Raw genomic sequence first — 60948 nt, forward strand, 5'->3', positions numbered from 1 at the left:
GAAAACCTCTGTAAGGATTCCTGAAGGAGGGTCTGTGCTTGGTGGCTGCAGCCCCGCTGCTTGGCAGTGCCTTGGTAGGCAGGGTGTGGTGTGCCCCACCGGCACGCTACCCGATAGCCCTGACTGGCCCTGAGTGATTCCTCACACCAGTATTCGCTCACTGCAGTGAAACAGGGACAGAAGGAAGTTTGCTGGTATTCCAGAGCATCTCCATGGCAGCCACAAACTCCCTTTCCTGGTGCTGGTCTCCTTTTGACTAATGCAGAACGATTCCCACACTCTCTGACACTGTTGGGGATGTCACAGGGGGTACAAAGAAAGACTTTCTGGGCATTAAGAGTACGTTGAGTTCTGGAAGCTCATGATTATCAGAGATCCCACTCATATTTATAATCAAGGTTTATTCCTGTAATAGCATCTCACATTCAGTGTTGCGGATCTCCACTGATGGACAGTTTAGGTGGACAAAAACATCATTCATCAAAGCCAGGGCACATAATGAAAAACTATCTGAGTAAAGCGATAATGAAGAAACAGGTTTAATCCCACATAGCCTTTCCCCTAGCCTAAGCTAAATCCATTCTTCCTTGCACAGTACAGAGGTGCTATCAACCTCCCTTCCCCATCTTCTTCACCCACAGTGCAGTGGTTACTTAATGCACTTGTAGGTGGGCATCCAAGTCCAGCTGCCATCCTTTGCCAAACTCCAAGTTAAACCTTAAGCCACCAAGTTATCAAATCTCCTCAAAACATCCTATGTGTTGTCCCGGGACATGCTCTCGGTCTCCCTGGTGAAACTGCTTCGTACATGAGGCCACCAACTGAGAACATGAGGCCATGAAGTGAGAACTATAGCTCTGGCTGTAGCTTTTGCATGATGCTGGAAGAGGAGACTGTAGTCCTGATCCCAATGTATATACTAACTACTGCACAACTGGCAAAATTGGAGCTCCCCGTACTCTCAATGGTTTATAAAAGGCTGGGAGTGCTCAGCTATTGCAAATGATGTGACGGAGTAGATGGGAGCAGAATAAGTTGTTTTCTTCTTGTCAGACAGGGATAAAAGTAGATGCCCAGCTCAGCATCATTAGGATGTGGGTGTTTCTATGCATTCCCAACAGCAAAAGTCAGGCTGTACATATTGCCTCAGGAACTTGCATATCAACTGAATATCCAAATCTCCACTGACACACTGGCCACAGATGTTACAGCAGTATACACATATCACGGATAAGCAGGACATAAAACCTGAAAGTGCCAATTGCCCACCAAAACCTTAATTATCACCCCTCCCATGCAACTGGAGGAACTTTGCTGAGGCACAAAAGTTAGGAGACCAGTTGTACTGGGCTCTCATTAGCATGAGCACTGAACTTCCAGATGGGCTGACTGCATCTCCTTCTCCACCAAGGCTGCACAAACAGACCGTATCGGTACATGGTACTGCAGACAAATGTAGCCTGCAATAAAAAAAAAACAACCTAAACAACCAAAGTCTTTCACAGCTCACGGACCTTCACCAGTGACTGAGGACGGTGATTAGCTATGGCTTCCCTCTGCACTCCTCCGATGTGGAGGATTTATAAGCATCATGCCATGTTGTCATTAGCAGTCATTAGCGTAAACTTGCCGAACAGTCATTTTCATCAGGGATGTGCTAAACTACTTCACATAACTGTGCACCACGAGGTGTATTAATCAACAGACCAGCATTCCTCTTTTGTCTTTGCCTCTCGCATGCTTGTATTGCAGTATAGAGAAACCCTGACTATAATAGGAAACCAGAAATGCAAATGACTAAGGACAGATAAATGAATATTTAATTCAAACCAACAAGATGTTGTTTGCAGTTATTTATTTTACTAAAATGGTTACATATGTTGAAACAAAGAAGAGCAATAGTAATAATGTTTGTTTTTCCAATATCATAAATAATTATTGAGTCTTCATTAGCTGTTGGCTCAGCACTGATCATGATTTTTGTTATTTAAAAAAAGACACACACATATTCATTAGAATTTGTGTTTTCAGAAAACTCTAAAGCAGCAGTAGAAAAAAAAATAAATTAAAGGAAATGGTAACAAGAAATTATGCCAAGTATTTCTTAAATTTAAAACCCACTTGATGTGTTTTACAGATTATTCTTTGTGCTTTGATCATTTAAAAAAAGAACCATGAACAAGTTGTTTATACAATGGCTTGTCTTCTCCAGTTTTACTCCAGAGAAGTCCCCAAAAGTACCTTTTTTACATGACAAATTTTGTTGTCTTTTATACAGACAAAACCACCGTGAATATTTCTAACAGAAAAAGTTTGTCAAAACCATCAATTTATTGTCACAAAATATTTAATACCAGAATAACTTACAATAGTATGAACAAAAGTGAAGTATTAACTCTCCGCTATTAGTTATAAACTCACATTATTATGTCAAAATCCAGTAAAGTATCAAAAATTAATGTCATGGAATCTTAGACATACAATGATGCAAGTCAGTAAAACATATACTTCAACTGTTCATACAGTCATGACATACATTTCTTGCTTGGCACTTTAAGTCAATGCAAATCAGCAATTTAGAAAACAAAGTAAAAATATATATGTACAAAATATTTTCATATCAAATCATTTTCATTGTACACTAAATAAACCCAACAACATGTTATGTTACATCAAGAAGTTTCCTAAGAAGTCACACCAAGGCTGATACTTGCAATGTATCTATCTTGACTATTTTAGTGCAACTGGAACAGCCTCTACTTGCAAGTTAGTGTCATCATTAGCACAGTCCTGCTTCCATTGAAGTGGGAGTTCTGCCATTAAACTCAGCGGGAGCAGGACTAAAGTCTTGTCTTGTTCATTGATGGCTCACCAAAAAGGGAAACAAGGAAAGGGGTAAGTAGGAAAGAACCTGACAGGATACCCACAGGAAAAAAAATCCAAATCCTAGCAACAATCAGCTCTTTTCCAGTTTTCTGTAACTGATTCAGTATAACTTGGTTTTGACTTTGCCACTGTTTATTCAAGCACCGTAAACCTCATTAGACTATTGTTATATGACTTCAGAATAACTTGTACAGCTCCCAATAAAACGTAAAAATAAACCTGGTTTTATGCCACTCATTACACTCAATAGCAGTCAAGTTTAGAGAAATGGCATTTAATACATGGTTTATTACTTAAAACCCTCCCACCTTAAATATTGAGATTTTTCAATGTTTCACTTCCCATTTGTGTTTCTAGTTTGGGCTTTGATAGTTTATATTACAGCTTTTTCTCACTGAAATGTGAACTGTCAATCAACTGTCCTCATTTATGCAGTACCTACAAAATAAAAATATTTAAACCACATTAAAGTAGTAAGTTCCACCATGGAAACTTTTTTTAGCTCCATTGCAAATAATAGATGGCACTATAGATTTAGTTTTGTACACGAAGAAATCAATTTTACTTCTACCATAACCTCAGTAAGTCACTAGCAAAGCTTTAAAATTATAGGAATTCAACTTGAATTTACAGCTAGTCTGGTTAGAACCTTCTCAACTACAAATCTTTAATAAGCAACATAGCTGGGAGCGTATGTATAAATTCAAAATAATCTGAACAATTAACTTATTTCCTAAATTTGTGTGTTCTAGAGTATTGCACTTTTCAAAGGAATGATTTTGGTATTTTAATATACTGCATATACAGGTAAGAAACATGCATAACAACCTCATTGTCACTTTGACAAAACATACTGTACAATTTTTATAACACTGTTGATTAAAAAAAAGAGAGAGAAAATGATGTAACAATTTCATTAAGACTCGTCAATTGGTACAAGTCAAATAAGCACAAGTCTCCAGGGCCTCCAGCAGTACTGTGTTTAGCCCTGGGCTGCTTAAGCCCACTTGGAATAATATACAAAGTTTAAGCAATATGGCATTGTCATTTTGAGGCATAATACTGTTGTACTATGCCCACGTTATAGCTTATTTTTTGAAAGCAAGGCACTTACTGTAATAGCAATGCAAACATCTTATGCGCACTTTGATTAACATAAAATAAGTTAATGTTTTGATAAAAACAGTTTTTTTATAATTTACATGCCTTTTATAGAAGCAATTGAACATTTCATTTAATACAATGAAAACGTCTGAGTCAGAAGGAACGTTATTTTTTCAAACCGACCATACGGTAAAAGGGGGCCTATTTTCCACATTTGCCTCATATCTGTGAATCTGATTTTCATGAAAACCAATCCTGCGAGGAAAATGTCCGTTTGACAGGAAAAAGAAAAAGGACCCATCTCTTAAAACTGCTGAACTAATGGCACTTTAACAGTCTTTACTTCTGATATATGTGATGATTTCTGAATGATGCAGCTGGTAGTTCCCTGCAGTTTATCCTTCCCCTGGGCAAGGTTCGTTAGGGCCATAGCTGCGTTGATCTCCTTCCAGTATGTTTCATCTTTGCTGGTTCCTTTTCTGTTAGCTGCGCTAGATTCAAGCAATAACAAATATTTACATGTACAGCTTACATAGCTACGTGATATCAGGAAAACTGTAATAATTATTATTTTGGAAAACTGTGAAGTCCCTTACTCACCTTTCACACTTATTTGGTCCATTCTCCAGAGTTTCTGAAAACAGAAAAAAAAATTGATGCCTCTTTTCTTTTAATAGCTTTTAAAACAAGCAAGTTCATGGAACAGGCACATAGAAAAATAACCCAAGATTAATTCCAAAATTCATACCAGATTTCCAAATAAAATTTTTGTTTAGACACATCTAAAGGGTCTGCTTCACCCAAGGGTCTGCCTGGAGAAATCTACACCAAGCTCAGAGCAGGGCACATGGCAAAAGTAAGCGCTTTGGGGAAATTTCAACTGTGCGGATGTTCCTAAGACAGAAATAGGCTTTGGTGAGGCAGAACTTCACTGACCCTCGCCAGAACAGCACTGGCAGAACCGGTGCTGAACCCCGCCCAGTGCATCCCACACCAGCCCTGTCCGGGAAAAAGGATTTTGGTTATTTTGGCAATGGTGAGAATAAAGCTGGTCTTGGAGGTTCACCCACATTTTACAGCGTGATAGAGCTAGTTTTTCAAAACATAAATCACAAGGACATACGGACTTGCAAAACCTAAAAATAAAAATCAGCTTCATTGCCCTTCAGTGAATGCCTTCTTGTATGTGCTAAAAATAGGACTTTCACCCATATACAGATGATGTGTGTGGTTTTTAATGCGCCCCTTGCCCAGGCTGCAACTCAGTCACAGAGGCAGGCTGAGAAGGGTACAAGTAACAAGCACACCTGGTTAACAGCCTTCAAAGATGAAATTGCATCACAGGCATAAGCTACACTTTCCCATCAAGAGTCACATTTGTTCATTCATTAAGTCCTCACGTCGCTGAGAAGCCAGAAATATTTACCAGGCAGAAATGTATAAGCTTTATTCAGTGGGCTTGCTATCCTGACACAGAAACGCATTATAGGGGAGCGAGAAGCCGTGCCCTACTGCAATACCTACGTAGAACCAGTCAAACAAAAGAAACAGCAACAGCATGAGCACTAATGGCTACAGGACCCAAAAAGCTCCCAAACGCAGCATAATTCTCATAATGTAATGCACCTCTTTATGAACTAGATTCCCAACTAAAAATCAACCTTGTTGCTAGATTTTCATCAGATTATTAATTAAAAGTTGATCTTTTCTTTACACAGAGCTTCCAGCCGTCGAATCACATTGCAACCCTTGGTAGTTCTCCACTTATGCCCACCACCGACCAGCAGCCCGTTTTCTCACACAGCCAACCCGTGTCAAAAAACTCAGCCCAGCCGCACTCCCCAGCACTTGGAGGTGACCACTGAAGACCACAGTCTCACCAAAGAAATGCAGGGAGGCCAGCTGTAATTTCAGAGGTCGGATGTTTGCCAAGCTGTTTGATTTAGCAGGCCTCCATCCTGTTGCAAAACAGCTTTATAAATAAATGTCCAAAAGTGACCAAGGTTTACATTTTGTTCCAAGAGAGCACATCTTAAATCACTATCTCTTAAGCTCTCCTAGATCAACGCTTGAATGGGATTCAAGAGGAGGAAGTTCAACCTATACAGAGGAGAGGGAAACGAACGAAAAAAGAAACCATTTTATCCAGGGAGAGGTATTGCGTGATACCAAAAGTCTCCTTCTTCATGCTGTACTTGGCTACAAATAATTTTTCATCCCTGCTTCATTTTTTTTTTAAATAGAGACAATTTTAAAGAGGAGGTTTAGGACTGAATAGGTCAGTAGGTATAGAAATGGAAATGGTAAGTAATAGAGAATGTCGTTGCCAGAGCAAACCTGGATATAAATACACCTCTCTCAAGCATCTGTCAGTTTCTTTTGCTGTGGAAAATATTTCCTACGAACAAAAAAATTGCTTGTACAAACTTCTGAAGAAAGTAGGTGTGAATGGTGACACACATTCCAATTCCAGCGTTTATTTGAAGGAGTGTTTGCAAATATTTTTTACTGGTGTTTAGCCAACTCTAAAAGCAAGTGGCTTGCCCATGGTATATAAAAGCTAAAATATACAATCCAGAGGCAGAGCTACCCATTCTTTAACTTTGCTGAAGATTTTTCCTGAATTACAAGTCTTTTTTTATTCCATTCAGATTTTATTTTTTTTTCAAACAAATAATTTATGTCAAAGAAACTCGAAACTGGGTTACAATAAAACCATCATTGATAATTTGTAAAGCTCTTGCTAATAACTGCTGTAAAAGCATGTTAGTACAATGAAGTCTTAAAATCCATCATTTCAAAGCACAGGTCCTGTTTTTCTTGCCAAAAATCCTTTTCTGCTATACCAAACTCTTGACAGCATATCTCAGTTTGCATGACCATAGCGTCCAAGCGGCTCACATATGCCTGAACAGCCCTTGGTGAAGGAAATAAGTATTACTACCATTTTTTTTGGATGGGAATAACCATCTTGAGAGAAACAAAGACCATTTACCATGCTCTCCTTGGCATCTTGCCGATGAAACCAACTTGATCCAACTCAAAAGGAAGAGCAGTGTTCACCTTGCCATGAACCTGCCATCCAACTCATGTATTTATCCAGGTTAGTTGTCCAGACTCCGTTCACAAACACCAGGCATGCCCTCCAAGAAGGGGTTTCAGCCCACCCATCTAACGCCACAGTCCAACATCCCTGGGTGCTGCTGCAAAACCAGATTGTGAAGCCTTCTTCCATGGCCATGTCCTCCCACTGTTGCCCTTTGGTAGCATTAACATCCATGTGGAAATGCTGTGAGCTGGATGAGGAAGGACCATATCTCTCCTTTGGAGATTAAACTGATGGTGTAACTACAACCTTAACTGCTTGGCTCAGCCTGGAAGAATCACAATCTGGCCATGTCTGTCTCTTCACTGACAAGAGAGGGAATGTAGATGACAGAATTTTATGAAGTTTAAAATATAAAAGGTGAATCTTGCTTGACATTTTGCTTTTTCTCCATCTTTTGCAATCTACCTGCTCTACCCCCAACTACTAATTGAAGCTTTTGATAATTAAAGCTTTTGATATTTGACATACCTGTGCAACAATTGCAAAGTATATTTCAACTGTAAAAGCAACATTTTGGCGAGACTGCTTCATGAATATAACCAAACAGCATTCTCAATGCGGAAAGTGTTTGAGTTCTTGACCATCGCACAACATGTTCCTTTATTTCTTCTCTCAGGCAGTGAGGAAATGGCACTGGGACTCGGTAACATCTCTGGAAATGGTGACGGAAGGAATGGAAAAATGATGCAGCATACTGAACCTCACTAAGCAGCCTCAGCTAAGGACTCACCCCAGAGCAAGTGCTGATGGGCAGACCTCCCACTTCACTCATGAGCCCTCTCTCACTACATGAGAGGCAGCACTTTATAAAAGGTACCAAGGATGCTCCATAGCTGCCCTCTCCAAGCACTGTCACCTCCAGTCTCTCCTGAAAGTGTGGTCATTAGTTGGATCAAGGCAGCCTGTGGCACAAATTTCAAACCCTACAGACTTGTCAAGCTTAGATCAAGACAAGTGACTCCAGAGAAAGCCAATGCTGATGTATTATTATATTCACACTGTTCCCAAGACTTATTTGATAGGTAAGTTTATCAACAGCATACCACTGGCCAGCAAAAATAACTTTACTAAACAAATTACAGTTGTGCTCAATAGCATATTTATTAATTGAAACCCAAAAAGAAGCTGCTGCTGAAGGTGTTTTGTTCTGTCTCAGAAAGCAATGTGTTTCTTATGAAAGGATGTTGATAGGCTTTCAGCATATATTGAGGTCCTACAGTAAGTCTCTTTAATATTAAACATCAGAAACATCTTTTCGTTACAAGTTTAGAAATGACTTAAAACAGCGGTCGTTTGCTGTACAACTGGAAAGTTTTAAGCACTATGAAAATGGAAACTCAATCATTTAAAATTAGGGATTGTCATTTATACCTCACTTTCTGGTGCTTCATTCTGCTCCCAGTTGCAAGCATCCAGAGAATCAGCTTTTGCCTCGCCAGGAATGTCTCATTCTGCTCTCACCATCCGCCCAAAGAAACCAGCAAGGCAGGATATTTGTTCCCTCTTGTTTATAATAGGAAGTCACTATAAATCACTTACCAATGGAATCCTGTATACCTTTCCATTAGTTTGAGTTTTCGGTATACAGTTTACTGTAGCACGCAGTGCCAAGAGTGTAGTCACTGGACAATACCAGCTTTGTGATACAGTATGGTATTTTTCAGGACTCACATAATTATTAATAATATATGTAGCATATATTATTTTTTTTTCGCCACAAAATTTCTTCATAAATATTCACTGGCTGATCGTGACAGCTCTCTTGCAAGGTAGCTTGCAGTCCCGTTTTAGCGGAGATGGAAATGAGTCTCAGAAGTCCAAAGACAACATGCCTAGGCAATACTTTGACCATTTCAAAAGCATTTAAGAGCAGAATTTTCCAGGATTCTCCTATATTTAAAATGTTTCCCTTTGTTTTTCTGCTGTCAGAAAGGCCCACCTGAAGAAAATAAACGCCAGGGTTCTTGCAGGCAAACCATCCTTAAACTAGACAACAGCATCACTTACCTCCAGTACATTGCCATTACGCCTGACTGTTTTCAAAATAACGTACAAATAATTCACAAGAAGATATATATCTAAGTACATACACAGTGTTCTTTTACATACTGTATCCAGTATTAGAGAAGAAAGCCAGAGCATGAAAGCCGTAGCACATATGTCTACTCCAGTTTACAACATACAAAGACTCTGGCTACACGGCACATTCAAATATATCAGGACAATTCAGACCCTCACAGTTTGCCGAGTCCAGACTAATAACTTTTATATACTTGGATGACTTCAGGGGTGTGCTAAATAATGTTAATTACAGTTACGTTTTATTCTTTGGATCTAAGATTTCTGACCTAAGAATATCACACGTGTGTGGTGATGAACTGACTTTACCTAAAGGCCCTGCCGGGAACAGCAAAGGAAAGACCGACCACTTACGTAGGACCAAGAAGCATCCACGTTGCTCCCCCGGTCGGTGTTATATACAGCTCAAGTCGAACCGCGACAACTGGCTTAAAACCCTGCTTTGTGTTATCAGGTAACACTGACAAAGCAAAGATGGCTTGAAACCAACAGGGGAAAGAACGTGTGAATGAGGGAACGAGACAGAGACGAAAGGGTACAGAACGTTATGTAGTGGGGAAAAAATGGACGTGGAAGTCAAGACACAGTAGGTCAGTCCCACATGACCGTCGTATTTCTTAAAGCTACTTAAACGTGTACAGATTCCTGATGAATTACACACCTTCTATTCTAGCTCAAAATGGAGGGGGGGGAAAAGAACTGCTGGCCCCAAATGGTGAACACTATAAAATATTTGTTGGTTCAGTAAAAGGTCCCATATAACTTATCTTCATTTTAAAATTGGCAGTGTTATTCAGCTGTTTCTCTCCCTGCCTCTCCTGAACTTACTTTTGTTGGTTTTGGAGACTCTGGCTTAACATGTGTTGACCAGCATTTTCAAAACAAGCAAGAGGAGGAAAAAGAGGGAGGAACAGGAAATAAATCGGGGCAGCTGAATGAAAAATGACGTTTATATGTGTGAGTGAATCAGTGGTGAGATGAGGTATTTCTGTAGGTCACACACACACACACACCCCTTGACTGTAGTATTTTCCAAACCACAATTTCAGGGCACATAAGACTTTCAGATCTCTGGTTCTCCAAGAATAAAATTGGGTTAACCGGAGTTAATATCCCTGTGCATTGACACAGCTCCTTTCCTCCCGAAGGATCCCAAACTAACTAATCATACAACATCACTAACTTTTACCCACATCTGGGGCGGGAGGGTGGCTTAGCACAGGCTGCTCAGCAGCGCAAGGCAGGGGAAACTGTAGCTCACCAGGCCAGGCCCTTTCCTCTTACAAGAAATGTCATTTAATCTTGGTACAAAGACTGTAGCACCTTTGAAAAACCCAGGCACAGCAAACCTCAAACTCCCCTAGCTTGAATTGGAGGAGGCAGGAGTTGGCCTTCCCATGCTTACACTTGCAGTGACCCCATTTTGAGCCTGATGTGAACAGACAACTGAGTTTCTGAATGCAGATACCGTTCAGTCAGAGACCCACACTACCAAAGGCTTTCCAGACACAGCCAGGACTCATCCGATCCAGCATAGCAACTCTTAAAACCCTTTTCCTTTTGCACCGTCCTCCCAGGCTTCCTCAGGGACACCAGACCTATTAAGGATGAATTACAGAGAAGCAAAGACAGGAAAGCTTGTGCTGGAAGAGACTCCAAACCACAGAGTCTCCTACAGAAACATTCCCCAAACTCGCCCTGGTGGCTGACCTCCTGCAGACCCCAGGCGACCTCCACACAGGATCCACTCCACGTTGTCCCTCGTGAAGCCACTCTGGCCTGGAGCACGTCCTGGACTGGAAAGGTCCATGTGAAACTGCCCGGTGGGCACTGGCAGCGCTTGTGCAGCAGAGGCTTTTGGTGGAGGGATGAAAGTCCCTGTTCGAGCTTCAGATGGCCTGTGGCTGAAGACACAGTGAGGCACTGTGACCTGGAAGTGCATGTGATACCAACGGCAGCTGCTCCGATCTCGGGGGGGTACCGCATTGCTACTGACAAAGATTTATTATCATGTCCTTTTGTTGGATGGGAGGAGGAAAGCTGTCAGAAACTTGCAGGAACAAGGTCTAGGCCCAGGCTCTAGAGAAAACTCTTTTTCAACAAAGCTTTCATTTACCACTGCTCTCTCTTTCTTACGGGCAGAGGTTATGGAGCAGCTTGTAATGAAGTCACCCCCACAACCCTGTTACCTCATTCCTTTGGCTTCACAGTGACACCAAGTATAACAACTGACCTGTCATCAGCTGTTACGTCCCTTCAAACGTACAAATTGCATAATGATAATTTATGCCCACAGTGACAGCTAGAGTGAATATTTCCCTCCGTTCTCCCACATATTTTTTACCAGGAACAGCTTTAGTCCTGCTCTGACCTCTTCTGTTAAGACCCATAGGTTGGGTCTTGCCAATGTTGGCAATATCCCTTTGACATCACACCTCAGACCAAGCTTTTCAGGGAAATCTGTCTTTGAAATTTGCTTCTTGCATCAAAATATCAGATATAAGCTTTAACTGGTACCACTCAAGTTTTTTTCCCCAAGTACCTGGGAACTTGAAGATTTTTTTTCCCTGTGCAGCCTGGAGCCTGCTGAAGTGGGAGTAGGCATCTAGTTACATTTTAATACATGTGATTTTTATAAAATGAGTGTACATGCCCACAGAGACTGGGATAGGTGTATTTTATAAACCATAAAAGAGAATTGAGTTTGCAGGTCTATATTAACATTTGCATTAATAAGTGCCCTGAATGCCCCACATAATAGTAGGCACGGTGCAAATGGTCTTACAGTCTTGGGCTATGCACCTGCATGTAAGAATTTATGAGTTAGCAAACTAGATACAAACCTGGTCTAAATCACTTCATTGTTCGGGCTGTCACGGCTGGCTCTAAATTTCCCATGACCAGTGACAGTGTGTTCTCCTTGGTGAGATGCAGGGCACTGTTTGAGACCTGTTTTCTTAGCCAGACTTTAGCAGGGCTTATAATGGGAGTCGGGGCTGTGTAGTGTTGGAGGCGAGTTGTTAACGAACTGACGGTTATACGGTATTATGTTCTTTTCAAGTTTGCTGCAAAGCTGACTGAAATCAAATCTTTCCTCATTGAGTTGGCATGTAATTAATAGTGTAATGTTGTCAGATTCCTTGGTGATAGTCTCCCACAAGCATTTCATAATGGATAAACAAATATCTGACCTAGGCTTCTTTTTTCTGGGTGTTATTTAGAAAGGGATTTACAGCACGTGCTGTGCTGACTGGAAGGATGAAGTCGTTAGCCCTCCTATTGCAAACCCTTATGGGTTAACAGTAAAAACCTAGTTAGGCAGCAGGGAAGGGGGAGGGTGAAATAAAGAAAAGAGGAAAAAGGAGAAGAGGAAGAAAAACCAAGAAATAAAGGAAAGGGCACGGGAGATGTTTAAGAAAAGGAAATGAGAAAATGACAAATGAAGATTCATTAGGGAAAAGAAGAGGAAGGAGTATGACAGGAGAAAACATACCACTGTGTTAGTTTTCTTTATTTTTAATATAAAAATATCCTTTTCCCACCCAGGAATCTCGTTGTTGTGCAGGCAGGCACGTTCAGGCTTTCACTCTGGATCTAAAAAGTTTAATTGGGAGCTCTTAAAGCCCAAAATAAGGCTTTAAAAGTAAAAAGCTAAAGTCAAATGCAGCCAGGGTAAGCACTATTACACTCCAACCCGATTGTTTTTCATTAAAAAAGCGGGGTGAAAGGGAGGGTTTCAAAGCCATATTTCAACCCTAGGCTGACACTACAGCAGTAAAATCTGATTTTGTTATGCTAGTTGGCTGTGGGTTTGGGAGCAGACCCTACATGTGCGGTGTAACGTTACGATATGAATGCGTGCACACAGGATATTTTCAGAAGCCTCCTGCAGAATTCGGAGAAACGTGCCCCCCGTTCCCGCGGCCCCGCTCCCGGCAGGAGCCAGCTCCTCTCCTGCCCCTGGGAGCCAACTGGGCTCAGACATGGCATATGCTGCACAAAGGCAATTTAAATTACAAGGTGCTGTATTTTCAGGCAAGTGGAGGAACTTCTCAGTGAATGCCAGAACTGATTGCCAGGGTGTGTTTAGCCAGCAGCATGGAGTAAAGAATGGCTAAGTCTGTCAGGGAGAGGAAATTCACTGTTCCTTTCACTCGCCTGTAAGATAAAGAAGAGACTGACAAATACGGCCTTTTTAAACATAGCTACTTCCATCCACTGCATGGAGTATTAGGATGCACACAATACTTATGTGCAAATACTAAACCCCAGGTGCCTAAGTTGTGTTCCAAACTTAACGTTCTCTGTGCGATCACGAGCATAAAAATTCAAGCAGCTTGTAAGGAAATACATAGGCACATAGAGGGCTCCAACAGCCAAACAGCCGTAAAAACGGCTGTAGGCTGCTAAAGAGCCTCACGGTAACCCAGACAACTGTTGCACACAGATCCTACAAATCAAGGGATTACATGTGAAATTTTAAAAATTATTTATAAGGAGATACAGATATATTCATATGTATATACCTGTATCTGCTGGGAATGGCTAAGTAATTTGTCTTCCCACTAAGCATACTTTAAATGCAGCTGAGTACAGTCACATGTGGCATTTTCTGTGGTTGCTGCCACCCCGAAGGCACAGGATGGATGTGGTCCGGGGCCAAACCCAGAGCAGTGGTGAGACCTTGCCACACACAACTTCAGTGCCATGGCACAGCAGCTCCGAGGCTGTTGTAGGAGGGGAATGCAAGAAGATAAAAAATAGTCAGATGGATTTAATGATGCCAAGAAAATCAAGTTAGTGATGGACAGTCTCTCTGCTTGTGCTACAGGTTTCTGTGGGGCTGGATGAGCTGTTGTAACCGACCTTTTCACAGATGCCACAGTACATTTCCCCATCTCTGGACCCCAACTCGAGAGCCCGGGCTCCCACCTTCAGCAGTGCTGAGCACTTGCAGGTGCAAATGGGGTCAACAAGAGCTGTGCTTCAAATGTATAAAGAGCCACAAAATCGTAAGCATCCAACAAGGTCTTAGGTACCTAAAATGACTTCAAATTGTAATTGTTCAGTGCCCCAGTTGCCCATTTGTGAAATCCTACAGACATCTTATGAGAAACAACTTTATTAAAGTTTGTGAAGGACAGGATGGAGAGTACCAAATGGCACTGAACAGCACATCACAAAATTAATCATCCTGTGCTCAGAGATGCTCAGCTGTGTTCAGGTTAGTGTTTTGCTGGTAGAGAAGTGAGCTGGGTTTTGAGGCTTCTTTCAAACTGGGCCAGCTCACATCTCTTTCCTCACCTAGCTAGAAATGTGATGGGAACCCCTTTATTTATCATCCTGAAGAATTACAGCAAATTATACAGAAAGCTGTTGTCACACACCTCCCTGACCGTATGCAGAATAACCAGCAGAAATAAATGTTGCTGAGTGAGCCCCAGGGGGAATTATTCTCCTGTGGATTATTCTCACCTCCAATTGCACAAAAATGATTTTAGTGCTTGATTGTATTTATTTTGAGTCAAGCTTTTAGTTCTGCTCCCTTTGCTTTCCCTTGTGAAGCTACTGCAGTCTTCATGTTCCTGCTCCCCACAACTTGCACTGTTATTATTTCCATTACAGGATTTCTTCCCAAAACTAAATATTCCCAGACACCTTCTGAACAGGCCCTCAGAGATTCTAGTAAACTGGGAGGTATCTCAAGAAGGGCTGTGTTTTCAGTTTTCCTATTCACCAGGCAGGTGAGAGCGCAGCAAACCAGGCAAAAAGGGGGAAGGCTCCTGGAGCAGGAGAATTGCCTTCCCAGAATTATTCAGGAAGGTGTACCCATTTGCTAAAAGGTTTTGAGGAAGCAGAAACACCTCCTCCTTCTCCAAACATCACCTTGTATTTACAAATGGTTTGAATCCTAGCGCAGTGCAATTTCAATGGCTCAGCAGGAGAGTCATACTTAGAAGATCTCAAAGACTACCCTGGTTACCATGAAGATTGGTGTAGTGTAATAAATCAGCCAGACCGAGCTTGAATCCTCAAGGAGCAGGACAACCTTAACACTGCAAATGCTCCCTAGCGGGAAGCTGTAAGAGCCTTTCACAGCAGAGTCTTTGCATAAGACGGATGAGGCTCCTGCGCTCCAAAGGAGCACGTGTGGGAGGTCCTGAAACAGTAGTAGGCCGGTATTTAACATTGCAAAGGCCTTGGATGTGAACAGCTTTGTGGAAGAAGATGGAATTGCTCTTTTGGCAAAACATGTGAAACTGTCTGTGATAACGGGAATGAGAGCAAGGATGACTGAACAAATATTTGCAGTGAGTGCCTTGTCAGGACAGAGGAATTGCTACTGATATGATCTTTACTTTCAATGTTACTACTTCTGACAGTCTTACAGACTTTGCAGATGTTTATTGGCCACTAAATCATTCTTCAAGAATGTTGGCTCCGTTCCCAAACCTGAAGAGCCTGAATGTGAAGGGGTTTGTTATTCAGCACACACTGCTGCTTTTGGAGACAGTGAGTTTCAAGAAACCAGCGGGGAAGCGTCGTCAACTGATAACGACACGGGACTGAATTCAGACGTCTCAGCACTGGGGGCCTCAGACATTGAGGTATGCCTGAGCCAATGTGCACCATGTAGCGGGGCAGCATCTATCCACGTGGCACAGCAATGCTGTGCCACATTAACGGGCCTATATTGTAGCAAAGATTGCTGCGGAGAGACAGGGCTCACTAGCTCATCCTGACCTTGCTATACTGTTTGCAGTTCTTGGTATAGCACAATTGCATGAATTTCGGGGCCTCTGTAAAACTCACTCCGTGATGCTGCAGAGATTATCACTGTTCCGTTCATCTCCTCTAACTCTAGGACCCGCCGCATAACAACGAGGCGTATTCAAACCCTCTGCCATTCATCCCAGGAAGAGCAGCTCGCAAAGATGCAATCACTGAGCTGTAGAGGACCCCGAGCCACAATATTTCAAGCCAAACAAATTTGCTTTCCAATAGAGAGTATCCGAACCGTGGGCAATATGCCCAGGCTGTTTCTCTGAGTGAAGATGCCGATGCTCTGAGATCACTGCAAACAGCTCTCACCTGAAAAAGCTACACTGGCCACTGGATAGCAACTACACCAAAAGAGTAGTAATCATAATTGTGACAGTAGTAACACATATCTTTTGAATCATGAGTGACAAAAAGCAATCCATGCCTTTGTACTAATAAGATGACAAATTATCGAGGGACAATGTATTATTACCACAGGGGAAAAATGTATTATCCAGAACTATTAAACATATTTCTCCCAAAAAGGCACTGATTGCTTTGACCAGCATAGCCCAAGTCACAATAGTGGACATGATTTAACAACAGTTAAAGCCAATAGCCTCCTCTAAAACCTAATTGAATTGCTGGCTATCAGCCTCCAAGATCAAAGACAATGTTATCTAAAGCAGCCCCTCATAACATTTTTCCCCCAAATAGAGTGAATACTGTTTGTTTAAAAATGTCAGGTTGGTGCAAACGTAGGGTGCTTCAAAAATATGTAAGACAGGTGCAGAAGGCAATAATATCAAATTTACTACATATTTGTTTTACATTAGCTCATACACGTTTTCCTGGAAGTCAGATTTCTTTTAGGGAATTCTCTCCTGCAGCAGTTTGCTATATCAGACTTAAAACACACATACATATTTATAGTAAAGCCATATGGTATTTATGGTTAAATCAACTGACATACTTCAAAAAATATGAATTTTGAATAATTTGAAAGATCTGTAGATCAAAAATGACTCAGAAGCTTTATCAGTATGTATAAATAACCAGTCTTCCCTCCCGTCACCATAAATCAAAAAAACCCCTTCACTCAGCAGGGTTTGCAATCAGGGGCAACGGGGCTACATACATATGCATACAAATACAGAAAACATGTGCATTCATAGAATGCAGTTCCTCATGGATGCAGTTGGAAATCACTGTGGACTTTTTGCTCAAGGAGCAACCAAATTAACTTCATCTCAGAGCAACTCACACTTCTGCAATTTGCTTCTGTGTCTTCCCTGACCTGCTTAGATGCTTTCCTAAGGGCAAGCAGCATAAGCAACAGTCATGTATTTGTATAGACAGTCTTGCATCCTCCCCTCCCATTTAAAATTCCACTTCTATAGAGAAAAGCAACGAGATAGGAAGCCATGGTTCCAGATATGAATAACATTCATACTTGTTAGGGAATAACTGGTGAAAAAAAATGAGATCCTTTGATCCTCCCCAACACGGTCCAACTCTAGGCTTTGAGCCTTTGGACGGAGGATGAGAGGAGGACTCTGAGCAGCCATGCAAGCCAGGCAGCTATGACACAAAGGCTTTAAGCTCTGTGAACTGAAATGCTGCACATTATCTAATCCATTTTAGAATTGAGATCCAGATCTCAAATTTAGAACCAGGTAACATAAACCACCAACCCCAAATGCAACTCAAGGCTATGTATAACTTCTTAAAATATTCTCCTGACAGCACTTCCTAGGCAACTACCATCTCAGGTAGGAGCATCTTGAGGGCAGCTCAACGCACCCTGAAGGCTGTTGACCAACCATATCCCCCATTGCCACCAAGGCTCTCCTCCTCCTCTTGCAATGCGAACACGGCCGGCTGCCGCACGCTGTGAGAACTCACGGCAAGTCCTGCCTGATGGCCCAAAACTTTGCAGTTAGTACCTGCTTTGCACCCTCCAAACACGCAGAGGCCCACTCCATGGGCTTAGGTGACACCTGGCACACTCTGGTTTTATTTTTACAAGCCTCATTAGCCTTTGTGGTGATGCAGAAATCCCAGAATAAGAACCAGGATGATGACACTTTGAGTGTCTGTACCCTTAGCCTCCAAGGAGGAGCTGCCCAGAGAAAACAACAAAGTATCTAAACCCCCTGTCATCAAGGCCTTTTCCAGATGATTTTGGTTAATATTAAGAAGCAGCATTGCTCACCAAGGCCTGGGAGCAGTATCTCCTGCTTTTTTTCTGAAATCTGCATTTCGGTACAGAGAACAAAGTATAGGAACATAAAGAAATGTAAGAAATGTATAGGCATATCAACTGTTTGCAATTCTCAATTAAAAAAGCTGCTTAGCCATGTTGTCCTCTTTTCTATCATCTTCTTCCTCTTCCATCTCCCCCCATTTCCAACTGCATCCTCATCTTATTTTTGCTACAATGACAGAGGAAGAGAAAAAACTGAAGCAAGAAGAGACTTCTGCTGCGGTTCTTTCAAGAAACACCCAAGACTACCTGCTGGAATGGCACTTGACTTGCAAAGTCAAAGCCATACCGTAGCAACCCATCAAGTACAAGGTGCTGTGTATGCTTGGCTGCTGGCATTAAACTATTATTGCTGTAAGAATTTGTTAGAAATTTGAAAAGGGTAATTTCTACCCCCAAAAAAGCAGATTGGGAAGTATGACTTGTGGATACAGGGCACAAGGACTTTGGGAAAGTTTCCCCTGGCCACAATGCTGTGCACATGTGTCCTACCCCTGAATCTGGTGTGTAAGCTGGTTTGTATACAGCATTTAAAATGAAAAAATATCCCTTCAAAAGAAGTGCCTTGAAACAGAGATATTGGCAATGGATGAGACTCATTTGCTGTAATTACTGAAAGACAGATTTTTGAGCAAGACTCCTATCTGACTTCTGTCCAAAGCCTCCTCGACCAAATGCTGTGGCCTTTAAAATCAAGAGAGCAAAATGCTTTCTGCTTAAATGATTGGTAATGTAAAAGAAGAAAATTTGCATAGCAAAACTAAGGTTTAAATTGTACTCCTGTTTGTCAATAAAATCAGACTTGTTTCTTTTTGTGTCACAGAGAAAAATAGGACCTGTAGAAAATGTTTAGCAGGACACAAAGTTGTAGAAAAATGGGCAATATGTATAAATGAAAGTACTACTTTTTCAAGAACAATGAAAACAGTGTCTATATACATAGTGGTTTAAAATCTGCCTAAATGCTACGTTTACTTGCATGGCACATTTAAAAAAAAAGCATTTATATTGCAAGGAAAGAGTAGAAAATTTTGTCTGATTAAATAATGAAACCTCAGATGAGTTTACAGCTCTAACTGTTGTTCTTGTTCTTATTGATACGTGCAAGAAATGTTCCTTTACAAAACATTCCTACTTTCTAAGCAGCAGAAAGGATGCTGTCCTTTGGGCAAATGCACACTTTTCATTTATTTGGAAAACAAAAAAAGAAAAAAGAAAACAGAAAAAAATTCTAATCAACACTTGTTAATTTGAAACACTAAAAGTTCTCCCATATTGAAAGCAGATTGCTCTGAAGAAACGCTGATTTTCAAGGTCATAACAGTGCTGGCAAAACTCAAAAAAGTTGTAGTCCAACTTGCTTGTGTTCAGCTGTGTTTACTTAGTCTCAATTTGACAAAAGTCTGCCTCTGATTATACATAGCAGTCATCTGCCCACAGATAAATAGATATTACACAAACGCTTGGAGGGAATGACATTTGGCTACCATTATTTTTGGAATAATTTACTCTGCATCCTGAAGTTAAAACACCAAAATGATTCATAATGTTTTTTGGACCCAAGTATTTCCATTTAATAAATAAATTGACCTGTGTGACCTTTGTGGACTTTATATTGTACACGTTAGTGTATTAAAAAAGGCAATTTATTGTTAAATATTCTGTATGCTTGGACAAGGTGGATTTATACATAATTAAGACCAAAGCCAGTGGCACATCTGGTGCACTCGCTGCAGCAGGTCAGAGCCCAGCACCTGTGCTGCTGGAGAGGGGGCTCTACCTCAGCTGCACAAGACATCCCACCCCATCGCAACCTGCCAGCAGGCGTCTACTGCTCAGCTCGCTGCAGAGCATGCACCTGCAGCTAAAGCCCACGCTGGCAGAAAACCTAACGGCAGCGCCTGAAATACAAACGTGTTTTCTATTTCAAATGTACCTATTTCAGACGTAAACTTAATAGTTTTCTGCCTATTACTTGTAGAACGAAAAATGAATACATATTGGATGCCAAACTGAAATTTTGCCTTATCCAAGGCGGGTAGTTGTTTCACAACACTTACAAAATAGCTTATATTTTAAAGCAGACCTGCGGTATTTCTCTGATGTGGATAGAAATTTTGTCCAGTTAAAGATATTACTTAGTCTAAGGCATTTTGTGTTATAAATTATTCAGGAATAAGGTAAAAACTTATGAATAAATTATAGTCCCTACTCCCATGCCTTCCCAGTTCCTAATGCTGTCCCTTGAAGCCCCTGTCAGCTCCCCAACATCAACCACCCCAAAAAGTGCTTCCACGTCAAGCACTGGGAAGTATCCAGGGCAATTCAAAGTCCATGAGGGATATAACTACTGCTGTACATTTGAAGTGGAAGATGTTCATAGAATCATAGAACAGTTTAGGTTGGAAAGGACCTTAAAAATCATCCAGTTCCAATCCCCTGCTGTGGGCAGGGACACCTCCCACTAGACCAGGCTGCTCAAAGCCCCATCCAGCCTGGCCTTGAACACTTCCAGGGATGGGGCATCCACAAGTTCTTTGGGCAACCTGTGCCAGTGCCTCGCCACCCTCACAGTAAAGAATTTCTTCCTAATATCTAATCTAAATCTACCCTCTTTCTGTTTAAAACTGTTACCTCTTGTCCTATCACTACGTTTCCTGATAAAGAGTCCCTCCCCTTCTTTCCTGTAGCCCCCCTTTAAGTAATGTTTCCTGAGTATGGTGATAGATGGAAGAATCAAACCTAGACCAGGCAGAGGGTCAGACAGATTAGTTTCTGTAAAGTTAGCATGATTTCAAAAATGTCTTTTCAATTAGAATACCAAAATTAAGAAAGCCGCTGATGCAATAGGAACCATATGTGTTTGACATATCCAGCTTCTCTATCTTTGACATCTAAATATTCAGTTTAAAGAAAATTAAGATATTTGTTTACAAAGAACTAGTTTATGTGTTTACAAGACTAAACTGAATGTTTTTAGATGGAACGATTATATACTAGTAATTTCCCCTCATTTTCCCTTGTTTCGGGAAGGAATATTACTGTGAAGAAGGAATGTGTTTTCGATGTGGACAGCTGGAGGTACAGAAAACAGATTTCTGTCACGTGGAACAAATGCAGCAAATTCCTTCTTTACGGTCTGTTTTCTTACAGAGACTAAGTATTAGGAGCTCATTACACCATGATGCAAAACCCCGCTCATTCAGAAGTGTGCTAACAATAGTGACCCAAAGAAGAGTTAATTCAGATGGAATCCAAGAAAATGAGGCAGCACAGAAACCTCATCAGCAGTCCAATCACATGACAAAATGCGAGGCATCTCCAAAGCCACTGCCTGCCAAAAAAAGAAAGGCTGCTGCAAGAAAAATACTTTCACAGCTTGATATCTGGGTCTTGTGACTGCTATCCAAACAAGGAGTAAAAGTGGTACTATATAATGTGGCAGGGTAAACAGAACCACCCACTCGTCATCACCAATCATGTTTTTAATTCAGATAAACTCTGTTTCTTTAAAAAATGATGGGGGAAAAAGAAACAAAACCTTTTGTTGAACTTGAAAATTATACGTATAATCTGATCTGGCATGACATATTTTAGGTTCATATATGTCATGAACTATATAGGAATGCATGATTTGCCATTGAGGATCAGACTATTGGTCCATCCCAGGTGATGTCCTTTCTATGCTACTGACCGATGATCACCTCAGAGGAGCACAAAGACATTGTCCTCAGCCAACTATGCAATAGCTTAAGAAGATTGTCTGCCTGCAACTTACAGATGATGACTTGAAGAACTTTCAAATGGGAGCTCTGATCTGCAAAATGTACAGAACGGGGCAGACCTGGGAGAAGTTCAAACTTTCAGGAGCACTGGGTCACAGAAGCCTCCACATTTGGCCAAACCATCTTACAGCAGCCTGAAAACTAGGTAGTTTTCAAAATAGGTCTTGGTGGGATTCGCCGAACTCTGGGTTGGGTATGATTAAGTCAAAGTATGAAACCTCTTCTATACTTTTGTGTCCAGCTTAGTCAGGGATTGTGGATGCACCAAGAAACTCAGAAATTAATAACCACACACACACACACACAAAACAGACACACAAACACCCCACCACCACTGCCACCAGAACTAGAGTGTGCCCCAGTCTCAGACTAAGTTCTGTTTTTTCCCTGAGTTGTGAGCAACAGTTTGCACTAATTTGCTTTGTATTCTAAGCAAGGTCATACCCTTTTCTGGAAGTTTATTTGCTCTTAGCCTGTGTAACATGGAAAAAAAAAGCCAAGATATAGTAATTAGACTCAAAGGTGCCTTCCAAGAAGAGTGGTAAAATATATATCTTGAATGTTTATCTATTCTTGTTTGTCAAACACTTTGAAAGGGAACAATGTCAAACTTCTCATTTTGAATTGTCAAAAATGCTAACATCTCCTATGCTTCCCTAATTTATTCTAGAGCCCCTCCCAGTTACACTCCAGATTCCTACCAGTATTTCCATCGTATCTGCTTCCCCAGTATTTTCTCTTCTTACCTTCATCCCTTTGATCCTTCTTTCCTCTTCCTTCCCCTCCATCGTTCTCCCCTTTCCTCTTCTTTTTTGTTCTTGTCCTCAATTCTGCATTCCCCTTTCCTCGCCCTCTCTCAGCACTCTCCTCTCTCTACAGTCTTTAAAGGTTCTGTCCTTTATTTTTCCACCTGCACTTATTTATTTATTTCCTGGCTGTGAGTTTTCCTTTTCCCCTTATCCCCATCCTTTGTTCTCTCCTTTGCCTCCTAGAGCTAAAATGCTACTCCAGCCATAACCTGCCTGAAAGGCAAGGTACATCTTTTAAGTCCATTGTCGGTACTGAAGGGATGGAAAGTGTCTCAAAAAGAGGTAAATGACTATTCCAGTCACTGGCCTGGACAAACAAGTGTAGCTTCCATTGACAGCTGGAGGAGTTCAGCACCTGAATCAAGTTATTCCCCATTTGCCACTAGTCTCTGTTTGGCGTGGGAGTCCTGCTATAGCAATCCGTCCCCACACCAGGGCACGGAGAGACAGACAGAATTTCTTGCAGAGGCCGCAGGGTGTTGGTGATGAGAAAAACAACCCAGATAATATGAGTCCTTTCTTCACTTGTAACTGAGAACAGCACCTAACATAAGCTAAAATTTTGCTGGAACTTAAAAGAATTAGGAAGAGGTCTGTAAAACTGTGGAGACAGTCATGTGCCGCTTCATCCCCCGTATTCTGCTGGATCTCTAAGAAAATATCAAAACATCACAAGAAAAGTTCCCTGTATGGCATGCATCATGTAATTAATATCACAACTAATGAAAATCTCTGTCTTGGCTTCAATTGAAGTGGTTTAACATCCTGTGAAAGGACAGAATAACACCACACAAGCAATTAGGTCAAGAGGATAAAAAGACTAAGAAGCATTGATTCCCTGAACTTCTTGAGATCTGCCCATCAAAACAGCAAACGCTTGCTTTCCAAGACAAAACTAGCTAATAGAAACATGCACTAGAAATCAGCTTTATGGCCAACGCTCCAGAGAAAATACCGGGGAACACTTTTGTTTTTCACGGTGAATGTATTGCCCCTGTAACACCCCCCAGTCAAAAGCCCGGCTCCCCCCTCCAGCTGGTGCTGCCTGGGCAAGCTAGAGCTGTCTACGCACGGCCCAATCCAACTTGCACATCCAGTCCTTCAGAGTTTTCTCTGTTTTCTTCGTCTCCCTCTTTTTATATTGCTTCTGGTGGTTTTTTATGTGTGTTTTTGCTGCTGCTCGCTTCCCACCCTTACCGCTCTCCAACTGCTTGCTGGGCAGGCACAGCAATTCCATGTAAGGAACGCGGGGAAGAGCAGCATTCCTTGATTTTTTTCTGTGCAGAGTAACTTGCACGACATTTGATCATACGCAGAGATTAAGTCATTCATGAATAAGGCCCAAAGGGAGGAACAACTCCAGAAAAACAACCCTCCTCGCTGGTAGCGCAGCATCCAGGACTCCAGAGTCATTACTGCCACACTCCCAAGTCGTAGCCGATCTGGCAAAGCCAGGAATCCAACTGCAGGCTCTGTGGTTGAAATAAAATGTATCTACAGCAGCTTGGATCAATGTTTAAAAATGTTCCATGTTATTTTAGTCCAAGGACAAGCTTTTAAAATTTAAAGAAAACTTTGGCTTTAATTACAGATTAAAAGCGAAAGTTGTTTAAAAAGAATGCAGTTCTGAGAAGAACGGTAATAGAAATTATTCAAAATTTAAAACCCGTTCTTCTCTCTCACAGCATGTGATAAGTCTCCTTGTAAATATTTAAAACAAAAGTTTGAAAGCGATTAATTTGTGGACAATATTTAGGGTGCTTCTGCCTTGCTGTCGTGGATCTTTGGCATAGCTCGACTTTTTCCTACATTTATGTTTTCAAGCTAAAATAAGTGTCAGATTTTGATGCGCGTTGCAATGGCCAAAAAAGAACCACAACTGTAACTTTTACCTCCTTTCCCCCTGAATTTTGCTACTACATGTGTGATGCAGCACATGTCACCACCTTACACATAAATGCAAAGGGTTTATTCCAGATCAGCTACGAGCAATGCGATCCCAAAGTGGTTAGGTGCTACAATAGAGAAGCTGCTGCTCTTGGGATGATTTTCAGCAACAATTGCCCATCTGAAAATCATTAGTGCATAGCAGTGGATTTTCCACATGTTCATATGCTGGACAAGCAGGTTGCCCTTGAAGTATGGTTCCCCGGGGAAAGAAGGAAAACCCAGAGAAAAGTATTCTATTGTCAGATCACGGTTTCGCTAGAGCCAGACAAAAATATGGTCAAGCATTCACTTGGCTGCTCTGCTGGCAAAACGATAGGGTACCGAAATGGAGACAGCTAATGAAGAAGGCAAAGAATGAAGCTCGGGAAGAAGAAGATCTTAAAGGAGTACGGATATTTTTTTCTTTCAAAAAACCAGAAATAGGGTTAAGTATGCAAATTTAGTGACTTTCAGATTACTGACCATTATAAGGCAAAAAAGGTTTACAATGGGTAGTCTTTTCCCAATAAAGTATCTCATCTTTTAATTCAGCTGTGTTTGAAGCACCAATAAGAAAGCATTGAAGGAGCTTAAATAAAAAAGGGTATGAATATAACTAGGCAGTATTTGATATTTAATGCCCCATTAATCGATAATTTGGCTTGAAGGAGGAAAAAAGTTGGCAAAAGGGAATGGAATTCTTTAGCTCCTTGTTTTACTTAAGAAAAATTCCCAACGGGCTTCACTTAAACAAAGAACTTTAGTTTTCCACTGGAAAGACAAAAAGAAAATCTTGGTCTAGCATGTCCTGCCACATGCTTTAACTACACAGTAAAAGAGTATGTACTTGGATCCCAGGCACATTTCAAAAGCGTAGTATTTATTAGCTGCTCTGTTGCCAAGTTCCACTATTATCATTTTATTATAACTAAGGTATATTTTTACTAACTAAATTATATTTAGGTCTTTAGTTTAAGCATTTGAAGGTCTTGGAGTGTCACGTACAGATGACATACAATATATCACAGGAATTTGTTGATTTTTGCCCTCCTCCTCTCCTCTATAAACAGTTACCCTGTATCTGTGGTCTCAGGGCATTTGACTTTCCTAAACCCATAATCCAGCTGTAAAGATACACAGGGGCCAAGGGAGCAAAATCCTCGGATGGAGCAGAGCTCGCCAAGGACGAAGGTGAGCCCTGTCACCGGATAAGCCCGAGGGGCAGTGCAAACCCACCTCTCCCCACTACCACCTTCAGACACACCTTGCTCCGACCCTCCTCTGCTGCCCTTCGCCCAGCTCACCCAGACCTGGCTTTTTACCGAGACCTCCCATTCCCAGCCGGGGCTGCGGGATGGTTTTTCGTACACAGGAGGTGGTGTGTGGTGGTACACGGCCCCTCCATGGGTAAGGGTGGGCAGGGGCCAGCAACTCAAGTAGAGTTTGCCCCAGCAGAGCCATGTCCCACACTGCCCGTTAAAGGATTTTTGGTCCTGGGGGAACACGGAGTTGCTGCCTGGATGCTGTTGGGGTGGGGTAGAAAGAAGGTAAGGCCATAAGGTAGAAGAGGGGTTTGGTGGGCTCACATCGGGGTGGGTGTTGCTGCTGCTCTGGGCAGGGAACGGGTGTCTCTGAGCAACCACGACACCCGCAGAGAGATGACAAGAGCTCCTCAAACCTCAGCAAGGGCAGCAGTACCATGGGGCTGAACACAGCCTTTATTTTTCCTATTTTGTGCAAGGAATGAAGGAAAAGCAGTACCCAAATATGAGCACTTACATTCTCTGAGGGTCACAGTCTTTGATCTGCGAGCAAAGATCCCACTGAAAGCAGCTGGAGTTCACCAAATTAAGTTTGGAAAGTTTTGCAAATACATGAACATTGTGTGTCAAACCATGTAGCGTGCTTTGGGGCCAAAACACTCAAAAACCAGAGCAGATCTTGGCACACTGGATTTCTGCTTTGTCAAACATAAAGCACTTCCAAAGGCTTGGTTTGAAAACATCTGAGTGCCTGTCCATCGATTATCAGGTGAAGCTAAAGGCACTTTGAGACGGACATCAGATGTAATTATTAGGCCCCTTTGAAATAAGAAGGCAGAGAACCAGCGGTATGAACCTAGGACTTGAATGAGGTAGAGAGGAATAAGAAATATTAATGATGTCTTCTCTATATAGATCCACAGCAAATGTAACAAACACAAATTAATGCTTATGTGCACTTGTAGCCAGGAGAAATTATTACCACTCACAGTCTCATTAGACAAGGAATGCAAACAGCATCAGAAATACTGCGAGACAGTACCAAAAGTTAAACAGGCTTACAAAGACGCCTGCCATTTTTATTAATTTAGAATGTTTAAACAAGCATTTCTTTACTTCGGTTTAGCCAGCAAAAAAAAAGCCTTTCCATAAAACAAAGGATCACAGGGATTAATACCTGCAGGTCAGCCCCGTCTTCTCTGCTGACCTTCATGAATATGGATTTTGGGCTTTGCGGGGCAAGCTGGAGTAAGCACCTCAGTGCGGTACAGGATTTGAAAGGGAGAGATCTCATCATCTGTGGAATACACAGTCAGGAGCCTCTTTTCCTCTGTCTTTGCAAAGTTCACTGCCACGGTGAACTACTGCACTGCTCTCAGCTGGAGGAGCAAGTACAGCAAAAAGCAGCAGGCCTGAATACCACAGACATCATCGTAATCGAGCACTGAGGAAATATACGTGTGTGTCTATGAAAGACTGTATGGTTTACAAACACCACTACAGTCTCTGGAGCTGGCTGGAGCAGGACAGCTTTTTTGGGTTCTCCCCAAAAAGTGTCTCTCAACATCCAGTACTACTGAGATTCAATAATTAGGAATATTGCGGAGAGGGAAGGGCCCCAGCTTCGCCCATCACCATCAGCTTGCCCCAGCTGCCATTAGTCTCACAGGTTATACTGGGCTCTTACTGCTTTCGCTGCTGGCGCAAACAGTGCTACAGCCACCCAGCGCTTTCCCTGATAAAGGAACAGAGGCCGTTGCCTTCTGGAGGAAGCCCCTATTTGAAGAGGATCCAGGGGAAATGAATTAGCGATGCAGTAACCAACAGCGACACCAGCGAAACAGCATGAGAGGGAGAAAGGCAGGACCATGAATTTTAGCGTGTCCATGGAACAGGCAACCCACCACCTCTCCTGGGCAAAGCTGTCACAAACAGCCAGGAGCAGACCGTGGAATTTGCATACCAGCTCCGCTGGTCCAGGCTCCCCACGGCTTAGCCCATAACGGGGCAAAGCCAGAACCCACTCCTTGGGGTGGGAATAGCAATTACTAGAGCAGGGACCTGGGATGAAAGTCTCCATGAAGTCAACGGGCAAGACAAATTCTCCAGCACACCAAGATCTCATTAAAACTGCCCACAGTGTCTAGCCCACAAAGTACATCTAGTGCAAGCAGAGCAATCCTGCTGCTGTTTTGCAATGCATTACAAAATACCTTGGCTAGCAGAAAGAATTTGAGGCAATTCACTCCTGAAGAGCCAGGTCGTGAAGAGCCTTCATTTTTCCAGCAAACTGGATTTAAGTTGACAAATAGTAACTGAGAGAAAAAAAAAAAAAAAAAGCCTGACGAAGTAAAGGGGAGATGGAGAAACCGACAACATTTAACTTGATCTTCGATGGTGTAAATCTGTCAATACCCACAAATGACCACAAGGCCACATGCCAGTTTTTACTCTGAGATACCGTAACTAAGACATTTGGCTGGTACCTCACATTGGAAAGAAAGTTTTTACATTTAGAAATGTAAAACATTGTAACATTTAAGGAATTTTGGCTACAGACCACTAGCCAGCCTTCCCCCAGCTTCAGCTAAGGGATTATTTTGAATGTTGCTTTGCTTTTCACGCATCTGTTGCCTAAATCAATGTGGAGGCATGAGGGAGGGACTGAAAATTGGCCCTAGAAATAGCGGTATATTTTAGTGTCATAACTGAGAGTCTTGGCAATCCCTGTTAACTTGAAATGTCAGTGCCATACCAAACGATCTGGTCATCCTAACCTCAACTTCTGGCCATCAGTGAAAGAACTGAGATAGAGTCTCCAACATCAGGTTTCAAGGCCACTGTGAAAAATTAAGGAAAACACATTTCATGGCTCATTGGAATTTTGCTTTACCTATTTTTGTGTGTTTCTTTTCAGCTGTTCCAGCTCTAGCTGTTTATCTGATCTCTTTCTGTTTGAATTGTTTTTACTTTTTCCAGATTTTCTACAATGCAGTTTACTTCTCCAACTTACTTTCCTGCTTTAAACTTCTGCTCCTTTTTTTTTGTAGCTCACATAAAACTCACTTATATTATACAAGCCTTCTGCGTGCTTTGACTGTTAGGACATATTTCTCCTTTAATAGATCTGAAGTGGCTATCTGATGCCAATTTAATGCCATACGGCATAAAAGACCTCAAATGGTCTTTAGTGATCACTGATAATTTCCACGTCTACCCCTTGTATCTCATACCCGAATTTTTAAGTTTGGGGTGAAGTGGATTAAATAAAACTGAATCCAACTCTGCTTTTCTGGTTTTGGATAATTATAAATTTAACTCTACAGATGAAGATGAGGGACGTTTTTCTGGATCCGGTGTTTTTATGAGCGCTCCCCTTCCTCCATCAGGATGGCAAAACTCTCATTCACAAACAATACCCATAGGTTCCCTGCCTTTTCCGAATACAGTCAAGAAGTTTTCCGAGTGGACGGGTATAAAGTCATCCCCAGCTTAACATTAGCCCACGTAGAGATCCCTTCAATCCACTTCTCAAATTGTGCCAAAACCCTCCCAAAAGCTTCTCTGTGAATACACATGGAAGATCAGAAGTCTGGTCTCGCTAAACTGCTTTCATCATTATGTTTCTGGTATTCACATTATGGACAAATGACCTAAAAAATTTCAGTTAAACACATAAAGGAGTTTTTTTAAGTTACAGAATGACTTTCAAAAACCACAAACCTGCAAAGGGAAATAGGATTTGCTGGATCAGATAAGATCACTAGTCTATCTGGTAAGGGACGGTCGGTGTGTAGCTTTTTAGAAAAGAAAATTAAAATGGGAGGAAGTAACGGTGAATAAAGCTAATTTCGCAGTTCAATGCTGAATCAGTTTTGAAGATATTTTAAGAAGAATCCAATCAAAAATCCCACTCAAAAGAAAACAATCTGGTCTTTTTATTTCCCGATTTTTTTTCTATTACAATCAATAGATAAATTCTACTGTTTGCACCAGCGTGAATACAATTTCTTATGCTACACCTGGGAGTGATCAAACCCTGCTTTGGAGTAAGACCCTGCAGAGTTTCGTGTGTTTGCCACCCACATCAAAATACTGCCATGGTAAGGAAAAGGCATATGCTTGTGCATGTAAGCAAACACAGAAAAACCCAAAACATTTTCTTTATTTACAGCTATATGACTGAATGCAAACAAACTGCTTTCCACTAGTCTCACCACGGGTGTAAAATATTTGAAACTCCGGGACTACTGAGAAGCTCTCAGTTTTATTCAGCAGTCATCATGCTCCAAATTTACAAGCCTAACTCAGAGGGTTATTACTGGGATGTACCTGCTTAAATCCCTTCCACAGATGGGAGAACGAACGCTGCCCATGCCAAGTTTCAGTCTGGACTGAATTTTTACAGCTGGGTCATAAATTTGCAGATTAAAAGGGTTCTAATGGAAACACAGATACAGCCTTAACTACAGCAACATGAACAGCAGCACTGTAACACTGCGCGGGGGACGGTCCACGCTACAAGGATGTTACCCAAAGTCGCGTTATTTCTCCCCAGCAGCAGAAGGAGGCTGGGACACGCAGGAACCCCACGCCAGGTATGAAGTTTCAATTCAGATATTTTTCCAGAAAGAAGTGAAACTTTTATGGGCTCGCCATTCCTTTAAATTTACTGCCCCAGAATATGAAAAGCCCAGCCCTCGTCCCCCTTCCTGCCACCACCCTGTCCCACCTGCGCCCGACTTTCCTGCACCCCGTCCCCTCCTGGGCACACTGCTGCACTGCACAGAGATTACTGTGCTAATAAATGCCACTGAAGACAGCGGTTACTCGTGAAGGAGATGATAGATTTCATATGTAAAAGTAATTCACTGGGCAAAAAGGAAGGTTTTTGTCCCCGTAATTTCTCTTTCTTCTCCATGCAGGTGCTACGGGCAGATGTCTTGGTGCAGGGGCAGAGCCAGCTGGAGACCCACGTGAGCCTTGAGGAGCAGAACAGGCACATTTTGGCGTCAGAGCCTGAGCAAGCCTTGCTCGCAGCCCAGCACTGGGGTGATCTGCCTCCAGCCATGGCTTTGCACTCAAAAGCACTTTCCAAACACTGATATATAAAGTTAAGTGCGTGATTTCAAAGCCACTCCTGATGGGGTGACAGCACACATCTCTGTGTTTCTGTCTTTGCAAGCGCTCTTCTTCTCTTTTCTGTTTAAAATCGTGCCATATTTTTCATGTTCATTGGCCTACATCCCCTGACCGATGCTGCACCGCTCCGTCCCTGGCTGCAGCGCCCAGGGCTTCCTGCTGCTCCACTCCAGCTGGTGCATTCCCCCTTTATCTCATCTCGTTATCTCCCCCTGAACCCCGCTCTGTCTCCCTCGTTTGAGTCGTGCTCCCCTTTGCAAGGCACATGACCGCTCACGGCGGTCATTGGTGTTTGCAAGGCTGAGGATGCCCTGAATCGGTGCAAAAGCCAGGCCAGCTGATGCGCTGCAAGGCAGCATGGAAGCCCAGCATTTCTGCAGTAAGAGATCTGCACAGAAATTTGGCTAGCGGGGAAAATCCTGCTCAGGCAGTGGCAGGGGAGAAGGAATCACATCCATTCCACTAAATCAGTTTTCCCAAGCTGTAGTTTCACACACTCTTTAAATACTCCTTAAATTAACTGCTAATTTTCTTACTAATTTCCCTATTATATTCATTACTAGCCATGCAGTCTACAGCTAAAGCTGGAAAACAGTCTGATTTATGACCATGTGCTTTTCCATCCACATAATTTCCTGAAACATTCGCATTTGGGCTGGCCCCAGGTTTTTAAGACCAAGCATAATTCTGAAGACATTTTGAACAATGGGAAAAATGGGGATAAATATTTCTTTCTCTTTGAACACACACCTTCGCTAAATGAATGAGGCCCGAGGCTTGCCAGGGAACAGCCCTTGCTGAGGCCTGGAGCATTGGCTAACTCTGAAGAGGAGTATTAAAATATATAGTTGTTAGCGATCAGTGACAGCACCATACATTTTTCCTGCTGTGTCTGAGAAAGGTCTTGGGCAAGCGCAGGGGTCTGCTGCTTTTTTGGCTGCTGCTGCAAATATTTGCATTGGGGAAATTTTAATGGTCTCGGAGAAACAGAGGCGGGCTGCTGTACCGGCACGGGCAGCAGCAACCTGTGGCCATGGAAACATGGCTGATCCCCTGATTTTTTTTTGGTCTCTCTGATTTTTTTGGTCAGATGTTGTCATCTTTTCCATTTCAAATCATTCATGCAAGAACATCTCATTCTCTGCAATGATAAAGCTGTCAGGAGTCCCGAGACGTGCTGCCCTGAAGCAAGCTGACTTGAATAAAACCCTCTGCGGCCAAGCAACTGGCTCAAGCTAGTTTTTACTGAAGTACGTGGAAAATTTGCCATGACATCAACAGAAGCAAAACCAGCAGAGGTGCACACGCGCCTCCTCTGCTCCGTGGGGTCTCCGTGGCAATTATACCCACGAACATGCTGCTATACCCATGAACAAGTACATCTGACTCGCACATAGCCCAATCTCCAGAATCTTTACTATTTTGGTTTAAAAAAGAAGGCAAAAAAAAAAGCGCCCGAAACATTCACATCCATTTGCATCTGAAAACAAACAGATAAAACAAGGATGCACAGTGTTTGCACCCAGCACCTGTGAGAAAACAAGCACTCTCTTTTCCCACAAAACTGACCATTAAAAGCAGGGAGCGGAGAGAAATGGCTCAGAAAGGCTAAAACTGCCAGGAACGCCGCGTCCCTCCCGGTGGGGCTGGCTCCAGGCAAAGCTCTCCCCTGTCCACTGCCAGCCCCTGGGTGCCCAGGATTTTGAGAGGGTGCTCTGCCCCCAGCCCCGTCGATGCTCCTAGCCCACCCAGCGCTCTCCTCCTCCGTTCCCCCACCTCAGAGAGGTTGAGACTGCTCCCTTTCCACAAAAAAAGGAATCAGTTTTGATGAAGCACTGTTTTCACGTGGAAATAATCCTGACCCGTTCTCTGCACAGATCAAATACTGAGAAACTAAAGGGAATTAAAAACCAGCTTATTCGATTTTTGCTGTTTAAATGGAAAGAAATGCAAAAAGTGAATAACCAACTTAAGTAGCAGGGAGCGGGCAGGATCTTTAAAATTCTCAAGTTTGGGCTATCACATCTGGTATATTAAACCTGACGCTGTCCCTGCAGTAAAGCCGTTTCCTTTTAATCTTTCTTTAGAAAAAACAACAGAACAGCAAATTAAACGCAATCCTCTCCTCAATTCTCAATTCCATGCTATTTCAGTGTTGTCGAATCAGGTCATGTAATAATAAAATTCCTGCAGAAATATGATCTTAACTGTGTAACCTTCAATTGCAGTTATGCTGCTGTGTGCATTTAATACTGTACTTGACATTCCCCCTTTTCCATTTCACTTCTGGATGACATTAGAATCTGCAACAAGGACCTCCTTCAGCTCTCCCAGGTTACCATTTATTTTAAAGTATCCCCAAGGTCTCCAGCACCGTTTAGATCAAACTTGCAAAAGTCGCTGGTACTAGCGGTTTTTGCGGGTCCCTCGAGCTGTTTCTGAAAACAGGTTCCATTGTGTTCATATTATGCTTTTAAATTTTATAGCTCATTTTTAAATTACATGTTAATTTCTAAAAATGTTGAATTGTGAGGAAAAGTTGGCAAGGACCACACAAAATCACAGCACCGTTCTGCAGCTCGCGTGTGTCTCACTATAGCACTTCTGGGCATGGCTATACCCTTACATTTAAGTGCTCTATATGAATGTGGGCCTGATCCCGCGGCGTGCTGAGGGTCTCATCAGAGGTGCTCAGCGTACTGCAATAAACGACCCAGGATCGTGCTTTATAAATCACAAACTTTGCAGGATCCAAATGAAAGAAAGGAAGGAAGGCGAGAGGAAAGAAAAAGGCAGTAGTAATGAAAACATCAGAAACAGAGCACACTCCTGAGTATAAATGTCTAAAAATAGAGATCAAACATCTTCAAAAATCAGCCAGTCATTCAGGAGGGTTTCTTTAAAAGCCACCCTCCTTTCCAGGCCTGCAAGTCTTTAGTTTCCTCACTATTTTTATTTGTTCTGGCTTTTCTACTGTGCTAAGTAACATATAAAGTGAAATCAATGAAAATCTGCCTACAGAGGAGTTAGAAAACTCCCTGTTCTGCCATTTCATCCCTCTTTCTCTCATTTTAACTTTTGCTTTCGCTCACCAAATGCGGCTCACCAGACAGCGATATCCCAGAAAGTTGGGATTTTTCATTTCCTTGCGCTATAACGACGCAGAACATTTTGTTCCCGCAGGTGATCGACGATGGGGTACTCGCAGAGCACTGCAGCGTGATTACAGAAAAAGTCAGCTTTTTAGTGATCCGTAAACCAAAGACTGACATTGCCGCTTTAGATTTACTTCCAGCTTCACTGTAAACGTTATTGGATCTTTTCCTTGTAGATTTCTGGAGTGCTCATTGCAGTCGGACTGTTGTTTCTGCGTGTGTTTGTACAACAAATACAGATAGGCAAGTCTGGTTTTAGTTATTGCTGTCACACAGAGAACCTGCTGTGAATGACAGCATGCCAAGGAGTTAATGAAAACTTGTTCTCCAACATGGACTTTTAACTAAACAAAAACACTGAACCAAGCCTTTCCGTGGTCAGGTTAAGACACATATTTGACCAAGGTTAAGACACATATTTGACCAATTATATATATTTATGTATTATACCTGCACTAGGATTCATCCGAACTGAAATTTTCAGCCTTAAGCGAACACATTCGCGTATGTTCCGTTATATACATAAGCATATTGTCTTAGGACAGAAACGCTCACACATGGGACGTACCCGAGTAGGGTTGCACGCTCTCCCGGCTGCTCCGTCCTTCCCGTGCCGTCCGTCCGTCCGTCCTGCCTCATGCAGCAGCTCCCCGGCTCCCGGAGCAGGACGGAGCAGCGCGGGCACCGTACCCACGAGGGACCCGGGACCGGGGTCTGCTGCTGCCACCCCAGCACTAAAGCTGCTCCCCAGGAGCTCGCAGTACTCGTGCAGGGGGACAAAGCACGGCCGCCAGTCGGTTGTACAGCCTGTCCTCGATCTTTACACGGGATTTCCCAGTTGCCTGAAGCTAGAGCAGCATATGGTCCCGTGTTTATAAGCATGTTAATGACCGAAATGGGAAACTGTACAACCCGTTTTCCTTATAAACTTTAAACTGCAATTTCTTGTTTTTGTCACTGGGCGCTGCGTTCCTGCCCCGTTAATTCGGCACAGGCTGTTGAGACGCACGTGGCCACAGTGACCTGGGCACCCTGCGAGAGGAGCTGCTCGTGACACACGGATGTACCTGAAATCAGGAACTGGCCCAGAACACGAACCAGATGCAGTGAGTAAGCTTTCTACTCACAAAAAGTTGCTTTTCCAGGGAAGCACCATAAAGAATTTTGCTTCAACACCAACGACTGCCTGCTCTTAGGAGCACAGCAACCTTGCCAAATGTTTCTCAAAACTAAAATGTCCACCAGTTTCTCACTCTGTGCTTTTTGAAATACTACTCGAAATGTCTACATAAGAACTAAAACATCTAGTAGGGACTTCACAATTCTGCTTCAACCCTTTTGTGTTAAAAATTAGCTGTTTCACATAACAAAAAAATTGCAGCGGGGCACTCTGTAAGTGGTGATATCTCACTTAAAAATACACTTGCTGCTTTCAGGAAGGTATGAGTGGTGCAGTCAGACATACCCTGGTATTTTGCTTAACCAAAATGGATTGCAGCTATTTTTGAGAACAGAGATACAGGTTTGCTACATGACTGCACCGAGAACTGACATCGCAGGTATTTAAATTACAGAGAAAAGACATAAAAAAATAAACATTCTTATTTATCTCTTCCTATCTAAAAATAATTTGGATAATTTCATGTATTTGTAAATAGATTTCATGAATGGATGATAACTTAAAAATATCTGCTTTGTTAATGAAGGGCTCAATTTCTGCATGTTATAACATCATCAGAAAATCATTAATGGGACTGTAATATTGTAGCTGAAAAAAGTCTATTTTTACCTGTTTTTTCCTGAACCTGCATGCATATATAAGAAGGATATGCCAAATAATATGTTGTGTGCAGATGATGTTTTTCTTTCTATCAGCTTGCTACTGCTTCTCTGCTTTGGAAACGTAAAAAGAATAAAACTATACCCTGAGAGCTGCTGGTCTCAGCAAAGGCCATAGCACTTCAAAATGTTAACAAAGATACTTAAGAACTGACTTAACTACGATGTCAAGACGAGTTCCAGGAATGTCAATTATGAACTTTAAGGACAAATATACTGGGTTTTAGTCATTCCAGCCCAGCTTGTGAACTCACACAGTTACAGCATGCCTGTCTCAGCCTTCTCATTAAAGACCATATTTTTCAGTGCAACTTTAAACTTGGCAAGAAGAGCTTAATCCAGTAGCAAATTTGTTACAATTTTTAAAAAGTCATTGTGTCCATTTTTAAGTTATGGTATAAAAGTACAGAAAAGCAGAAGTTTACATATCTGAGCTGATGCATCTGTTCTTGAGTAACTTTTCACTTAAAAATAAAACTTGGCAGACGATACGCCCATAATGCGGACCAAATGCATTTGGTATGTTGAAGAAAAAGGCAGCTAAATGAACAGAGAGAGTTAATTTTGAAACTTACTCATTGTGCACGCGCTATTCTTGCTCCCCATGAGATCCCATTTATCTACGGGGTCCCCACTCCCACCTTGGTCATCCCCTGACAACCTGCATGCACCAAGGTCCTCCTACCCCCACTAGAACATACAGCCTCCTGAAACCCTTGTGGCCCCATCACACGAAACAGGCCAGGAAGGCGAGAGCGAAGGCTGCAAACGTGAGAGGATGCAAAGGCGAGGGGCACCCAAACCTGCCTGCCGGGAAAGCCAAGGGGAACCAAGTACAACATCTAAATCTGTATTACTTTTAGTGCAAAGTCCTCCAGTACTTTTCATCAATTTTCATCCATCCCAAAAAGCGATGCTGCCCGCAGGGCGGACCCTGGCAGAATAACCCATGAGAAAGGCACTGGGACAACATGAAGTGCCACTGCAATGGGTGGAAAACCTGAGACGCTGGGGGAGACCTCCAGAGATTGGGATGCAAGACTTCATTTTTTTCGAAGATGAGGGCACAGCAACCACCTTTGCCTTACATCCCCAAAGAAATACAGAACAAGCTTCACCAGAGGAGCCTTCCAGCAATCCCTGCCCCACAGGGACCTGAGCAGGTCCTGATCTTGCCCGGGTTTACAACAATTTACTGGCACGAACCAGGCAGTCCCACGTGCCACCTTCTGGCTGGTAACACAGCGGATGATATAAATCATGCTTTTGTATTTTTATTGATAACATTAAAATAATACACTATATGTAATCCTTCAAAAAAAAAAAACATTAAGCCAAGATATTTAATGGCTGAGTCTGTGGCCCCTTAGTTCAGTGCGCTGCGCCTGGAGAGTGATGCAGAAATTGCTCTAAACTAATCCACTTATTCCTAAGAGATGCATGAGCACCAAAGGGCCACGCACTGGAGGAGGCTCTATGAAGACAGAACAAATGCTGTACAACAGGGGAAGATGTTCATGTGCACTCCATTGGGGGGCATATAGCTCAGGTAAGTGCACAAACAGCCACCTTGAAATTTCAAAGCCCTCCTCTTTCTTCTAGATGGAGCCATGGAATACTTCAGCCCTTTAGTCCTCCCTTATTGCAACAGAATGCCCAAGAATTTTATCCTTCTTTAGGCTTGTCTTAGTGCTGACAAAACTGGCCTATAAGTGGCATTTCAAGAATCAGACCCATAGCTCCGTTCAAAAAGCAAAGCAGCTTCATTAGTTGTCAATAACAGCATTTAAATTCAATACTGTTGATAGAACTTCTCCAGTGAATGAAGGGATGGACAGGAGCGACCCCCTCTCATACGAGAGGACGGACAGGAGTCATCCACCCTCATCTGAGAGGATGGACAGGAGTTACCCAGTCTCATAAAAGGCACCATCAGGTGACACTCATTCCAGGTGACACCATCCACCAAAGCCAGCTGTGTTAGATAGAAATGATGCAGAAAGAATCCCTTACCTGTCCGGTAGACAAAATTGCCTTCTGTCTCTGACGATGACGGAGACACCAATTCCTCCTCAAATTCATTGGAACTAAATGAACCAGAGTGATTCCTTTGCCTTGTTTTTTCCATCATAGCCGCATTAGTAGCCATGACATGTCTCAATGAGTCATTTAGGTAACGATTCAATAAGCTGCTTTTGTATTTGGGGGGTGACACGTAATCCTCACTGGCACTTGTTTCTGGTCTCACTCCTGTTTTTATTACTGAATTTTCAGTTTTAATCACAGTGTGATGAACTGGTTTGTTATATCCCCCTTCATTCATATGGTTTCTTGGAGGATTTTCTCCATCTGAAAACAAAGGAGGAAAGACACAGTAATGCATCAAATACCTAATATTTAACAAGAGGCTTTCTCTACATGTTTTAAATTGCTGTAACTAAAACTACACAAAAGACTTTTAGACTTCAGCATTAGAAAATTATTTTCATTTTCTTCTGTTCACACATTGCTCACAGTAGTTCCCAGCGTTCTCAGATGTTCCAGCTATTCCAAGTTAATTAACTGTAGAAAACAGTGTCTGGGTCTGATTTGTTCATGAGCAACACAAGACAGGTAGAAAAAAACTGAGAAGTGCCCTAAGTCAATGAAAAACACTTTAAAATCTGGGTGAATAAGCTGAGTTCTTGCTATCATAACTTGAAATTTGCTTCTTCTGAGTACTATGTCATATTTAAGTGTATTTGCTTAAGCTGTACTCTTTTCATTGTCCTGCAACCAATCTTTTAAAGGGAAGTACAAACCAAAGAAATGTGAGTACAAACTGAAATTGGAACAAAGAGAATGGAAACTGATTACAAATTGAAACATATTCTTCTAAAGATTCACCTACACATGTCTGACAATGTTCTGCAGCCTTTGTTCCTGTCAGTGTATCTCCATGTCACAACTGAGTGAAAAAAGCACCCACAGACATAATTAATACAAATGTTCTATTAAAAACTATAGGGTGCTATTTTTAAAAATCCTACCTTTTTTCATTTGGATAAGAAAGAGAATTTCAGTGCACCTTTTAAGGAAAATGTTTGCTGGTAAAATACATAAAATAAATACAGTAATAGTCAGTTTACCATATAATAAGCCCCACTGAATATAATCGGATTCTCTCGTTAATCAGATTCTCTTGTTAACGATATGATATTGCGGTAGCCCCTCCATCAATGAAAGTCAAGAGATTTTTCATTTCCTTAAACCAACAAATGCAATCAATTTTTTTCCTTTAATGCAGATTAAAGCAACAGGCTTGTAGAATCTAATGAATGGACAATTGACTTTCTAATAATGATGCCATATGAAACAGGCACATAACATGCGAGCAGACTGTCACCCCGATTAACCTACACAATCCCACTTTGCAAGGCTGCAGAGTAGTCGGGAGCCAAAAATGGCACCTAATTCACAAAAAGTAAAGGCGGATCCACTGAGGGCAGTTTGTGAGAAATCAGAGCTAACTTAGGGGATCCAATAACTTTCTAAACCTTTTTCAATCGGTTTAAAATTGATCAAAAGAACATCAACAAACCTTCAGAGCATGAGTCATCGCTGCTCACGCTGAGTCGTTCAGCATTTCCTTGAACATATTTGTTGTACAGTTTTATTCGTAAAGCCCAGCTAAGATCTGGTTGCCTGACAGTATTCTTCAGGCGACGTCTTGCATTGGCAAACCAGTTTGATACCTGTATACAAATGAATGTTTTAGTTTCTCTTGAAAACAACACAAATAAACAACCCATAGAGTTTTCATAAGCTTTATGTATGCCTAAGAAAATGGCAAATAAGGGAAACACAAACAGGAGTCAATGAAACTATCACCAAGCAGAGCAGGAACCTCAGACTAGAAGGCGGGTTCAGGCTTTCCACCCTTCCCAAGTGTTAGTAAACCCTCATTATTAACAAGGTTTTAATGAAGGTGTCCCAAAATACTCATTTGATATTCATCTTTCTTTTTTTTTTTTTTAGAGATAATGCCCTGAACTTTCAATACAAACCTTTGATATGTTACTAACATCCTAAATTAAAAAGAATAGCTAATGTTCGGTAATTTGCCTTTGACATTTACGTAGGCTACAATAAGGCTGTTGAACAGAAAAACCCATTCTGGATTTGGTTATATAAAAGCCCAATTTTTCCCTCGTGCCTCATCAGTACCCTGACAGCAAGTGGGTACCAAAAAAGTCTTACACAGAATATAACCTGCTTTGAGTCACTGCGGAAATCAACTATCTGCTCTACAGAGCGGCAGCTTTTATGAACCCTTTCTATTATGGAAACCCTAAAAAGCCGTGAGGATGCAGATTCCTCACACAGCGACTGCTAAGCAAGAGACTGCCTTGTCTTCCTTCTCAGCTGCAGAGCGTTTTCTAGAGTATGACATTGCAAAATAGATACACAGTAGTATCCCTCTACCATACAGGGTCACCACAAAGTCAGGCTCAAACACAAGGATTTGACCACTGCTTTAGGTCCAAAAGGAGCAAAAGGGCATGGTGTAGTCTTCTGTGCCAGCAGTTCTAACCAAATCATCAAATGGGATGCACGTACTTGCAGCGTCTTTGCATGAAAGCGTACCTGAGAAAATGCTGGCCTTGATTCTACTGCACATTAAAAATACATAAAATAGGAAATACTGATACTGACAGAATGACCTGACCATAACCTTACTACGAGCAAGAGCAGAGGCAAGCTACCTACACTCTAACAATATTTATTTAATGATAAATCGGGTCTTAAAAATGCTGTTTACTCCTTGCAGGAATGAGTGTATTTTGACAAGGAGGAGGCAGAGTAGCTTTACTTGCAAAGGAGAATGTAAAGAATGTCAGGAGAGTCTATAGCCCTGCTCACATCTTTGTGCTGTGAAAGTGCACAGAGGAAGCCGAGATTACTGCAGTCATATTCTGATCTGGGAATGATCATATCATTTAATTTATGTTAACCTGCAAAGGAGTTTAACACATGTTTTATCAATACATGCTACCCTACCTCCTAGAGAGCCAAACTGTAGACCTCAGTGTTGGATTTTGGCCCTAGTTTTGTCATCTGTCTATTGTAGCTAAGGTTGTATAAATTGCACACAAGTATTTGGCTAATTATTCTGGACTGATCATCTCTTCTAGGGTGATTACAGGAAAAATAAACACTATCTGCTTAAAGGAAAAACCAATCTTTGGTTCAGAGTCCCACCCAGAACTTAGCAGTGGTGCCTTAAGCCTGTCACTTTGATTTTACTCAAAATCATGTTTACATGAAACAGGGTTCCACCGAAAATACAGTGAGCCCTGGATCAGCACTCAGATGCCAAACACATAACTTTACAAACCATGTAGTTTACTATGACAGGTTAGAAGACCAAAACTGTAGCTGGCACAGAAGAGTAAGTAATTTTCATTCTCTTCCAAGGCTACTTGTTTATATTCATCATATTGACACAGCAATCATTACAGCAAACCAGAAAGGGTGGGCTGGAATCCATCCACTTTCTAACGCTGTTAACAAACTCTCTCCAGACTGCTCAGCTGAAGCAGCAGTCACCTGGCTGCTGCATGATTTAGTATAAATCCAAAATCCAGTACGTAACAATAGAGATGGATCGATCCAGGGTCCCACTGAATATTACAGCAGCTACTGCAGCGTCTCACAAAACTGACAGCTTTCCAACATCTCACCAGAAAGAGGTTCATTATTTCATTACATATTGAAATATTTCATCAGTGAAGTGCCACGTACAGAAGAGAAAGATAGGGTAGTATTAGCGTGACTCATACATAAAAGCAATTAAATTTAGCAGGAGTGATTTTTGCATGGTACTCTTGGTCTATTTTGGGCTCATTCTTCCCATGCCAGCGCTTTGCTTTCTGCATATCAATATGAAAAGATGAGTCATATTTTAAGTCTTCTGCTATGAGAGGAGGAAATAGTAGTATTTGATCATTATGAAAGAACCTGAAGTCAGCATTTACAAGAGGAGCTTTAAGCCAAAGCACAAAGCAGCGAGCTCACTCCAGAAACTCTTACCCCAAATGCAATTACAAGGTCACTTAAGAGATTTTTAGGCTAGATCTGTGGTGTGGTATCTCAGGGTGCCTTCCTGCTCTTGGTCACTTCTGTATATTGCTGGAAAATCCTGATCCCTAAAACATCAAGAGATTCAACATCTCTCCTACTCTTCAGTCATGGACAACCTCCATGTGTGTGGACTGGAAGAGGCTGCATGGCCACAGGCTATACCAGCTCACCCTGAACTCCAGCCACCGCCTGGGTTATTACAGGCTTTCCCTCGCTCCTTTAAAGCCAAGGACAGTTTTGTCAGTAATTTCAACCAGCCCCCAAATGTGGTCTTTAAAAAGCGGCATGCCTACTGCTGTAGGTCCCACTCACACTACGAGTACCTCTTTGCACCACACTTGACTTAAGCTATTCCAAAAAGAAACCACCAAAGCTGCCAAAAGCCGGCCACCCTTTAGCATGGTCCCAAGTTACATTACTGTGACCTCCAAAAATAATAAAAATAATTATTTACATAAAGCCAGTAGGAAAATCTTTGTCCCAGAAACCTCACAAAGAACAAAGTATCTTGAAAAAAATGCATGATGGAACTCACTATTCTTGTAAGGTAACAATCATGCAGTTCTTCAAGAAGTAAAAAGACAAAACCCAAGGAGAAGGATAATAGACGTGCTTTCCAGCATTCATATTTTACAGCAGCTCAGTCATTCCCAAAGAGCATCAGGTACTTATATCAGCATCATGAAATATTGACTCTCTGGCTTTACTTCTGAGGAGACTCTTCAATTTTATTGTAATTTGTTCTGCTTCACTGCATAAGAGTTGCCAAAGTTTCGGAAAGGGAACAGAAATCAAGTGATCCTCCTCCTCCAGTAATCCAGATATGCCTTTATAAATCTGAATACTATTAAATCCATAGCAACACATGACCAATATATTAATCCTAGTATTGCAAAAAACTTCTTTTCAACAATACGGCCATTCATATTTCTTTCTGGAAGGAATATACAGCCATTTTTCTTTTTTATTTCACAAGAACATCTAACCTGAAATTTAAAATAAAATAAATCAAGCACTGTGGTAATAATACAAATGAAAAGGTAGCATATTAATAGCATATTAATAGGACAAATTATTGGATTCTGAATTGGAATCTAATTGGAGTAAAACATAAAATGCCTTTTCAAACTATATTGCTTTTTTGGTTTCCTGCTTTGGCAGTTGGGAAAGTAGAAAACTTTGGATTGTTGGACTGAAAGCTGCAATAACATTTGCCTTGAGGACTCCTGAAGACCTTGTTGGCCTGCTCAGGAATAAGTCAGCCCAGAATTTGCCCCAGGTTTTGCTACTGCTTATTCAGAAACAAGATGATTTATGATTCCTGCGAAATCCTACCTCCTTGAAAGAGTCTGACTTTCCTTCTGCAGTACAGTTGGACACAGCTGGAACAGCCCCCTTGCTGTCCCACTGCACCCAGGAACAGGGGGTTAACTCAAAGTAATAGTGAGGTAGAACAAATTCAGTTAAAATCAACCAAGTGGCAGAAAAACTAATGAAAATAAAATTGTGGAAGATCTGACATGCAGATACTGTCCTAAAAATAACAGTAGAAAACAGGGTTGGACGCCTCCTTGTCTCACAGAAGGATCGGTTTTATATATGCCATGTTCCTGCAAAAGCTCCTTTGGATAGATGGAATAAGGGTCATTAGATGAAAGAAAAGCACATGGAGAAGAGTTAAAGCTATATTGCCAATATTACTGTCACCAACATCATCTTCCAGGCAGCTGCTGACGACCTTTTCTAAGGGTAGCAGTCAAGTGAAAACCAAAAAACCGCAACCGTTCATTCCCTAAATGGCATTTTGGCGGAAAATAAAAGAGATTTTCAACAGTATCTTTTGTCTTCCCTAGGGCTTCCAACGACAAGGCGTCAGCACATGAGGGATGCTGGGATGAGGTAACAGCTGTCAGCAGACAACAGCCTCCACAGGAGCGGAAAGCTGTGGGGGCAAGCGTACGTTCCCACCAAGAGCAAACACCGCGGGACAGCACCGAGAAATGGAAGAAGAGTGGGAAATATGAGACAGGTCAGTGAACGTGAGGGCATGTTACCCGGAATAAACATCATACACCGATCCCTGGTTCTCCAGCGGTGTCTGGTGTTACTAGATTAGAAAAGCAATCACAAGAGCCCCTGGCTGATGCATTTGCAAAGTGCCCCTCTGGGACAGAAGTACCGAAGCCCAGTCCTGAGCCTGCTCTTGGTTATACCACTCTCCTGAAAGAGCACAGCCTTTGGGGAAATGATTTCAGAGGTACCCAGCGTGACTGAGATCAGAGCCTGGCCCTCTCTCTCTCTCAGAGAACAAGAATTTTGATCTGGATTACAGTCTTGTTCTTTCTGGGCATCTGAAAAATAGATGTAGGGCGTGCGTTGTTTTGTTCTTCCAGGCTGAGGAATTGCTGCTGGTGCCAGACATATGTATTTACCTCTCGTACAGATGCTATCGTATTCCTGGATTAAAAGAGCATTGCACCCAAATGATGGAAGAAACATCTGGGGTCTCTTTTTGATGGTGTGCTTCTGTAAATGGAGATAGATGTGCTGCTCTGCACAGCTCTTTCAAATATTACAGTTCATAGAAATAAGGCCAGTCAAATTCAGCTTCAGCTTAAATCCACCAGAGGCATGGGGGTCTAACAGAGATAAACGTAGCCCTCCGTGGTTCTTTTTAATTTTATTCTACACCTTACGTAGATCATAAAACTCTGTGGAGTAGTGGCCATGGCTCACTTGATGCTTTTACAGAGGCTAACACAGCGTATCCCCATCGGGATTTATTAAAGCTGCCACAAGAGAAATACTGCAAAAACCCACCATTTTTTCCCCTTGTCTGTTCATTCCATGGCATTTATAAAAGAACAGGAGAACTCCTCAAGATGTCATTAATGTGAATGTCTCCCAACGTGTATTCTGGATGTATGTTTTAAATCTCATGTAAAAATACAGGAATATTCTAAACACCAAAGTCCAATAAACTACTCCTATTGAATCGTGGCATTGAATGGATAGCGTTTATGTAATCCTATTTTTAAAAGTCTGAGCAAACCTTTCATGTATATTTTTTAAAAGCAAGAAAAGTTGTTTTAACTATATCTTCCAGTTATAACTGGCATTTTCTGAGACATTAATATTATTTTTGTCAAGGCTATAGTGTTTTTTCTAGAGCAGTAGTTTCACAGAGAGGTACTAAAGTGTAGAAGTTTCCCATTTTGCTGTTACTAGGATTGAAGTTCATAGCACTGGCCTTTTTGAAGGAGTACTCAATAACGCCGAATTACCACCTTCTTCTTCTAATACTTCATGTTATTTTGATATTTTCATGTTCTTTGCAAAGTGACACATAATGCGTTAGGCAGAGCGCTGAGGACCCGATCCTGCAAACACATGTGTTTCATTTTATGCACCTAGCAGTAGCTCCCAGTCAGGAAATTAGATTATTCACAATGCATAAATCTTTGCAGCATCCAGACCTGAGATAGCATCACTCAGCAACCGATAGCATTTAACCACATATTTCAACAGAGTGCCAGATGGCAAACAGAACAAAGAACTAAGATTTATAAACATTTGCAGCCAACTTTATACCTCTCACTGCAACACAACTGCCAGTCATTTCAGGGGAGTTGTACCTGAGAGCAAACCAATTACTCCCCTTGTCTAATTACACTATAATGATAATTCCTGCAAGACTGTGAAACACAGTCCCTGCAGGCTGAGACGCTGCACACAGTGGGGATGGTAACTCAAACATCCGTGCAACAGGTGATAATTATTATCAGAACAATGCAACTGTTTCCATTCTAGCCCATTTTCAAAAGGGGAGAGTAGCTCCCTACAACTTCCTCAACAATTCATATTCTCTGCTGAAATCCCCCATTACTGATTTTTTTTCCCCCTGAAGATTTTTAACGACTAAGCAAAAATATTTCTGCTGTATTTATGAATGAGATTAAAGGCAGAAGGCCTCTCTTCCTCGCAGGGAAAGCACACACCTTTTGCCGATTGCCTTTCGCACTTCCCTGGCCAGGATCGCACAGAGGTGGGAATTCCTGTTTGGGGAATAGAGTCCTGTGGGAATTCCTGTTTGGGGGATAGAATCCTGCTGGAGGAGGGGTCCTAGAGGGGGCGGAGGGAAGGATGAGCACAGGACCCTCGGCCTTTCTGCCTGCACGGATGCCTCCCTGATGCTCAGCTCACGGGGGCGGGTTCGGCTGATCCGTCTGACCCGTCCCTCCCGCCCGTGAAACTCCCCAGAGCAGCCGCCGGAGGTGGGGGTGGAGGGGTCCCTTACCTGCACCAGGGTCATCTGGGAGCCGAGGGCCAGCAGGATCTTCTCGGTCTTGGTGGGGTAGGGGTTGTCGCGGTGCTTGTAGAGCCACTGCTTGAGCGGCCGCGCCATGTCCTGCAGCGCCTGCCGCTTGTGCCGCACCTTCCCGCCGCTCTGCCGCGCCCTGCCGCGGAGAAGGGGCGCTCAGGACAGCGGCCGGGGCGGCGGGCACCCGCCCGGCCCCGGGCACTGCACCGAGCCCCTCTGTGCGGCCTCCCCCGCAGGTGCGGGATGCGCGCAGGGATGCGCACCCGCCCGCGGAGCGCCCTGCCCGGGGGGAGCCCGCTCAAGGTGGGGGGTGCCCCGACCCCGAAGCGCGCCCTGCCAGGGTCTGTCCCTTCCCCGGGGGAGCCGAGACCCGTCCCCGCGGGGTGCTCGGGGACTTTCCACGGCAGCAACCCTCGCCCCGGGCCGGTGGCTGAGGAGAAGGCGACGCCCGCAGCTCCCCCGAACGCCCCGGTCGTGGGGGATCGGACCGAAAGGGGAGGGCTCGGCGCCGGCTTCGCCCACCCCGGGCGCTGGCCGCGATGATGCTGCGGGCCCGGGCGACTCCACCGCGGGGATTTCAGCGGGGTCAGGGCTTCGCCTGTGCGGGGTTTTTGAGTTTCCCCAGGCTTTCGGTGCTCGTCATCTGCCAGGCGTGTGGTTGGTCTGTTTACAGAGGGGCACGGGCACGGCCGCGCACCCCAGCGCGGTGCGGGCCGCCCCCGGGGCCAACCGAGCCTGCCCCCCGCCCGAATTTATTTGCCCGTTATATTCATGGAAACCCGCGGCATCGAGCACCTCCAGGGTCATTTCCCCGCTCGGAGCGGGAGTGCTCCTTGGGGGGGGTGGCAGGCATACCGCTCCCCAACGCCGCCGGCAGCGACGCGAAGCAGCCCCCAGAGCCCCACGCCTGCCGGGGGAAAAGGTGAAACCGAGGGGAATGAAACGCAACTCCCGTTTAAATAAAAAAAGGAAAAAAGAAAAAGGAAAAGGTGTTTGTTTGTAACAGACGGTCGACAATAAAAAGAGAGTGGGAAAAAAAAAAAAAAACAAAACCGGGGAATCGGAAGGAAAACCCAGAGGCGAGCTGGGGCCGGCGGGCAGCGCTGCGCGGAGGCTCCGGGCGGCGGCGGCTCCCGGCGGCGGCTGCAGGGGGCGCCACGGCGCCGTGCGGGGCCGGGCCGTGAGGGGCCGAGCCGCGACAAGCCGAGCCGGGCCGGGGCCGGGCCGGGGCCGGGCCGCGTCGTGCGGCGCTCCCTCGGCCACCCAGCTCCGCCGCGATCGGCTGCTAATAACATGCCGGTGAAACACAACCTGCATCCTACCAACCGGCACCGCCGCTAAAAGTACGAGCTGATGCAATCTTTAAGGTGGAAATTCGGCAGTAAAAACAGCTCCTCGGCATTTCTCGGTTTCAGTGCCTCCTGACTGTGCTCCTTAGTCTTTACTTTATAAAGCTGATCCGAAATCCCTCGTCCGCGCTCGCCAGTTCAACCCCTCGAGCTGCGGCCGACAACCCGCCGGATCTAACACGTCCCCTCATCACCTCCTATTTCACCTGTTCCAGCACCAAAAAAAAATTATAAAATAATCAGCCGCAGACGGCTCAGCCTCAGCTGCCTTTTTACCAAAACGATTTTAACATCAGCCTTGACTGGGAGCGACCTAGTCCGTTTTAAATCCCATCCCGGTGAATACACCGGCAACGCAGCTCCTTCCCGTCCGCTCGCTCAGCGCGCTGCAAACCAGCCGGGACGGAGGAACGAGCGCCGGGGACCGCGCAGTGACCGTCCGCCTCAGCCCCGGCCGCAGACCGACTGCCCCGGCCCCGCCGGCGGGGACCGGCCCCGCGGCCGCCCCGTCCCGCAGGTTTCACACGTTCCGCCTTGCGCCTCTGTTTTTTTTTGGGGGGGAGTTAATTACATGAAGCGCGCGACCAAACCGGACGAGCCCCGGTTTCCCCGGTTTGTTTTTGTTTGGAGGCAGAGAAGGGGGAGGTCAAACACCGCAGGACAGGAGCGCTCTGTCTGCCACATTCCAGCCCAATCGGACGCCTCTGCATCATCTATTACCGGAATTTCCCACCGTAGCTGTCCCAGAGAGTACGGACCCGGGGCCGCGGGGGAGGACTCCTCCAGAAACCCATCTCGCAACCCCAAACCGGCTACGCGGCAGGGCCGCCCCGCGGAGCCGGTGCGCGGCGCGGCGACGAGCGCACGGCATACCCCGTCCGCCGGTTGCGCAGGCTGAGGCTCTCCTTGATGGACGGGCTGTCGGGGAGCAGCACCTCGGCGTGGTGCGGCCCCTCCACCACCCCCACGTAGGGCCGGCCGCTCCGCTCCCGCTCCTTGGCGTCCTCCTCGAAAAGCACCTGGCCGCTGAGCTTGCTGAAGACGATGGTGTTCATGGTGGGGGGGCTGGGGGCCGCCGTCGGGCTGGCCGCCGGCTCCGAGGTGCGGGGGCTCGCTCTGCGCTGCGGGGAGGCGGCAGCGGTCACCGGGCAGCCGCGACGAACGGCCGAGACCCGCCCGGCGCGACCGGCGAGGGGGGGGGGCAGCGCGGAGGCACCGGGCGCCGCCTGCCCACCCACGGGAGGGGGGGGGGGGGGCGGGGGAGGGAGGGGGTCAGCCCGCCCCTCCCACGGCCCGGCCCGCTCCCACGGCCCCCCCACCCAAGCCCGGTCCGCTCCCGCGGCCCGGCCCGCTCCCACGGTCCCCTCGGCCCGGCCCGCTCCCACGGCCCGGCCCGCTCCCGCTCGCACCTCGCCGCCAGCCTCCGCCGCGCTCCTCGCTCCGTGTCGCAATAGTTCGGAGCGCGGGTTTTCTGTTGGGTTTGGTGGTTCTCTCTCGCTTGCTCTCGCCCTCTCTCACACACACACACTCTTTCCTTTTTTTTTTCCCCCTTTCCCTTCCCCTCCCCTCCCCTTCCCCGGAATGATTTTCCCCTTCCCCCTCCCCAAACGGGGAGGGAAACAAATTGTTTTTAACGACCACCAAATGCGCAGAGCCGGCGCCGGGAGGCACAGCCGCCGCGCAGCCACTCACGCTGTCGGGACCGCCGTTCCCCATGCCCCGAGGGGGTAGGCACCGCCGGCGAGGGGACCCCGGCAGCCCCGGCAAGGGCACGGGCCCCGCCCGGGCAGCGCGGCGTCGGGGGGCGGTGCGTGGAGGGGCGGTAGGAGCCCGGCGAGGGGCAGCCGAGGGGACGGCAGTGCACGGCTGGGCAGTCCCCGGTGTGCACAGGGAGGTCCCTCGGGGAAGGCGACTGAGGACACGGCGAGGGTCACGCTACCTGCGGAAAAGTCCCCCGTCGGGGGCGCGGGGCACAGCGGGCGCGGCGGCGGCCGTGCTGACAGCCGCAGCCCCGCGCCGATCATTAACGCCGGCATTTAATGAAGCCGGACCGGGAAACATCTCCCCCCACCCTTCTCCGTCTCCTCGTGTGTCCCCCCCTTCCCTTACAAGGACTATAAATTAGACCGCAACCCAAGCCGGGAGACAGCCCGCTCCGTTTAGCATCCTCGGCGCGGCCGGCGCGCTCCCCGGGAGAGGCGATCCTCAGTGGCCGGCGAGGTCTGCGGATGCCCCCGGCCCGCTCCCACGGATGTGTCCCGGCCCCCCCGGACCCGCCGCTCCACACCCCCGCATCCCCCGCCGCCCTGAGGGGCAGCCAGCCCGGCCCCGGCTCCGCCGGGCTTAACATTTCGGTTACTGTGCGCAGAGACGAAGAAGATGGCCACAGTCAATATTTACAAGGATGTAATTCAGACGTTACTTGACCGCCGCGGGTGAGCGGGGAACAGCCGTCTGCTCCCGCGGGCCCGGCGGGACGTGCGCGGCGCGCTCCCCCCGCGCCCTCCACGGCACCCCGTGGGCTCCTTGTCCCTGTTCTTGTCCCCGCAAGCGTGACCCCAAAGGACCTGACTCTGCAGAGCCGCTACCGCCTTTGTCCCTTCCCCTCTCCGCCACCCTGGCCCCGTCCCGTCCTCCCGGGCCGGAGAGGCCACCGCGGAGGGTGTACGCGGTTCTTCGCGGCCCCTGGCGCTGGAGCGGCGGGGACAGGCGGGCTGGCGGCCGTCGCCTTCCCGGCTCCGGAGCCGCGGCGGGGGCAGGTACCTGCTGCGGAAGCGGCCGCTCCGTCGGCGGCGGGGCACGGCGGCGGCTCCTGTCCCCGGGCACCCCCGCGTCCCCCTCCCGGGCTCTGCCGCACCTTTTCCGCCCCGCCGTGGGGTGTTTTCTGCGACCTACCCCCCTCCCTGAGCCCCTCCGTCACGGGCGCGTGACGTCACGGCCGCTCTCTGCGACGTCACACAGCCACACGCGCTGGGGAAGGGGCTCTCTGGAAGAGGAGCACCCTGGCGTCGGGGATCGGCGGCCCAGTTGCAATTTGCTGAAGGGAACCAGGAGGGAGGTTGGGGAAGGGCAATGTGCTGAAGGCACCCTGTCGTTCGGAGAGAAAAATCGCTGTCCCCAGGGTGGTAAAAACCCCCAGGAACATCTCACTGCCAGTCCCCGGCAAAGAAAACAAAGGCTAGAAACAGGCGTAAATGACGACAGGAGCACTTGTGCACAGCCCTTGCACCCTGCGCTTCCACGGGCCTTTGGGAAAAGCCCTGTTTGAGACTCCCCCACAGTACGTGCCCTGGGCAGAGCACTCAGAAACAGCTGGAGGGGAAGGGGGGGCATACGGGGACACCGTGGGACAAATGCCTCTGTGCTAACGTGCTTATTAGGGGCTTGCTGCAAAACACCCCGTTCCAATTATTGCCATGCCCAGCTGAACTGTTTATGACCTGGGAAGTATTGTTATAATTACATTACAGCAAAAGGAGCTGAGAAAGTGTCAGGCTTGATCAAAAGCAAGCTCCTGAGGGCTCCTGTTCACTCCAGTGAAACCGGAAGGTGATCCCAACTCTTTGCTGCCTCATAAAATATTTGCCCTGTTGTCTTCCTGTTCCACTCCCAGCCCCTCCAGCACTGCAGGGGTGATCCCCTCCGGCAGAACAGGTGCAGGGTCTGGTCCCCAGCTGCCGGGGGAGGCACGGATGGGGCACAGCAGGTGTCTTTGGGCTCTGCAGGCCCACAGGAGCAGGGTCAGCCCATGCACTGACAGGGCACAGAGCAGGTGCCTTCAGAAGATCCTTCCCTCCTGCCTGCCCACCATGGTGGGATGGACGTTCATTCCCTTCGTGGTGGCTCAGGAGGAACCGGGAAGGCAACAATATCTTCCCCTGTGTCTTCTGATGATGGTGCTACTTGAGCATGGGCTTGCGGGGATCGTTGTCCGCATTGCAGGATACGTGCCTGTCCTCCAGGACATGGGTGGCCCCTAGGAGTGGTGGGGGTGCACGCTGCCTGCCTAGCCTACCTGCCTGCCCAGAGCCGGGCAGGGCATGGGCAGCCAGGGCAGCAGGTTGCTGAGGGCCTGGCAGATCCCACACCCGCACCCAGAATAAATCACAGCAACGAGAGCCGAGGGCAGAAATCAGCATTTGGAAAGCAGCTCTGGAAAAAAACAAAAGTCTGTGCGGGGCAGGCGCTGCCAAGCGCAGTGAGGCAGCGGCAGGAGCAGTTGGCACCGCGGCGCCTTACAAGCCTCTAAAGCAGCGAGATCTCCCAAATCATCACATGTAAATCTCACACACACCCGCCCCCTCCATATTTTATTACTTAGATCACAGTTGAAAAGCTTAAATGAAAACAGGGTTTCTATTTCCAGAGCTTGTTTAACATTGCGAATGTGATACAAACTGTGGGCTTCATGTTTTTAATTAAGGTTACATACCCAGCCATGCACGGAAAAGTAAGTCAATAGCTGCTGGCCACATACTGTGGCCTGCAGCCGGCTCCCCTGAGGATGGTGCAGCGCCAGCTGATGGCAGCACCAGGGATCCCATGCATCCCACAGTGGGACAGGGGTCCAAGGGTGCAGGGGGTGTTGGGGCACCTGGGGCTTGAGCTGCAGGAACCTCCTTGCTGGTCCTTGCAACAACCCTCTCCCAGCGCCATTGCCCACGTGCCCAGCCTCTGACAGCCATCAGGCCGGGCTGGCATGCCAGAAAGTGGCAGCAAGGCACCTTTCCAAGGGATATCGTGCAGAAAGAGCCTAGAAGTGGTGCTCTGAGGCCTAATCTGTCTCACTGGAGGAGCCAGGAAAAAAATCAACGGTGCTGTCAGGCTGAGAGGACACTTTGCTCCCGAGGCTGTGAGCAATGGAGCTCCCCAGTGCCAACCCCGCTACAGCCAGCGGAGGGGCTCAGCCCCAGCCCGGCTGCCCGTGGTGGGCGGCCGCCCTGCACACCCCGTCTGGCACCACCAGGGCGGGCTGGGGCACTGCTCTGCCTGCTCCCCCTTCCCCGGCCAGGAGCAGGGGGAAACCCACAACCAGTTTGGTAGAGCCCTGTCTACACTCCTAAATGCAGTCCTGGTTTCTGGTCTGCACTCCCAGCAAAATGTTGCTTTTGTCCATTGCTTCGTGCTCTGGTTATTTTTTAAATGCTTTCAGCAAATGTTCCCTTGGCGTTCTTGCATTCTCACAGCTCCCCCCTCCAGCTGCGGATTCCTTCAGAGTAAACATATATGTTTGAAATGCAAAGAATTTCCTCACGTCCCTGGTACGCTCTGCGCTATGGCATGCTGGGTGGCTAAATATCTATGGCCATGTATGTCGAAGGGCCGGAGAAGTCGGATAGGTGAGAAATTGTTTAGGATTATGCAAAATGAGGTGTTATCTACACTAAAAAATAGCCACACTTGCAAGGGAGAGCAACTGTGGAGGCTTGTTGCCATCCATGGCAGCAGCCGGGTGAGCGCTGGGTGAACATAGGCAAGGATGGACCTGCTTGACCAAGTTGGCTGAAATGGTGCCTCAAGAGCCTCAGCCTTTGCAGGGGCTCTTTCTGCTCAGTCCAGCAGACCCCAAAGCACTGGGGTAAAGTAAAGCAGGGGTGAAGTTAAATCTCGTAACATGGAGCTTTGCTAAATTTAATACTAAGGCAGGAAGAATAATTGTCCCCTTTGGACATTTTGCAGGACCAATGCCTAGAATAGCCCCTGGCTTAGAGCAAGGGCGGCTCGGTGCCCTTGGGAGCCATCCTTGGGAGCAATGGGGTCATCATCCTGGGCATATGACATCTAAGGGGGGAGGTAATTATGTTGGTCTGCTAGAAAGCAAAGATAGGCTCTGAAGTTGCCACCTAATTACAGGCCTTTTTGCATACAAATAGCTGTGGAGAAATGAGCTTTGGAAGGTTCTCAACAGCAGTGAAGGTGCACCTGAAAGATAAAATGTGTGTTTATTTCTCTTCTTTATGCGTATTTGGTTTGGAATTGGTAAGAGGATGTGCTGAAATGGAAACATGTATGCAGGAAGCAAACATACCAACATCATGTGTGATCACCCCTAAAGCAGCTTTGCTGGTGGTGCTCGTAGGGCCACGGCAGGTAATACTGCCAAACCGCCGGGCCAAAGACTGTGGGGAGCAAGGAGGGCAACAACAGCATGTTGGGGAGGTTGTCAAGAGGACATTGTGAAGCCTGGCAGATATGACCATTAACCAAATCCTGGTTTCACTTCCAGGTCCAGCAAGACTAGACTGAGACAAAATTGTAGACTGTAGCTCTAGTGTGGCACTCAGAGTAACTCAGATGTTTCTTTATCGTTCAGATCCAGGAAAGTTGTTCATTAAGGGTGCTGGTCTGCTGTCTGCAGGCCACTGAATGCCACAGAAAGGTGGAACAGACACTGCACAGAACAGACTGCACCAGACTCTGTACAAACATGGGAGAGGACTTTGTGTGAAGGTCCCATTCTTGTCATCCCCAAAACTACAGGAGGGGCTGTGTGCAGTTTGTGTTTAGAAAAGAGCAGATGGAGGGCACAGGTAGGGTTATAGAGTGGACTTGTGTGCTACGACACATAATATTTCGTCATCTGGCTTCCAGTTTAGATCAGCGATGAAACCCAGAGCATGGGTTGTGTCATGGCACGGGTAGCGGTCAACCATGTGTAAACCCTGAATGCAGCTTGACACAGGGCTGTCAGGCGTGGGGGGACTGGGGCCTCTCTGGAGGCAGCGAGCTGGGCTAGCAAACGTGGGGAGCGGGCAGGCATTTCTTTGGGACCTGCAGCAGGCAGTGCTGTCCCCTGGTTCTGCTAAGAAGTGGGGGCATCCCTGGTGACACCCTCAAACTCTGGAAAAAGCACTGGGGTTAGTGTCCCCAAAGGCCCCAGAAAAACCACAGACCAAAAAAAAAAAAAAACCAACTCAACCCGTACCTGTTGTTTCATCTGGGAAGCAACTGGAGGACCCGGTTCTGTTCTGCATTTTCTTGATGTGTTTTGTCCTAAGAATTAATAAACAAAAATGTAACAGGATCTCCAAAGAAGGACCAGATACCAGTTCTTTCTACTTCCATGTGAACCCCTCCAAAGTATTTTGAAAAACAAGCTCCTGATTGCTTCTCAGGGGCTTTATTTTTTCTCACCACTCTGTTCTACGCCCATTTTTCATTGCATTTTTTATATTTCCATCCCCTGGGCCATGTAAAACAAAGCACTGTCCGTAGGGCCTCTGCTGCACTTCAGCTGCTGTGTGCAGTGGACATGGGGAGGAGGAGGAGGAGGGCTGTGGTCTTTGCAGGAGCTGTGTTTTCCCAGCTCTGTTGGGGCTCAGTGAGTGGCCACCAGGGCCAAAGGTCTCCTGAGAGGTGTCAGATGCTTTTCCTGGGAATGACAATGCTCTGTAATGCCGTGTTAATTAGGGGGAAACGTGGTTAGCAGGAGAAGCTCTGCAATTTGGTCTGGGACAGAGTCGATGCCTCAAGATCAGGCCTCTTGGTTATGAATCTTCATCCACGTGCGTGAGCTGTTCTCCATTTCATGCTCTTAGGCGCCGGGTGGGATCTGTGTCTGCCCCACAGAAGACCCCACTTGTGGCTCTTCCAGCCCACCTGGTTTCGTCAGTTCTCTGCCCTCCGTGGAGTCAGGGTGTGTGGGTTGCTCTGGTCTGCACCATCCCTCCTCTGCTGCTCATTTGCACTTAAACCCAAGGAATACAAAGCCAGAGGCTCAAGCCTTAAATATGGACATGAGCCCTTGTTTCTGTATAAACAGGAGTTGAAACATTCCAAAAGAGGCTGATTTTATTAATTATGTGTATTATATTAATATAATAAAAATTGGTAATTTCACTATGTTATATATATTCTGTTCTTTTCATAACCATGTTTATTTTAACTGAGTTTTAAAACCTGTATTTAATATTCTCTGAGGAAATTCATGTCTTCAGTGCTTTTACTGGTCAGAGAACGATGCAGTTCCACTTGCTGTAGTATCTCAGGTGGCTGACGTCTGCTCTAGATTTGAAAAAATGAATGTGGATTTGTTTGGATCTAACATTAATGGTTGCAGGTCACATTGCAGAAATCACTGCTCTGAAAAGTTAAGGATAAATGTTGAACAGTTTATAACAATAATAATTATAATTCTAATTTTTCTTCAGCCACCTGTGCAAAAGTAAACACCATATGCTGTGTTACTGAATTCTCTACTATTTATTCCCATTTTCCCATCTAGCACCACTGGAAAGCATAAAGTCGGATATTTTTCCCACCAATATTCTTCAGTATTATAGAGGTCAGTCCATGATTTTAAGTAATTATCTGGAGAATGGTTCAAACCATGAGGAATTTTTGCTCAAGTCTGCCTTTTCTGGGCAGGGAGAGATGGGGGTGGGGGTGCGTATGTGTGTGTGAGCGAAGGGGGTGCAGTGATGCGCAGGGACACCACGGTTCACGTGGCATCTGCCTGGGACCTGTCCCCTGGGACTTACTCTACCTAGCCCCAACTCTCGAGCATCCCCAAATACCCGAAAATGTGAACCATGCCGGCGAGGTGGGGGGATGCGCGTGGGCTGTGGGGACGGACGGGGCGGCTGCGAGGGGCTGACTCCGTTCCCCACTTGAGCCGCGCGCCGTTTCGTGTGACCTTGAGGATTGCACAATCCCGGTGCCTCTCTTCTGCAGCTGTAACATGGGAATAATAACGCTTCCTCCCCTTTCTCTGCTTCCTACTCTGCTCTTGGCACACGGCTAATACAAGAGAGCTTGATCTCAGTTGGAATCTATCAGTACTACTGACATGTTAATAATACCAGCAGAAACGTTTCCTCTTTCCTTTGCACTGACAAAGCTCCGCTCGGGGTAGCAGCTCCCAACACGTCAGCCCGGAGCGTATTCACTTTCAACCCCAAATCTGAGGCGTTTTCCGGAGACAAGACAGAGAGGATACAAGATTCAGACTGACTTTTAGGATTTTAAACAGGGAGAAGTAGTCATAACATGCTTCAGTTTGATGGCCCTCCAGTTATTGCATAAAAAAACCCTCTGAAATATCTTCAGCCTCTTGGCTGCTTGCACAGCGTAAAACCTTGTGCGGTTGAGTCAGGGTTTCGATGATTTTCTGTCTAGAAGCTCCTCTGGTAGATGTCAGATCCTGGAGAGGACAGGCAGAATCGAAGCATGTTGCCTTGGCAACACGGATGCAATTGAGGGGATTTTGTATCTCGAAGGAAACGCTCAAAGTTAATGCCAGTTTCTACAAAAGCTGTACGAGGTCAGGCACCCGGAGCCACCCGGGGAGAGCTCCCTCCAGGACTTGGGATCCCAGTCTCTCCAGCTTGGCTTGGGAGTCACCCGGTAGCGGGTTGGTTTCCTGCAGCAGAAGCCTGAGAAAGTTGGAGGATAAAATAGGATTGCAGAAAGATTTTCTGAAGAGGACTTGCAATTAATGTTTTTGGCCTGAGTTTGAAAATCTCCTTCCTTGTTGCTTGCAGTCATAGAAAAACATCTCCCTAGTTGCTCTAGCTTTGACATAATTGATAATTTATAAATCCCTAATGACTTAGAAGATTTCTTAAAGTTTCCAATAATAATAAATAAAAATATTTATCCAAGAAGATTAGATCATATTAATCTGTTTAACCGCTGCTCATTGCTGTATTATCTCCTTTTTCATAGAACTGAAGTTAAAGCTCTGTAAATAGTTTTAAAACACACAAATGCTACTCTAGTAGAGGCTAAAGCCAAAGAGTCAAAATGCAGTTTGTCTCTCATAGTTATTGCCGTCCTCTACCCAAGGAGAGGCAACAAACTCATGCTCTGCCTGTGTTTTCCTCCTTGTGTACAGAAGAGATGGGCTCTGCAGGGCGCAGAACACGAGGTGCAGCAGCATAACTCATGTACAAACTGTTACTATTTGTTATTGGTGAGGCTGAGGCGTGCCAGCCAGCGAAGGAAATAGCTGGCACATCTTCATTAATTCCTTCTGGTTCTAAAGTAGTTTTCAGGAAATAATTCTCCAAGACCTTGGCTACACACACAGGGTATTTATTCAGAGTTGGCAGGGGCACCAGAAACCATATAGTTCATGAAGCCCTCGTTTCTTTGGATCCTGAAGGTGTTTATCAAAAATGGTTTTTAGGCAGATTAGAGCCACACACATACAGGGTAGCAGTCCTACAACACTCGCTGGTGTCTGCAAGCACTTTATGCTTAATCATAACCCCCATCCACCCTATGAATAAGCTTCAGAAATTCCCCAATGGCATTAAAAGGTTATTTTGAGAATAAAGAGCCATCCACCTTAGCATGTCAAGTGAAAATTGGCTTTGCGGGTTTTTTTTTTTCTTCCAAGTTACTTAAATATAACTATTATCTTTTCTTCTGTATTGTGACTATTTGACTTGTGACCTCAGGGATACTTTTCTTGTTGCTTTGAGATCTAGCCATGACTAAACCCAGAAGTTTAGATATATATTCAGACTTTTTTGTCTGCAAAATAGACTGAAAATCTTGAATATCAGTCTCTCTCATGAGATGTCCTGATTTCATGCATTACAGCAGGGCCAGAAATAACACGAGAACAGCTTTTCTCACAGTGTTTCGGTAGTTCTTTTCTGGCCATTGCCAAAAGCAGGATGTGAAGACATGCATGAACATTAAAGCAAACTCTTATTAGAATAGTTCAAGTTCCTTTTGCGTTGTGGTAAAAATTTGTGTCAATTTTTATTTTATTCAGACTATTTCAACCCTTTCAGTACTTCAAAAATCCATCAGTGTTTTTTCTTAATAAATCATTCTGCTAGTTTAAATGTGATTTGTGGGTTTTCTTTTTTTTTTTTTTAACACAGGCCAAGAATATGACAAAGTGCTCAGACCCAAATTCCACATTTGATTGTACGCATGAATGTTGGCTATCCCGCTGGCTATCCCATTGGCTTTGCAAGCATTCCTCACTTGTGTAATATTAAGCATTCAGTAAGTGTTTGCTGGACTGGGACAGAAGCTGCCCGCAGATGCCCAGGGCAGGAATTGCAGCTGCCATCAGAGGGGACGTGCCCCAGGGCATCAGTTTCAGGTTTGCATAATTAAATTGTTTCCTTCAAGGCTGTCAACAAATTCAGATGCCCGTCACCTCACAGTGTTTCCACAAAGTAGCAAAACGGTATAAAGTTACCTGCTTCAGCTGCCAGTGTAAATACTGGGAATAAGCGCAAGCCTGGAGCAGGGTCGCAGCCTGCTCCCGTGTGTCCCTCCGGCGCAGGATGTGCCCGGGGCAGGCAGCCCTGGCAGGGCCGGGGCCAACCGTGGTGCCATGCTGGCCCCGTCCTGGCAGTGCCCATGGTGGCACTTACGACACTCTGGTGAAGTGCTCCTGCCTCTTTTCAAGGCAATAATCAGGCAGTGCTCTGCCCAGGCAGCAGTGGCTGGGCCCCTCCTGGAGAGAGTCTCTCCACCTGCACCGGAGTCGTGGTGGATCAGCCAGGGTTCTGGTCCTCTCTGCAGAGCGAGCCTTTCCAGATCTCTGAACGTGGGTACTTCCCAGGGCACAGTGGAGGCCAGCAAAGCCGTATTGGACTTTACCTTCTCCATCAGGTTGAAGCAAGGCAACCTGATTTAATAGACTGGGGCAACACTTGCTTGCCTATGTTTCCTCTTCCCCAGTTCAGCAAGGAAAGAAATGTGGGACATGGTGAGCAGCTTACCCACACAGCATCCGCAGGGCTACCTTGCTGCCACTGGCAGGATTTTCCTGATGAGGAGCCAGGCACTTTACCCATAAACTAGGTTCTCCAACCAGAGGGAAAGAGAACGGCACTTTGGACTGCCCAGGACAGCAGTGAAAGCTCAGATCTTCTCAACTGATCTGTTCACTAGCTGTTAACTCCAGATCACCACATATAACCAGGTGGTTGGCTCAAGCACTTGGTCTTCTTTGGAAAGTTGTCACCCTGTCAGGTGCTGGGTGGAGTGGGTCAAGCCATGGTTACACATAGAGAGGAGACCTCTACTTTTGTGCTGAGACTCTCCCCGAGGACAACTGAGGTATCAGTGTCTTACTCCAGATGGGTGAATCAGAGCATGAAAATAGCTGCCTCACAAGCCATGAACTGCCAGACAGTTCAGGGTTCGTGGATCCAGCCATGGGATTATGAATCCCAGGATCTCAGATCGAGAGGGGACTTCAGGAACAGCCAAATCCTAGTAGAGGGTTTTGCTGTTTGCCTTTCTGCAGACAATAACAGGGCTAAAACCACCTGGCTACAAACTATTGGACCTGACAATCAGCCTCCTCCTTAACATTTCTTGACTGTCCTTCAGGGGCCTATAATATTTGCCTCCGTGGGTTGGCATGTAGATATCTGGGGAGGAACAGGTGGCCTTTTGCAGTGCACAAGTGACACGCTGCTGGTTTCATTTAAGTAGCCCTTGAGGAAGATACCCTCAATAGCTGCTGGGCCTTCTGTAGTTCAGTGAACTCAACCGTGAGACCTTTTTCAAGGTTGTCACAGCCACTGTCCCATAAAAGGCTGTGACTGAGGTGCCTGTGTGTGCCTGGAGCGCTCTCTCCAAAAAAAAGGCCCTTCGATTCGTGCCTGTGTTTATGTGAGAGACTCTCCACGGATTGAGCTATAAGGTCCTAGTCAAGGTAATTCTGTCTGGCAGCCGCACTAGATAGTTTGCGATGAACGTTTACAAACCAGCCAAGGAATATGATTTCTTGCACAAAAGATCCAGCTTTTAAGGTTCTTACCGATGGAGCTGCTTCAAGCAGTCCTCAAGCCTCGGTCCTCCCTTGGACGGACTCCGCAGCCCTGGACCAGGTGGCTGATAATACAGAAATGCTGAAAATGCCTGGAAAGGACACAGTCGTGTCAATCGTCTCCAATGAAGGTAGCAGTCACAAACACATGGGTTTGCCAAAAGTCTCTGGCTAGTTCCAAGAAGCCTTCGTTTGTTTGCATTGCTAATCTACCAGAGACTGAGACTGCTCCGAGAGATATCAAGCCTTTTGTAAGCTTTCTTTCACCCTGCTTCTG

The 60948-nt window shown here is 45.1% G+C and overlaps 1 protein-coding gene across 1 annotated transcript; it reads right to left on the minus strand.

The window, feature by feature from the left end:
• Window positions 1-4195: 4195 nt before the first annotated feature.
• Window positions 4196-49081, minus strand: MKX (mohawk homeobox). The gene is made up of 6 exons (XM_054192271.1): window positions 48794-49081; window positions 46548-46707; window positions 39708-39861; window positions 38141-38476; window positions 4591-4624; window positions 4196-4481 (listed from the first exon to the last, which is right to left on the minus strand). The coding sequence occupies exons 1-6, from the start codon at window positions 48973-48975 to the stop codon at window positions 4295-4297; spliced, it is 1053 nt and encodes a 350-aa protein (XP_054048246.1). The 5' UTR covers window positions 48976-49081; the 3' UTR covers window positions 4196-4294.
• Window positions 49082-60948: the final 11867 nt, after the last annotated feature.

The sequence above is a fragment of the Rissa tridactyla genome, chromosome 2, assembly GCF_028500815.1.
Source record: "Rissa tridactyla isolate bRisTri1 chromosome 2, bRisTri1.patW.cur.20221130, whole genome shotgun sequence".
Lineage (NCBI taxonomy): Eukaryota > Metazoa > Chordata > Aves > Charadriiformes > Laridae > Rissa > Rissa tridactyla.

What these genes read in the sequence shown, in the direction of transcription:
- MKX (XM_054192271.1), bottom strand. Translation starts at nt 48,975, where the DNA reads ATGAACACCATCGTCTTCAGCAAGCTCAGCGGCCAGGTGCTTTTCGAG. An exon ending in CTGCGCAACCGGCGGACGGG is followed by an intron (nt 46,708 to 48,793) that starts GTATGCCGTGCG and finishes TCTCCGCGGCAG; the next exon opens with GGCGCGGCAGAGCGGCGGGA. An exon ending in CGATGACTCATGCTCTGAAG is followed by an intron (nt 38,477 to 39,707) that starts GTTTGTTGATGT and finishes CTTTGTTTTCAG; the next exon opens with ATGGAGAAAATCCTCCAAGA.